Raw genomic sequence first — 69,704 nt, 5'->3', positions numbered from 1 at the left:
TGCAATTATACTAGTATAGATACATGTATATCTTTTTTTGTGTGTATTATACTCTTATGTAAAAAAAATATATATAGGAAAAATCTCCGGAAAAAATATTCAAAGTGACACTAACTCCCACTTTAAACTTTGAAAGTTTTGCATTTCCACTTTAATACCTCAAGGTGACAACATTAGCAACATAATACCCCAAAGTATCTTATGTGTTCGTGGGCCCACAACCATTAACAAAAATTTTGAACCCATTAACATAACACTTAACAGCATTAAACTCCGTTTAATTAATCTGTCTTTCTGATTTTTTTTTTATCAAACGTGACTTTATATGAATTAATAGGAATAATCTAAAACCAGCTCCAATCGATTATATTCCAAAGATTCTTACCCCATTTCAACTCCAATGGGACACTATGACCTTCGATTTTCCTTTCTTCACTCACGTCTATCTCTCTCTCGTGTTCTTCTTTTTTTTTTCTCATAAAACCTAGATCCCCAACGATTTGGGGATTTTACCTTTTAATTAATTTTCTGTTTTTATTATTCTAATATTTTAATTGTTCAATTTAAATATAAAAAAATCAGCCACACATGGCCAATAAATCTAACAAGGTCATTGTTGTTAACTGTTCCGTTAAGGAAAATTTTCATTCCGTTAAATGTTGTAGCCCACAAATATAGAAGCTACTTTGGGGTATTATGTTATTAATGTTGTCACTTTGAGGTATTAAAGTGGAAGTGCATAACCCTTAAGGTTTAAACTGGGAGTTGATGTCACTTCGAAAGTTTTTTCTGGGATATTTCCAAAATATATCTCTATACTATTAAAAGAGAAGTACAAATGTAAATGGGTTGGGTCAAAATCAGAAAATTGACCCGAAATTCTGAAATCGGATCTTTGAAAAATTTTTGGAATATAAATTCGAAATAATAATGAAAAATTGAACTAAAATCAAATGTTTATGGAAATCAAATAAAATTTGATTGTACTTATGGTAACTAATTATAAAATCATATTCCGAACAATATTATACATTAATTACATATAATATATTTGTTCATATAATTTTGGAACTAATTCCATAACAATCAACGTTTTTCTCATTAATTTTGCTTATTTTAGCTAGTTATCATCATTAATTAAAAGATATCTCACTTGTTTCTAGAGATTTCTAGAAAATTTATCATAACTAACCCATCTATTTTATAAATTAAATAGATATTTTTATTTTGGTCGTGTAAATTAAATAGATATGAAATCTATGTAACTAATTTTAATTTAATTAGATTAAATCGAAATTATGGTATTTTCATACTTATAGCTTACCAAAGAAGTTTAATTTTCAAATTATAAAGATTTCTTGAATATGATTTTTAGGATTATTCAACAAGATGATAAATATTTATTAAATTTTGTGAATCATGAAAAATATTAATTATTTTTTAATCATTATATTTCACCTTTCAATCTCTCATCTAACAAATAAAATACATATTCTATTATTCCTATGTCCAAATTTCATTGTGTTGTATGACTAAATAATATTTCTATTAGAGATTAGAGCTGTCAAAACGAGTTGATTCGTCCCGTTAAGCCTGTTTTGCAATAGGCAAAATATATTTTGGCATGTAGTTAGTCTGTCCGCATGACCCGCGGGTAGCATATATGAAACACAAACCCGTCGCGAGAATGTATGCTGATTTGCGGGGTTATCTGTGGATTTTGTTTAAATAATTTTAGAGTAACCAAAATTTAAAATTCTACTAAAATAAATATGTTAAAAAAATTTTAGAGAAAATAATCTTATATATCATTATATTTATAAATATTATAATTTCATTTATTAAAAGTTTTTTAAACTACCACATGTTGAATAAAGTATATTTTTATCAATAAATACTATCATGCGGGTTGATCCGCCAACCCGTGGACGAAAACCGATGACCCACTGCGAATCAATCCATGTGGCCCTCTTATTTGCGGGTTTAATATATTTTCCCAAATCCTAGCCCAAATCTGCCCTATAGTGAGATGATTTGGGCTCGACCCGCGCGAACTATTTTGACTACTTTCATTCCCATGATTCGTCTAATTTTTGAATTCTAAAACATAAAATTCCATTTTGTAAATCATAATTAATATGATTGGTTTAATTATAAACAATTTAATATTTTCTTTACAATTTGTTATTAGGAATATTTATAAGTACACTACACGGTTCGTTCTACTAAAATCACGCACAATATTAAAATCAACGTATGTAAATCAATATTCTCCCGCGGTGGACCGCGGGTCCGATCCTAGTATATATATATATATATATATATATATATATATATATAATGTATATCCACAAACCGTAAGCTATTTAGTAAATACTAAATGGGCTAGGCTGTGTCGGTGTTAATGGACCTGATTTTACTATATATCTAAAAAGTTTAAAACTGTGAAGTGCTTTTTGCACTTTTGATGTTACTTTCTTTTTTTGGTCATATGAAATTTCCCATTAAATATTACCGCAAATGCTAAAGGTAGTGAGTTTAAAATTTAGAGCAATTTGAAACGTTATAAAGTGATCCGAAGTATTTACTGGCAAAATATGTTTAAACCAATTTAAACTTGTCACTTGCCATGTATACTACAATGAACGTTCAAAGTTGAACAGCTAATGGGCTGGAAAAAGAAAGGCCCAAAAGTGTTACTGGATTTGAATTCTTTAGGAAGCATAGTGTTCAACAATCTGCCAGACGCAATTATTTGCCATTTTTTTGTCATTTTTTCCCTCAAAGTAAGCTGATACCACTTCAGTTCTCTCGAGAAGATGGCGTTATCTACTTGCTTCTGTTCCTAACTTTGATTTTGATGAATCGTTCTATCTGCATCCGAAGAAAAGGGACATGTTAGACAAATGGAACATGTGTCGATGTAGTACAACATGTTGGCCCATCATTAAATACAATTAAAAAATTTTTTTATAAAAAGTACACTGAGTAGGTTCGAACTCGGCAGATCTAAGAAGAGACTGAAGGTAATAACCACTCTACCACAATAAATATCTATAAAACTAGAATTTAACCCGCGGTATACCGCGGGGCTATATTTTTTTAAAAAATGTAATGTTATTTTTTAAAAGATTAACTGAAGATATATCATATTAATTTGTATTTTTAAATGTAGATATCTATCTATCAATTTTTTAAGTAAAGATACGAAAACATACATTTTTTTTAAGTAACGGTGTATGGTGGATTTTAAAATTTTGAATATTTTACTCTGCAGTATACCGTGGGTCGGTTTTTTTATAAATAAAAATTAGGGAAATTGGCAAAACTAACCAACAAAAAAACTTTAATTCAATAACTAACCTCTAACCCCCCTATTCACTCTCTTTCTCTTCCTATCTCTCTATACCTTCTTTCTAAAAAACTAATTTTTCTTTTTTTTTTTGGTTATTCACCTAAATCACCCTAAAAATTTTAAATTTAAGTTGGATTTGTTTTGTTAATATTGTTTCTTTTGTTTTGTGTTTAAAATTGTATAATTGTATTTTGATTGTTAATTTTAGGATTTCATCCGTGATATACCGTTATTTATTAATATCGACCCAAACCCGTCTATATTATCTCGTTAGCTAAATTATTAGTATTATAAAATCCAAGAAAATAAATTATTATTGTTATAAAATCTAATAATTTTATGATCTCACCCGTAGTATACCGTTCTTTGAACGATTTTAAATTTATACTACTAATATATATTTTAAATTTATCATATAAAGTATATGATTTCAAGTTTTTGTGTTTTTTTTTTAATTTAAATAAAGCAACGACTTAAATGATGATAGATATAGTTCTTTTTCCTGTATGTGTATTTGATTTTTCTATGTGAATATTTTGATTATTATAAATTAGTATTTTTATTGCTATGTAAAATGTTAATATAAATATTTGCTATAAATGTTTTTGAAGATATATGGAAAGATTGTGTAGAGATTTTTAGAAACAAATTAGGCAAGATATTGTTTGGTTAATATCTTTTATTTAAATTTTGTAAAAGTAATAGTAAATGTCAATGACATTCTTTGTAAATACTGCCCAACCCCAGAATTTATTTGCTAAAAGTGTTCCAAAAATGTATATATAGATAGTTCATCAATACTATAGTTTTAGAGACTTACATATTCATCTACGGTATGCTTTGTATATTGCTTCCATGGGTGGAGGATCTTGACCTGGATGTGCCACTTTGTTTTGAAATGTCGTTGTGGTATATGAATCCAACAACCATTTTTTGCTTTTTTGTCTTTTGTGAGCAATTTTTTTGGAGTAACTTTAGGTTATTTAGAATGATAAAAATGAAATGCTCTATATATAATAAAAAAAGGTCGGCTTATGCATTGTTATTTTTTTTAAGTTAGAAAAGAATACATCAATATTTAGTTTATGTTTAGGAATATGCTCTCATAAATTCAAAAATCTCAATTTAATCTTCAATTTAATGTATAAAAAATTTTAAATCAACATTCCGTAATTTTGTTATTTGATAGGATTACATTCCATATTTTGTAGTTATGTTTAAATTGTATTTGCTAAAATATCGAAAGATTGCAATCTTACCAAATATATTCCTATAACTATGAATTTTTTTTTTCCCGGAAATTTAGTTTAGTATTAAAATCATATTAGAAATATAGAATATGGATTTTGTTATGTATTTTATTATTTAATTTTAAATCATGATGGGAACAATTTTAATTCATATGTTTTCCAAAATAATTTAACTTAACTCATATTTCTAGGTGATCTGGAAATATATTAGTTAGATTAAATTAGTTAGACAATAGTTAGTAAAAAGTATATTCTAGATTAGTAGGAATCTAGAATCATAACATATATAACAAAAAGATTTGAAAATATATTTTAAAGGATTTTTAGGAAACTGAATTACAGATTATATCCATGCGTGATTAAGCTAAACAAAATTTTAAATTATAAGAAACATAATATAACAAACGAAATTAATAATTGATGATAAAAGATTTTAAGGAAACTGAAAATATTCTCAAAGATTACGAATTGAAGTAATACACCAATTCGAATAATACCTTTTGTTTAGATATAATTCGAATAATATACCTTTTGCTTAATTCTATACGTGAATAATAACTTTTTTTATATAAATTCGAATTATATAACATTTTCAATGATATATCATTTTCAATTTTCAATAATATTTTCAATAACATTTTTGAATAATGGATTAGTATATAACATTTTCAATAACATTTTCGAACTATATGATTACTATAATTAAAAATAATATTTTCTTTATAAATTCGAATTATATAAAAAGAAAATCAATGATATATCATTTTCAATAACATTTTCGAATAATGGATTAGTATATAACATTTTTGAATAATTTATTAATAACTTAGGACGTTAATATATGATTACTATAACTCAAAATAACATTTTCTTTATAAATTCGAATTACATACAAACAAAATCTTTTAATATCTTTAAACCCGTTTGACCCGTTGACCCGTTAATATATATTAGTGACATGAAATAAAATGATTATGATTAGAATTATCTAATGGCATATATTGTAATTTCTTACAAAATCAACGTTATGATCCTTAGAATGTACTTCCCAAATATTAGTATAGGATGAATTTCAATTTAAAATCTTTACTTAAATAAAACAAATCTAAATAATTAATGCTAGTGGCATTCATCCGTAAATACTATTGAACTTCAGGATTTATTTGCTAAAACTCATCCAAAAATGTATATATAGATGATGCCCTTAAATCGTTTTATAGATATCTGATGCCTAAAGCCCATGCTTTACGGGTTTTAGCCTTGGGCCGGCCCTGGGTACAAGTTTGGTGGATTTCGTAGAAAGATTACTTGCTTTGCAAGCCAAGTTCACTTTACAGAAATTCTCTGTGACGACTGGAGTGTTGGATACACAGAGTGTTGGCACTAGGTCTGGAGGGTATAAGCTCACATATATATGTGGGACTCGTGCTCTGTTTTTGTTACAACTCTCAAGAGACTAACGTTTTACTCTGGACAAAAATCTTAGAGTTCAAACAATTTTTTGTTTGATATTCCAAATCTTGTCTACTTGGATTATATTGAAGTCATAGCGGACAAGTATCCGAAAGTGAATTTTGATTAGCTTGTTGAAGCCAAAATCGATTTTTGGATGACAAACCAACAGATAGATGTGGCAACCAATGCAAGTGCTTCAGAATTAGAGGCCATAAGGATATATAACTAAACCCGTTTAAAGCACCATGTAACAAATTAAACAACCACACAAGAGTTAATACAACTAAACTTATATGAAACTTTACTCTTCTTTTTTTTTTTTTAATGTTTCAGGGACTCCACAAATGCAGAGAAATGTGTTTGTGCAAGTCAGACGCTCTTACTTGCTTGTCAACAAGTCCTGTGAAGGTGGTGAAAATATCAATTAAATAATTAATGAGGAAAAAAAAAACTTGCACAAACGGCTTTCAAATGTATATTGAACTTCATATAAAACTATAGTAATTTGGTCTAAAAGTATAAACACTCACAATCAAGAGATACAATGTGAAAAATGTCTAGAATCAAAATACGGAAGAAAAAACACAGTTGCAATTAATAACATCCACTTTGTGCTTTAGTTAGTATCTACGAACCATATGTCATCTTATTAGAATACCATCACTGCCACGTCGTCAATGCACCATATGTTTTTGAACTCAAATGGAAGGTCTAACTGTACTGACGTGGATCCAACACACAAACAAATTATTATTCATTAACTCTATTCTTAAATTAAAGGCTCAATTATTTCATACTAAGGTACAAAAATGATACAATATTGAATCTATATTTTCCAAATAATCGAACATACATATTTATTACATTAATCACAGTTTTAGTTGAATACTAATATTTTTGATTCAACGAAGTTTTGATACATGATCTTAAATCGAATAAATATGATATTTTAATTTAAGAGCTTCAAAATTTTGTATCCTTGCAATCTATTATACATATTCTCAAAAATATTTGGTGGAAAATAAAAGAGGGAACAAAGAGGGGCATACATGTTCGTGGTTTATGACAGTATAAAAAATGAAAACGATTGGCTTATAGATATTTCACACTCATCAGATTCATGTTCAAACAAAACGTAGATAAGTATTCATTCTGATTCATAATATTGCATAAAAATTAACATTTCCAAAAAAATCCTTATACAATAATTTGTTTTTTTACCGAAACTGTAGAACCATCAAAACATGTAAAATGAAAGAATGAAAATAGCAAAATATCGGAACAAAAACAATTTTAAAAAATACTAATTATCTAATCGTACAATACTTCATTATAATGTCCTTTTGTGGACAACCAATAAGAACTTTGATATCTTGAAACTGGAGATTTTTAGTTCACAAATCACACGTGCATTTTTACCGGATTTAAATTCTACTAATAATATTTTTGAGTTGTGGAGCATAAAGTTTTGCCGTTTTGGTGATGAGGTGAGACGTGACAATAGATTTCATGCTCATTAACATGTATTTGTTTATGGGAAAAATGTCGTTAAAATCCCCAACTTATTCAAAACGTTGATTTAAATTCTCAACTCATGACGAAACGAAATAAATATCAAACTTATGTTGACTTTCTAAATAAATATTAAACTTATGTTGACTTTCCAAATAAACACCAAACTTTCATTGACTTTCCAAATAAATATCAAATTTCCGTTGACCTGACCATATAGGTACGACGTTAAATGGGTTAATAAATCCTCAACTCATGACAAAACGAAATAAATATCAAACTTATGTTGACTTTCCAAATAAATATCAAATTTATGTTGACTTTCCAAATAAATATCAAACTTCCGTTGACCTGGCCATATTAGGTACGACGTTAAGTGGGTTAATAGATCTCGTTAACGGAGGTAATTTTCTGTTAACATATATGTTAATTGATAACGACATTGTTTCATATAACAACAAAACGACGTCGTTTTGTCGTAACGATTGAATTAAATCCCTAAAGTCAATTTTAGATCCCCAAATCGAGCAAAATCCCTAACCCTAAATAGAGTATGATTTGAAACTCGGGATTTTATTGAACAGTTACGACAACACGAAACAATGTGTACGTACATGTGTTAATAAAAAAAACACAACTTTACGAACAGACACAACTATACGCGTACATTCGTGTCTCTTACGTAAATAACTAACTTATATGAATACGACTTTAGGTTATATGACTTAGATGAGATTTGATTATAGTTCAACAATACTGTCATTTTTAATTAGCGGATTTGTTAACAGAAAATTAATCCTGTTAACATTGTCTGTTAACTCACTTAACGTCATGCCTAATATGGTCAAGTCAATGAAAGTTTGGTGTTTATTTGGAAAGTCAACATAAGTTTAATATTTATTTGGAAAGTCAACATAAGTTTGATATTTATTTCGTTTCGTCGTGAGTTGAGGATTTAAATCAACGTTTTGAATAAGTTGGGGATTTTAATGACATTTTTCCCATTTGTTTATCCTAAACTTTTCTCATTTATTTACTAGTAGTGCCCCAATTCGTTTGTTAGACGGTGAAAAATGAAATGAAAAAAGAAATAAATAGTAAGATTGTGAACTTCGTGAAATTTATGTAACTCTTCACATTTAAAAATGTATCACCATAAGTAGTTTTTATTCATGTTTTAATCTTATTTTAAAAATCAGTTTTGCAATTCAAATCCTAACATATATGAGATATATGACGGTAACATGATAAATTGATGAGACTAAAGAACACAAAAGTGTTTAGGAAGAATTATAATAGACTCTCATAAGATTAAAGGTATAAATTACATTCTCTTATATAGAGATGAGATTTCCTAATTCAAGATAAATATAAATGTAAATAATATATTTAGAGATAATGTTAAACTTCCTAAACTTAAGATATGATAACTTCTAGATCCTTCTCGATCTTCATGATTTTCATAATCTTTGGGCGATCATCTCGACCGTCGATCTCGGTCGATCTCCGGTTCTCCCAATACCCTCCGGCAAGCTCATACGTGGTAGCACGTGTGAGATTGGACAAGTCTTCAGAATAGCGGCTTTATACCCGGCCGTCGGGTCATCATCAACGTTTATACCCGATCGTAGGGTTCAAAGCGGCTACAAAACCCAGCCGTTAGGTCATCAACGTTTATACCCGGTCGTGGGGTCATCAACGGCGTTTATACCCTACCGTAGGGTCAAATTAGAGGAAAATACATCTTTAGTAGTGTATTTCCATCGATTTTAGATCACAAGTCTTGGTCGCTCTTCGAACATCTTGTTCATGAAGAAACTTGTGTCGGATTCGAATTCGTCACCGCCGGATCAGCATCGTATCCATTGGAGTCATCTTAGTGGCTTCCATCTTTTCAAATCACATCAAACCACATCGTTTGTTTATGTAATCTTTTGTAGTGAATTGACACAAACAAACATGTTCTTCTTCTTCTTCTTTTTTGTTTTTTTTTTTTTCTTGTAAAACAAAAATCTTTTTGGAGTTAGGTTAATGTTTGAAAAGAAGAAATCAACAATAGCATCTTCAAGATTTCTTCTTCTCCAAAGAACTAGCAAATTTGCTAGTAAAAAACAAACGTACTTGACCAATCAAGCCAACATCATGTCTTCTTCTACTTTTTTTTTTTTTCTTTTGCGGAAGATAACGAAACCCTAACCCATAGGAGTATGATCAAGGCTCTGATACCATGATAAATTGATGAGAGTAAAGAACACAAAAGTGTTTAGGAAGAATTATAATAGACTCTCATAAGATTAAAGGTATAAATTATATTCTCTTATATAGAAATGAGATTTTCTAATTCAAAATAAATATAAATGTAAATAATATATTTAGAGATAATGTTAAACTTCCTAAACTTAAGATATGATAACTTCTAGATCATTCTCGATCTTCATGATTTCCATAATCTTTGGGCGATCATCTCGACCGTCGATCTCGGTCGATCTCCGGTTCTCCCAATATAACACGAATACAAACCATCCAATTATAATCATCTATCTCAAAACATTGAAAATGATATGTGACATTTAACACTAGTGGATGGTGAGAGACAGTGTCGGGTGGGTTGGGGTGCACTTCCACGCGCGATTTGTCCCTACACAACTCTCTTCTTCTTCTTCTATAAAAGACATTTCTTTGTTCATCTCAATTAATCACTTTCTCTTATATCTTCTTCGCAACTAAAACTCAAAACAATCAAAGATAAACCCTAAAAGAAAATCTCTATATCAAAGATGGGAGTTTTGAAGAGAAGAGTGTCGAGTAGCAGAGGTCTTGGTGGTGTTCTTAGAGAGCAAAGAGCTAAGCTTTACATCATCAAACGATGTGTTGTGATGCTCCTATGTTGGCAAGATTGATCTTGGTTGATTCAAGTGGTGATACTTTGAAGCTTAACCGGATCAAACCGTTGGTTGCAAGAAGATACGAAGGAGGGAACCGGTTTGGGTTTTGCTTGCTAGAAGATATGAAGGAAAAAACCGGTTTGGGTTTTGCAAGAAGATAGTCAATTTTAGGGGGATGAAAGTTGAACACTTTCGATATGGATATATGTTTTTAGTTTTCGGAGGGTATATTTGTAAATATACGAATAAAAGTTTGGGATAAATTTTGTAATGGCTTTTGCCTTAGTTCCATAGTTCCCCTGTGTATATATCTCACACATAATCTTAACCAAAATCAGTTCTTGTGATTAGCATTTGCTTTATTTGAAAATTTTGTTTTCGAATATATGAAATCGTATTAACCCAAACAAAATGTTATTTATTGAAAAATATAAGAAAATGGTAACATATCTAACTGCTGTAAAATCGACTAAAAACTTCCAGAAGTTTTCTACATCTTAAGAAGTCGATATACACACTAACTAGTCCAACAACTAGAGCACGATTTTAAATTTTCAACCAACTATATATATTTTTACTTAACAAGAAACCAACTAAATTTTCTTTCTTGTGGAAGAAGGTAATCTAGCTATCTTATAAATTACATGAATGCATAGAATATTCATCGCCATTAATAATAAGTTTCCAAACTTAGTTGTTGTTCCTTTTAGTTTGGTAAGTTTGGTTTCTGGTCTGGTTTCTTGCTCGTAAGAACTGTGTATTTGTTGTCTTTGTTTAGTGGAATTCTTTTTTTTTACGGTTCATTAAGTGATAAAACCCAATTACAAATACAAAATTCATTATGTGAGAGGTACAAGTTTGCATGACACTGCTTTTCATGCATACATGAACAAAACTCCCATTTTTTTAGTCAAACCAACTAACCTCTTCCTAGTTCAAATGATTAGCTAATTGATTTGAAGATAACATAAAAATTGAAATTAAATATACTTTGGTTACTTGTCTAATCATATAGTATGTAATGTTGGTGCTCCACGTATGGGATAACTCTACTTTAATTTAGTTCTTTGGACTAATCAAGTTTCAATGACTATAGATATAAATCAAGAGACACAATATCGAAATTATTGTTCGGTCCCTCTGATGTGACCATTAGGTGTCAAATTAATCTATGATGGAAAGACGTGTATGATATCACGTCAAATTTATTCTATTAAAAATAAATAAAAGTGAATTTTACTTCCTTTTTCTTCTTTTTAATTGCGTCAATATCATCTGAGGACTAAAACTGATTACAAACCATGTACTTAGCTAATGGGCCCATATTAAGGCCTATCAATGTTCAATTTTTTTTTGCCAATCTATCTCAAATCAATTTGACAATTTGTAATACTTCAAATTTAAAATTAACAAAAATATTAATTAAGGTATCAAAGGTTTTTGAATGAGAGATGCAGTTGAAAATGGTAAATTATCAAGGACCGTCTCAACCGATCCAAGCGTCCAACCACAAAATATCCTCATTATAGCACTAAATTAATTGCTGAAATTTATTAATAATTGAACACTTTTTATCAGAAATAAATAATAATAATTGAACACTAAATTTATTAGTATTTCACGAAAATTATCGATAAAGAAAGTAGGAAAATGGGGTCGAAGTGTCAGGTGGGAAGAAACTGAATCTGCATCATTGTCTCATTGAAATTCTGTTGTCGGCCAACTTTAACTATGTAGCCCATATGTTTTATTATGATTTATTTAAATTTTTGTAAAAATGTTTTGTAAATTTATTTTTTTAAAAAAATAAAAAATTATGTTATTGAATCATTTATAATATTATATAATTAAAAAATATATACAATATTCAATATAAAAATATTTTGTATATATATTCAATGCATTGATTTTTATAATTAGTTAGTTTCAATAATTTCAAAACTAAACTAAAAATAAAATAAAAACCAATTAGGTAAAATAATTGTAAATATGAAATTTTCTATACTCTCTAGTCTAAAGTTTTTTGTATAATATGTTGTTAATTTTTGTATCTAAAATTATTACGAAAAATTCTTTTAATAATACAAAAAAAATTAACAACATTATAAAAAAAACTTTAGACTAGAGAGTATTTAAAATTTTCTATTTATAATTATTTTACTTAATTGGTTATTGTTTTATTTTTAGTTTAATTTTGAAATTATTGAAACTAACTAATTATAAAAATCAATGCATTAAATATATATACAAAATATTTTTATATTGAATATTGTATATATTTTTTTAATTATACAATATTATAAATGATTCAATAACATAATTTTCTAAATATTAAAAAACTAATTTTTTTTTTTTTAATATTTATGTTCGTCAATGCCGGTCAAACTGGTCAATGCCGGATTCCGGCGAAAAGTGTACCGGAAAAAAATGTTCGTGATGTTGGCGACATGACTACATATAGTTCGTATATGTGGGCATGCGATACATATAGTTTGTGTAGTTAGGGATATATTTTTAAACTTCGGATGTGTCGCCATGAATTGTAGCATACTTCGTGTAGCTAGGTATCTTTTTTCTTATAATTTATTTTGTCATGTTTTTTGTATAATCTTTTGTTAGATGAATGATAAAGTTTCATAGCTTAAAGCCTTAATCCACACATATTTTTAGATATTTTATAAAACTGATAAAATATTTCATCTAAATAAAGAGATTGTTTGGTAGAAAATATGAATATATGAATGTTATCCCGATACATCATAACTATAATTGTACATCCATCTATTAATCGTTAGAGAGTTATAAAGTCTATGTGCAGTGAGAAAAAATCTATGTGCAGTGAGAAAATCTTGACGCACAAAGTTATTGAGGAGGAAGAGACAGAAGAAGTTGAACAGTCAAAAAGACAAGAGGATAGGCTCGATCACGTGCGGCGGGCCAATCCGGCGGTCCTACCACCGTCGCCGTCGTAACCAGAACCATCGTCCTCTTCTCTTGTCACTTTCTCACATCTGGGTCCAAATTTTATTTATTGATGTTCATATCATGGAGTTTCCGATATAATGGTTTATTTTTTATTACCCAATTGAACTAAACATTCCCACGTATCATTTGTGAACTATTTCTTGTTTCCATTTTTAGTTTTATTTCAAGAACTCAATATTAATCCTACTTCAATATTTTCACTAATCATAAGAGTTGATGATTCACAATGATTCCATAATTTTTAGTAGTCATTAATTTTTTGGAATCGCGATTTTATAGTATTCAACTATTCATTAAGTTATTTTGCAAGGCTAATGAAAAATCTTATAAAAGAAAATTAAGTTAATTAGTTTAGTTCCATTAATGATTGCGCTAATTCATACCAGTGTATATTTGTTTGGCATGATGTGTTTTTGAACCAAGTTCATTGTTCCGAATTATGAACATAATTCTTATGGTGTCTGTCTTCAACTAATCACAAATTCCAACGAGCTAGAGTTTTTTTTGGTCTGCATGTAAAAATACATGCTTTTGTCTTCGGTCTCATGCAATGTTTTAGATACTATTATTATATACTATATGTTTAAAAAAGATTCAACATTATTGGTCCACATACTTATATATTCACTTCCTTCTACTTCAACACTTGGTGGACTTCTCTCCAGGTGCATTCATATTTGTGTTCTTCTAATATGTACCCTTGTTCAAAAACGTGGGCGCCTAGCCGCCTAGTCGGCCGTCTAGGCGTTCCGCGGGACACAACCGCCACGATTATGTCTTTAATCGGACTAATTAATCGTTGACCGATTTTTGGACCGCCTAACTACTTTCGGCGTTGAAAATCGGATTAATAACCGATTAAATAAAGTTCTAACTTGTAAAGCTTTTATTTGTTGGGCTGTAATTGGGCCTCAGCTTTACCGATGGTTTAATCATACAAGATTGGTGGAGAGTGCAGTATTTATAAGCAAAGTCTTCAGTTCTCTTTCTCTTGCCTAACCGATGTGGGACTTTTGATGTTAACGAATGTTTTAGTTCGTTCTCTTTAGAATTCCCATTTCTCTTTTATTTCCTCTTTTTTGGTCTTTGTAATTAATTCTATTATTTATTACTAAAAAATATCAACGTTGGATCATTTCCTAATCCATAAAATCTGGATAATAAACATTAATTTAAATACTACATTTATATACTAATTGACTATTTTGTATTAGACACACAAAAAAAGAGTTTCCTCAAGATCAATTTTGCCAAAATTAATTTTTTGTTGACAATTATTTGAATATTTATATACATATATAGCATAATATATTTATTTTTTAACATTACATTAAACACATTAATGCATAAAACATATATTTATTTAATTTTAACATTAAATAAAATAAAATAATACATAAAACTAATCTCCGATTAATATCCGATTTTCCGCCTAGGCGCTAGGCCCAACTCAAGCGCCCGACTAACGCCTAGCGATTTTTTGAACAAGGATATGTACATAGCACATGATTTAATTTTCTCATCTTATTATATAATACAATATATATATATATATATATGTGTGTAATAAATAGACATCATATGGAAATTTTCTTGTTTTGTGTGAACTGTTTTAACAAAATCATCGTCGATCTGTTTGATTATCTTCTATTTCTAACCCTCACAAGTTCATATACTATACTCTATGTACTTAATGTATTAAATGAAGACACTTAACAGATTGGCCTATTAGCTCAGTTGGTTAGAGCGTCGTGCTAATAACGCGAAGGTCACAGGTTCGATCCCTGTATAGGCCATTTTTTAAAGATTTTCCTTATTGAGCCTCAACATTAGCCCATGCTTCGAAAAGATATCATCACCCACCGGCCTACACTTTTTTTCTTAGAAAACAGAAAGCACATATCGAAATAATACTGAAATGTTTGGGCTTACAAAATACTCATTTGGCCCTTTAACTCGTAATTCTTAATTGTAAGTCCTTACTTTGTTTTTGTCATTATTTTCTTTAGTCTTTATTTTTTTTCATTTTCCTGTTAAATTAATAGTTATTGTAGATATTTTACGATATATTTGGAAAAAAAAAACTTTGTAATTAAACTCATAATTTGGATTAATCTAGTAACGTGGAAAAAAAATATTTGAGAAAAAAAATTACTAGAAAAAATATTTGGGAAAGTTACTAGATTAACCCAAATATAGTAATTAAACTCATAATTTGGGTTAATCTAGTAACATTTCCTATATTTATAGATCTAATCGAAATTTTCCTTAGTAGATAAACTTTGTCTTTTGCTGTCCAAGTAAGACCCAAGAAACACCATTTTTGGAAAATCTTTGACAAAAACACCATTAGTAGACCAATAACCATTTTGCTAATAATCCTTTGTCAAAATTGTAAAATCCCGGTCTATAAGAACAACAGCTAAAATCTGGAAAACTAATATGCCTTCTTTTGTTCGACGTTGAATTTTGGACTAAAGGAAAAACCAATAGATACAAAAGTGACGAGATCATGACGTAATGTGCTTGTGGTATCAAGTATCAACTGTCTCTGTAATAATGTAATAAATAACGTAAGTCAGTAACGGCGAAAGAGACAATATTATCAGAGATCCCAAAACTAAGTTTCTATAAATAGAACAAAGATCTAAGTTTTCACTTCTCACGAAAAAGATTCGATCTACTCCTCTCGATTTCACTTGATATAACTTACAAATCTTCCATCACATAACTCTCTACATCAATCTAATTTAGGACATATCGCATTTATTATATATCGGATATGAAGAAAAAATGAGGTTTTTATGAGTGTATATATATTTGAAACGGTATAGACTATATATATTCCCATGCACATTTAAAAACTGATTTCGACATAATTGTTGTAGATTGTCAGAATATTAACAATGGATATGTGTAAGAGATTTGTTTCTGTCATTAAAGATAGAGATAAATATATAAACGATTACTCTTTTTTTTGGTGAAGTATAAACGATTACTCTTATAGTATCAGTCATATATAGTAGAAAAAACCTTCTTGATTAATTAATACAAACCCAAGCTCTTTACATTTCCTATATTAATTAAGACGATAAAATGTCTTAACTATATAAACCAAACCCATCACTATAAAACCCTAAACAAAGGGTTCTTCATAGATTAAAAAAAACATAGAAGAAGAAACCCAATCCCAATTATAAAAAAAAATAAAAACCATAAGGATACTAAATATTAATATCACCATTCACCAACCCATAATCAATCCCATTTTGCAAGTCTAATTAACTAACCCTAATTAATAAAGACTTGACTTAATTAACTAATTATAACATCGATTCATCATCTTACTAGTCCTTTGCCTCTTAATACTCCCCGAAGATGATTTCTCCAAGTTATTGTTATCATTGCTCTCATCATTATTATGAACACACTTCTCTATAACCGCCTTTAACGCTTCTTCTATCGAACTCACACGATTATTCATCATCCTCTCTTCATCATAAGCCTCCACGTCATCACCATCGAAGTTTCTATGATATGAATCATGATCCTCTTCATCATCGTATTCTCGGCTCAAGAACAAGATGTTCTTGACTCGACCCACCAACGGTTGCGATCTCAGCTTTGAGAGTTCGAAGACGAAGAGACTTTAAGGCATTGATGACGTCATGCATGAGGTCAGTCCTGTCTTGGCAGCAAAAGGATGCCCTTATCACCAAGTTTCCTTCTTCGTCGTTGTAAGACGATTCGACGGTCAGGTCATCGCACTCTGTTGGGACTTGACACGTGTCGGTGATCTGTGATGTTTGTCGTTTTAGCTCCTTCATGTGTTGGATCACTTCCGCTAGCAAAGAAGCTTTGTCCGTCTATATATATAAAACAAAAACGAATCATAAATATTTAATCCTTTTATTCTCCATAATAATAACTAGCTAGCACAAAAATGCCACATCTGTGAACTATAATTACATACCAAAAATATCGATTTGATGCATTTAATTTTTAAAAAATTTGGAAATTTACAACTACTAAACGATCATAGTTGAGCAAAAAGATAAATAAAAATAATAAAATTGCAATATATATATGATCTATAACCACACACCAGACATATTTTTGAGGAACTTATCATTTTTGAAAATTGAACAATTACTACTACTAGATCCTCTTTATCAAAACTTCACCAAAAAAAGATCCTCTTTATCAAAAAAAAAAAAAAAACAATTACTACTACTCTAACCAAGAATAGCTGAATAAAGAGAAATTTTGAAGAATCATTAATTAATTAAAAATTTTCCATAGGGTTTTCAAAATCGTAAATTAGTTTTTGATGTTTCAAACGACTTACTTTGGTTGTGTTTGGTAATATACTTCGCAACTTAGCAAGATGAGTGTTGATTCTCTCCCGTCTTCTTCTCTCAGCTTCACTATGACTCTTTGAAGCAGCTAAAGCCTTAGCATCCATGACTTCTTGTGCACTCAATTTTCCCATGATCTCACCATCGAACCCAAAGGACGAGCCACGACGCATGATGGGTCCGAGAGCTTCGGATAAAATCCTTAGATGGTTCTGATGATTATCCATGGAAGGAGGAGGAGAGACAAAGCCGTCGTTATAGTCAAAGGAAGAAGAGGAAGAAGCTCTTCTGTTGAAGTAGTGGACCGGGTCAGAATAACGGGTCGGGTTAGATGGGAAATGGGTCGGGTCAAAAGAAGGTAAAGATGTAGACGTCCAAGGGAGGATTTGTGGATGGTGATGAAGAAGAAACTGGTCTTGATAGTCTTGTAAGTTGTGAAACGTTTGAAGACAGTCTTCTTCTTTCATTGCATACATTTTTGGTTTTTTTTTTTTTTTTTTTTTGGAAGGAGAAAGAGAAATAGAGAAGAAGAGACAAAAGGTCACAAACATCCCATTTGATAATGCATACACATGTATATATAGTGCTATATCATGTGTCCTCGGTAAAATTTAAACCAAAAAAAAAAACATTTTAATATTAAAGATTTCTTTCCAAATAAATAAATTCTTAAAAAAAAAACTTTTTCACCGGTTTGTAGTTTGTACAACCAGACCGCCATTATCTTTGATAAATACACATTAAGGAGAATCTGTTTGTGAGAAATACAAGTTATATAGTATGATTTAGTTCCATATAATAGTAGAATAGTATATAGTGATTACGCAAAATTATATGTAACCTTAATTTATTTTCAACTGTAATGTACTGTTATGGTTTTTTTTTGTTGTTAGTTTTTTAATTTGTAATTAAACTAGTGGGTTTTTATTTTATTTTTAAGAATTGTAATATTAATTTTGAGATTTCTTTCATTTTCTTTATTTACATGTTATCTATTATAGGCTTTTTTTTTTCTTTTCTTTGGGACCACTATTTTTATCAAAACAAATGAAACTGCAAGTGCTGCACATCTTCTTTGCTTTTCTTTTACGACTTCTAAATGGGGAGCTGTCATCATCTTGTGGATTTCTCTGATGGATTTGGCTTCCTATGAACAGCTATTATTTATTTATGTTCTTAGAATTGATTTCATGTTAATGAACATATATGTGCACCTTTTCTACTTGTTAATAGAAGAATTTTTGTTCGCTTTTCCACTTAATTTAATCATGCTTAGAGTAAAAAGTTGTTGCGATTTGAAAACGAGGAATACCACGTCACCACCTTTCTGCTAAGTCCTAACTATATCAAAATATTACGATATGGTTATATAGTAGTAACAGTTGAGAAGATATACAATTTTTTCTTATATATATATTATGATCTGTGAAAATGCGATCAAGAATATTATGCAATAGTAGAAAAAAATTTCATGCTGCATTGACTATGGACTGATAGAATAAGAATAGGGTTATGATGATTTTAGCAAGATGATTCTGGTCAGCACCTTCGGAGACAAAAATAATACTAATTGACAAAATTCATTTGAAACTTTTCTACAAGTTAGAATGGTCAAATAGACACAATCATGTTTACATATTATTTTTTTGGCATTTGAGCATGATCAGGACCCAAAAAATATAGAGAAATCTATTCACAAAAAAAACTCTCAGATGCTAACTGTGAAAATAGAAGTGATGCCTAAAAAAGTAAAAATTGTAAATAAGGTGTTTTTCTTCAACATAAAAAGGGTTTAAAATTTTTAATTAAATTTTTACCCTAATCTAACATGGTAAGCAAGACAAGAGCTTTTCCTCTGCCTAGTTTCTATAAATATAACAAGAAATCTTCGAGTTTATGCCACGACGACTCTACAAAGAAGAGAAGACTAAAGTAAATTTATATAATCAAATACAATTTGACATGCATTTAAAGGGGAAGAAGAAAGAGGTCATGATTATTGTTTTTCATCAGGTTCTGAAACAACGCGTTAAAAGAATTTCATTTGGCTGCTTAATGTTTTGTTTTTTTCAGTGGAAAGCATAATAATATAAAAAACTCGAAAAATTAACCAAAAGAATAAAAAACAAACACTGACCACAGGACACACGGATTGTCGACCGACCAGAGACCAAAAAGACTTTTACTTTTAATCATTAATAATCCCACTCGTTTCTTATAGCCAAACCCACTTTCTTGTTTTTCTTTCCTTCTTTAATCTAGTTTTTAATCTAATCAAGATTTTCTATGTTATAGATTTGTCTCAAGTGCACTGAAGAGATTCTCGCTTTTATTTAATCTTCTCATACATATCCAACGAATATCTTTGATTATGATCTGAATATATCTTTGGTTGTATTAGCTAATATAATCATACTAAAGATGATTCAAATCCTAAAATAATTAGTAATAATTCTCTAACCTAACTCAAGTTTACCATCCGCCAGTTTTTCAAGTAGATGGGCATATACTCATTTTTAGAGAAAATAAGAGGTAACAAGACTTATATATATAATGAAAAAAGAGTGGAAAAAACTATGCAATAGGATACTAAAATGCAACCGGATTCGAGTACTATTTTTGTGAAAGATGAACTATATTTTTTTCCTAAAAGATGAACTATTTTTGTGAATCAGTCACATGTTTTATCACAAACTGATCTCAGACATAAACAGATAATAATTTATAGATCAGAAAATTCTTCATTAAATATATATTCCTATATGAATAGTGATAATAATAGAAGAAAATGAGAAAATTTTGAGTATAAATTATAGGATAGGGTATGAACTAGGGCTTTGGGGTGGTGGTGCAGAGTGAAGCCCACACGACGTTCAACATTCTGGGCTCTTTCTCCACGCTGTCTTCTTCTTTTTCCTTCTCCAAGAATTCTAAATCATTTTGTCTTTGAATTTACTTCTCTTCTTGTTTGTTTCCAATAATACTTCTATATTATCAGTACTTGATTGATTTATATACATGATTCTTTTCTGTTTTTTCTTGTTGAAACTTGAAACAAGCCTCACTATAATTCTTCTCTCGAAAACTTTTTAGATAGGTCCTAATGAAAAGACATTTGAACAATCGATCTTACATTTCATATACTATATGTATTTTGCTGAAATTTGTACAGTTAATTTACTTTAATCTACTTATGAATTTTATTGTAGTATCTTTAATCATAATTGGTCATAAGTTAAACTTGTAAACCTATTAATATATGTATGAATATACATATATAATTATATATATATATATTTGAAGTTTTACTATTTTTTATTTGTTTTGTTTAAAGCATACTATTTGTTTTTTATGTTTTAGATATCCAAATTTTTTGTATAGAAGCAGATCATATATAGATGTTATAAAATACTCCTTCCGTTTCATAATATAAGTCGTTTTGGAGAAAAAATTTTGTTTCATAATATAAGTCGTTTTCAAGTTTCTATGCACTTTATATATTACTTTAATATTTTATAATTATTTATATTATGCAGTCTCTTTTATGATTTGCTGAACTTTTTAAAAGTAGATATTCTTAATCTGCGTGTTTAAAGCTAAAACGACTTATATTATGAAACGGAGGGAGTATTATTTTCTGACCCTTAAAAAGAAATCACTCAACTAATTAAGGACTTGATCACCATGATTTTTTTCATGAGATGCTTTAATTTGGTTGATTTCTTAAAAGAGATTATTAATTATAACACAAGACGGATATTGTTCCGTTTGAATACACCAATAAAACATGTTTAGCCAGTTAAATAAAACACAAATGGTTCAAAATTAACAATTTAACTACTATAAAGCGTACTAGATTTAACTAACTTACCTAGAAGACTTAACTTAACTAAATTGATATTTACGAAAAGAATGAACATTGCATCAAAATCAAGTATACGAAAGGTATACTATATATCACGAAGCCATATTTTATACACTGAAAAAAGTGATAAACATCATATCGAAAGCAGCAATAATAATACTACTAGTTTCTAACTTTCTAATGACTATGGACATAACCTGATAATGTTTCACGGTGCCCAATACTATATACAAAAATACATTTTTTTTTGTATATATTATATTGTCACGAGACCATGCCCTTCAGCGAGTACGTGCTTAACTGTTGGACCATAAAATGTAATAATTTTATGGTGAAGAATTATATGATAGGAAACCATTGTTGGAAGAAACCTATAATCATTACCTTTAAAATAAAGTCAGTGTTCATGTTCAAAAGGCCTTTGAAAAAGCTAAAATCATTTTCATCTTGACAAGCATGGCTCATTTTAAACCAAATCAGTTCGTTACTTTGGCTTTAACTAGTGTGATAAAAATAAATGATCTGATAAAAAAATTCAGCAAAACTAAATAATATAGTAAAATCAGTGAAAAAAAAAGGAAAATTAGATTGAGTACCACATTTGGCCCAAAATTTAGGTTCATTATCATTTTCGAAGCCCAGTTAGCATCTATACCACAATTGAGGTGTGTAATGACCATTTTGCCTTTCTTTTTGTTTGCTCAAATTTCGGGGACAAAATTCATAGATCGAGGACACAAAAAGGTGTTTACATACAGTTGTCCCTGAAGTTTGAGTTTCTCCATAATTTCATCTTATTTTTGCATGTTTGCTTGTTTTTTTCCCTCAATTTTAATTCACTGTTCTTGGATTTTAGTATGTAAACTCTAATTGTGGTCTTTTTATTTTGTTTGATATTTATATTTCGTTTGATTATTGTTCCCGAATAGATTTTTTGTCCCCCAAATACTTGTCCCTAAATGTTACACTTTATCTGCCACATCAGCCGAGGGCAAAACCGTATTTTTCATACCACAATACCACATGAATGTGGTACAAGTGCTAAATCATTCTCAATTGTGGTAGAGATGCTAATGAATTTGAAAAATGTGGTAGATTTGGCAAAAATCCCAAAAAAAAAATCATGAAGTGAAATGACCTCTTATAGAACTAGAAACCATTGTAAATTATCTTTTTGAAATCAATAACTCAAATATGCATGCTTTACCTTTATTCAGTAACTTTTTGAAATTGGATAAATTACTTATATAGCAAAGTTGGTAAAAAATATCATGAAGTAAATGAAATGTATTATAAAACTTGTGATCTTTCTTTCATATTACTTGCAAATTGCAATAACGAATGCAAATTAAAATTGGGTTTGTATTGATATTTTGAATCCAACAAGATCGGCTGAAATTTATTTTATAGGTTATAAAGTATAAACTCACTAGAATTCATAAGTATACTCTTATTATCAACCCGTTTGCGTGGAAATTAAAACATAAACATAAATTATACATAGATATAGTTAGTTAGGAAATTCGGGACCATTAGACATTAATTAATCTGTCTAAAATATGCCATGCACCATACTAATGGTAGTGACCAATGGACCTCGTTTTTTTTGAGAGCTCAGGAGTGTGGCGATATGAATTCGAATATTTATTGACAATATAAACCAGTTGAGTTCCTATCAGTGGTTATAAATGAATTAGTATATGTATGTATGTAACCAGAAGTTGTCCTTTTACACGTGAATATGTGACTACACACAACAGATTTGTGCAAAGGTCCTTACGACCACATCATTACATGTGTATGTGTAAATACATACACATATATGTGCAAGGTCTCTAACGTGTGAGCATTAGATAATGATTCAAAACAAAAGTGTTCTTCCATTTTTAGGTTTCATGGAATTTTGTGTGTGTGTCTCCACTGGCTAATATTTGTATCCCATGATTGGAAGTAAGTCGAACTCTTCTTCCAGAGGAAGCCACAAGAGTAGGAGGCTTTAATTTTGGCAAGATTTATGTAATTTAAGCACAAAACTAACTATATAAGAGACCAAAGGGGTGGTGGCCTAATGGTAGTAAAAAGGGGTTGGTTTTCTTGTGATATATATCTCGGGTTCAACTCTCCTTAAACAAACAGTATAAGAAAAAACAATGTATCTACCAATTTATTGTTATTATTTTTAATTAAAATAAGATCGAGTTCAAAGTTCAAACTAGTAGATTATATTTTAGCCAAAAAAAAAAATTAGTAAATTATCAAACTCTCTTATTTTGATCTGGTATAACTAGCTAGTAGATTATCATTACTTGATTAATTACTTGTTATAATATTAATTAAACGCATATTTTAAAATATAAATAACAAATATCAAAGATTCTTTTTATCAAAAAAGGAAGAAGATTATTTTTCACTAAATTTTAGAAATATATGCCTGAACTTCTCGCGTATGAAAACCTAATCTCAGTGAAGTGGCATACAACATCATGAACTGTGAATTAATGTAGAAATGTATATATAACAATCCCCATTATGCTGCCTTTTATTTATAATCATACGAATTAATTGAGTATGACTAATACACACATTCACTAGCTACATCCATTATCATGATCATGTTTAAATCAAACAAAACCAAACGGTTAGCAATAATACTAGCTCAATCAGTTTGTTATGTGAGAAGAAGCTTAATTACCGATTTGAGTAGGGTAGAGTCATATGATTGAAGATTTTTGGAAAATATAACATAACAAGTCATATATTACCTTTAACTGTGTTTAATTAGAAATATCAATGAATATTCTTAAAAATACCAATGTGTTATTTATGCCTAAACTTTTTAAAGGTAGATCAAAACATGTAGCATAATGGTTTGTTTAAGTGTAGTTAATTTGTATATCAATATCTAAATTTAAAAGTTAAAATGCAAATTGTTGACAAAAGAACATAAAACTATTAACCATCAATGAAAAAAAGCTTCTTATTCAATTCAATCTTAGAAAGCTAGCATTATATATTCCTTTTTTTTTTTGTTAAATCGCATTATTTCCTGGATTTTTCAAAGTTTCTCTATATGTCTTCTCTCCTTTAATAATTAAAAAATAAATATAACGTGAGATTAGTTTACCATGCTCTACGTTATGGTGCAAGTCATAATTGGGTCAATAATGTTATAGTATCGATATATACGAGTAAACTTCACAGTCACTAACTAACATTCATTTATATATATCATGTTGAATATGATATAAATAAAGATAAAATTAATTAATCGGTAACTCAGTTCGACCATAATTTAATTAATCATTAGAAGTTTACCCAGTCGGAATCAAACACCATATAAATATAGATAATTCACATACTTGTGTTTAGTCTATCATCCGAAGAAATGTAGATAATTCAAACATTAGTTACTTAGTACACGAAATGTTGGAAAGGTTGTTTTCCAAGTCCAACGATGCAATATTGCAAATATGAAACGGTGACGTGTGATGAGGTAGGTCTTATGGAAGCAAATATGAAATATACTATAAATAATTTTTGTCGGCGATGAACAGTGTCGGCGATGAACAGTGCCGCGATTTTTAGGGTTAGGGTTTTAGGGTTTTCGTTAAGAGCAAGTCGTGCTGTGTATGTTGTAAACTGTGTTGTTCTATTGATTAATGAATGAGATTTCGATACATATATATACATGATGAGGGGAGACAAATCCCCATTGGGCTAGTAAACCCTAAAGCCCAAAAGCCCACTAAGTACAATATAGGCCGTCATAAGGAGAATCTTCAAGAACATGGGCATGGGCCTTCTAGGACATGGACATGGGCCTTCTAGAATATGCATAAGGTCCACGGTTATGGAGTCCATCCAACATGTGGTTTATAACAGTGTAAGCATATAAGAAATAAGTAAGCATCACTTTGTGGTCACACGCATGGGTTGTCTCTGGTCCCTTTGCGTTTCCTTTTTTCACATTTGTGGCCATTTGTAGTCTTCTTATGTCACCCTTTTACATCTATATTAAACACACACATATATGAGTGTGTTTGCACTTTCTTAATATTTTAAGGTTTTTTAAAGTGAATATAAATTCTTTAATAGAAAAAAGTTTGGTTACGATTTGTGAACATTATCCCGGGTGGTGGGGTGCTCTTTTAGGGCTTTGATCATCATGACGCCATGCTTACTCCATTCATTTTACCTCTTAGCATTACATATCATACTCATTATAAAACTTAACATGTTGCACTTAATAGTCTTGTTCACAAACAAAAATAATTGTAAATAGGCAAGTTAACTCGAATCACAACAGATACTTAATTTATAACACTTTTAGATGCTTTCGAATTAATAACTTGTATTCATAATCTACAAACGTTTGTACATAATTAATTAAGTTTAAACTCTTAATCTTGTGTAAAAGCAATAAATTTCTTGACCAAAGGTACGTCTTCAAATCTCGGTTCATTCTATATGGTGAGAAATGAATCGGCGAAGGCATGGAAATTGCAACCTCACCCAAGTCATTGAGTGCATAGTTCGAAATCATCTCTCAACTTTAAAAGAACCGGGTTCAAACAAACTAGGAGAGGAGTTGCATCTATGGTTTGGATCAAAAAGTTAGTAGCCATTAGCTCAGTTTCAAAACAACTTCTTTCAAATAATCTTTGATTAGGGGTTGCATATAATGTAAAAACAACAATTTTTTTGTTGAATAAATTTTACATTCATTAAAAAAAAACTCTACCATTACACCAAATTTCTTAATGCAAAATATTCATGGTAACTATAAATTGCATAAAAAATGCTACGATTTCTAACCCTAGTCCACGCGTATCAACCTTAAACAATATATCAATAATATATAGATATTATACTGTAATGCTCTAAATATATACCATTTAAGACCATCCGCCAAATTTAACAAAAAAAAAAAAACGAAATAGAAGAGAATTTAGGCTTACTATATATATGCTAATATTATGAGTCTTCAATTTTAAACTAATATCCCACCAAAAAAATGGATAGAGTGATCTATGTCTTTTATATATTACTTTTAATTCTTAAGTGGTGAGAATTTTCAAATTTCACATGTTTTATAAGGCTTTTAGTTGGACTTAAAAAAAAATAGTTGGACTTAACGTCGTCCCTTGTGGTCGTGGATTTGTAAATAGATAAAAGTGATTTTAGGCAGTTTGGGCCAATAAATTATTTTGGGCTACGTAGTCATTTTAGGCTTTGTCATATTCAGCTTGTTACAACTTTCTTTTACTATAGTACATTTTCAAGAATCCATTGACTCCCTACTCCTAGAGATTCTTCCTCTTTCTCATTCAAACCTGTTTAGTATCTCTATAAACGATTTATAAGTAGAACAAAGTCTATTCTTCTTATTTGATCTCTAGGATCTTGGACCAGGTTAGTTTTCTAGTTATGTAACCTCTCAAAATCCATGAGAAAGCACATTCCAACTTCTCAAGTAAGAAAAAAAAAACTTTCAAGTATAAGAAACATAAAAGACAACAAATGTAATTCAACGTCTTTGAAGAACATGTATAGAACAGAAGAAAGCAAACTTTTGACAAGTTCCCGAGATTAGAAGTAAAAAGAAAAAGATTGGGTTCGAGCAACAAGATTACACCTAAGGGCTAAGGGGATGAGCCATTGCAGCATCATTCCTACAAAGAAAAACAATCTTGTAACAACGAAATATTCTTCTACTAATTTTTTTATAAAAAGTCCTAAAGATTTTCTTTGTTTTATATTATTTGATACATTGCATTTTCAAACTTAATGTCACTTCATATTACAAATTTATTATTATAATTTTCACTTATTATTTCCTACATCAATTATAAACGTAGGGGTGATTCAATTATAGATTATAGAAAAATTAAAATCCAAACATTTAATAAAAACATCATATAGAATTAAGTATAAAATGTATATAACCTTCATAATATTTAATTTTAATTGAAATTATACAAACTCCAAAAAGATTATTTTATTTCTATTTTCGGTAACAGTGAACCGTCACCCAAATTTCGTACTTCCAAGAGAGAAAAAAAAGATGGCAAAAAAAAAAAACAATATAAAAGAATCTTTATGCGAATCGAAACGGAATATTCCGGTGAAAAATCAATCACGGCAAAGCACAACCACGACGAGAAAAACCTAACCGTGATCTATCTCTATCGAATTCAAACAAGAAACCTTGTTGCATCAAATTCCCGATCACCGAGAATCCAACTTTCGGATCCACCGATTGAATCGCCAAACACTGAATCTGCTCCTCCGTCTCAATAAAGTAATTCCTCGGCGGCGGAACAAACACAGCACCACCGGAGAATTCGAATTTCAACCTCGGCAATATCTTTTCCGGTTTCGTAACGCCGGAGACGTTAACGCATAAATCGAATCCCGGAGTGAGCTCATCGGCGTTAGGGAGCTTGATCCGTTGTTTCACGGCGGCGATAACCAATCGATAAGCCGGATCAGCTAAAAACGCTAAGGTTGTGCCGGAGTCCATGACGGTTCCGCCGTTACCTGAATCGTCGATTTCCCAAATTGAAGGATCGATCCGTAATTTCGCACCGTTAACGAAGACAGATTTCAATTTAACGTAGTAAAAAGTCGGCGATAACGGATTCGTGAGCAACGGAGTGAAGAAAAGCTTCGAAACGGCGTCGCCGCCGTCTCCGATGATGAGGTAGCTCGTCGGCGGCGGAGAAAGAGTGTAATCCATTAAGCAATAAGAAAACTTGTTACCAAAACGACGGCCCAACTGAGAAGCAAAAGAAATAGGCCCACGGCCCAAGCCCATTACTCCATTGGCTCCATTAAAACTCGTACCCGATACGGATTGACCCGAGATCCGAAACCCGCATCCGAAAGCAACGCTTTTTAACTTGGCTTCTTTACCAGAGCTTGTCTTCAACGACGTCGTTTCTCTAGCGAATAAACCGGAAGTTAATGAACCGTCTGCGTAACCATACTCGTAAGGACACGTGGAATGGATCCGGGTATGGTTACATCTCGGAGCCCGACCTGGTTTAGGTACTAAACGACAAACCGGGTCGTAGCAATGAGCGGGAGAGAATGTGGAAGAGTGGCGAGGGAAGAAGACGGTGGCCGGAGAATGATGAGAACAGTTCCGGCAAGCTGAACATTTTACCCAAACGAGATCACTTCCTGTGTCGGCGATTAGAAGTAACGATTGAGGCGGTTGTCCGATTCGAAGATCCACAAAGTATTGACCCGACCCGGAAGATGCGCCGGAGACAACCGGAGATTTGACGAATGGGACGGGTTTTCGACGGAGAGAGAGAAAATGGAGACGGCGAGTGTCTAAAGCTAAAGCTTGTGTTGGAGAAGGAAACGGAGATTTGCGTAGTAATGGAAGCTTTAGGTACTTTCTGTCGTTACTCACGGCGGCGAGATTCGCCGGCGGGAGGAGGAAGAGAGAGAGGAAAGAACAGAGATAAAGAAGAGGAAACATTGAGAGAGAGGAGAGAGAGTGAGAAGGGTTTTGTGTTGTTTGTGTCTGTGTGTTTTAAGAGATGAAGAAGAAGAAGAAGAGTGTATACAAATACGGTATTTTATACGTATATGTATACTAGTTTTTGTCAGTATGTGGTCGAAATGTGAGTACATTGCAACGTGAAGACTGAAAGATATCTGTTTTGGGGGGTATCAAAAATAAAGCTTTGGATTTTGCAATAAAACTCTTAGCTGTCTAAATGTGTTTTTGTTTTGTTTCTTTGTTCTTTTACTTTTAACTTTATTTGATTTATTAATCATTGATTAGATTGATAATTTTCAGACATAAATATAAGTAATGGTGTAGTGTTTTACGTTTGTCTTCATATAATTTTTTGGTTTTTAGAGAAGTGTGATATAATGCCAAAAATGTTACTCTCTCTGTTCCTTCAAGATTGATGTTTTAGAGTTTTCACATATATTAAGAAACAATCATTGTTTAATTATTTGTCAATTACTTTTTTATATTAAACATTTTTTAATAACTTTGATCCAATAGTATTAGAAAACAGTTAATCATTACGTCTTGAAGTTTACGATATATTAATTTTAATCAATTAAAAATAAAATAAAAATCTAAAAAATCAAACTTTGTGGAACAAACTAAAACTCTAGAACATCAAATATATGGGAACAGAGGGAGTATATATCTGTGGACTATGGTTGTTTTTAGACTTTATAGTGAATGCCATCTTAGTCTTAGATCCGTGAATTTATTTCATTTATTAGAAGAGGGTCGGATGATATAAATTATTACTATGATGATAATAATTATAATAAATGTAGATCTTGTTTGGACGTGAAAAGTACTGTACCCAAGAAATGGACCCTGTTTGTTAGGTGGTGGCAGAAATACTTAATTTCCAAAAATAAAAAACATGATTATGGAGTATTTCTTTTATACATACGATTGCATAAAATTACAAAAGAAAAAATAGAACTAGTCCTTGTTGTTATATGCTGTAAAATCTAATGAACCATTATTGTTTTTATTTTGTAATTTACTCAAACATGGAAAAAAAAAAAGCTTTAACCAAAAAATATTGTGATACATTTAAATGATAAAACTTATAAAAATACTGTAACACATTAAAGAGTGAAGAAGATTCCGGCGATACTTTGCATGGCTGCACATGATATGAAACATGTGACTTTTAAGACAAACCACAATTATTTTATCTTTTTTTTTTTTCAGTAGTTTGGGAGATTACAAATTTATTGCGAATTTATTATCTAAAATATAGTAAAAAAATAAAAAATAATAATTGCAAACCTACAAAAAAAAATGTATTTCTTTATACAAGAATCTATAAATTTCACTGTACTATAAATCATGTATGTGATACAAATGATACATAGAAGAAAAAAGAAAGAGGTTTACAAAAAAAAAAAAAAAAAAAAAAAAGAAGAAAAAAGAAAGTAATAAAACTCAGTTTACAGATTCTTCTTCATTGTTATTATTATTATTATTCTTGTCTCCTCCACTTTCAGTTTTGGCTCTGCTTCTAAGTTCTTCAAATGCTTTCATGCTCTCTGCATCAAACCCTCCAGCAAACTGTACATAAGAAGACAAACATTTTCACTTATATATCCAAACAATTGAAATTTGGTCATTTAGACTTCTTATGGTCTTGTTTTGTTTTACCTGATGGACTCTAAACGCGAAGCGAACACCTTGGAGAAGCAAGAACTCTCTGTTAGGATCTTTATCAGAGCCACTCACTGAATCAAGCTCATAAGCTACTCGTTTCATGTACTTCTTCGCGAGCTGGACTGAGGAAAGCTTGATCTGTGTTGTGATGAAAATGAAACAAAAACAAAACAGATCATTTTCAAGATTGTTTTACAAAAACAAAGACAAATGGAAGGGAAAGAAAGAACAAATGTTTTACCTTCCCTACGACGCCAGTGTCAGATAACCAATCAACTGGAATCCCGAATTCTTTATATCGTGAAACCGCCATGTCTCTTGTACGTAAAAGCGCGTATACACTTTGTTCAACCCTGTGAAAAAGCAGAAAATCAAACATTAGTAAAGAAAGATTTGGTGTGAATTATTCTGTTTTCGGGTTGACATATTACTTACTTCTCTAGCAACTTGTACATCTTCTTCAAAGCGGGTTCACAAGGGAGATTAGGATCATCAACAAAGGAAGTCACTTGCTTCTCCAGTTTCATGAGATCTTGATATTCAAAAGCTGCTTCTCGTAGCGCATCAGCTTTACCTTCTGGCCAATCAAAGTGTTTAAGAACTGCCCTTTCATCAACCTAAACAAAAAGACAGCGAATGATTTGTGAGTTAAAAACATCGAAATAGCCGTTAGAAAGTAATGTTGAAAAGAGGAGTTAATGACCAAGAAGGAGAGCTCTTCATCTAGCCAGCTAACGAACGCCAAGAGATCTTCTATGTCGGTGAAAGAAGCAGCTCGGACTTCAGTTGCTAATGACTGAACAAAGTCCCCTTGTGTCTCCACATCCGCTTTTACCTGTAATCAAGTTTAAACAATTGAATTCTTTGTTTGAAATCCAATTGCATTAAACATTATATTGAAAGTGTGAACTTACTGCTAAGAGGAATGTTGATCGGTTCTCGATTTCCCCAATCATATTGTTCCTAGCTGCTGATGAATTACCAGTTCCTGAAGAGATCAAAGAAGGTGCACCTTCTTTCTTCGATTCACGTTTCATCAATGATTGATAAAACTCAACAAGCTCAGGAGCTCGGTGAACTTTGTTGCCGCCTCCCGCTCCTCTTCCAAGTGCTCCAGGAGGCGGTGGTGGTGGCGGCGGCCCACCACCAGGTGGAGGAGGAGGCCCACCGCCAGGTGGTGGAGGAGGTGGTGGTGGACCTCCACCAGGTAAGGGAGGTCTTGCTGAAGGCAAAGTGGTATTTTTACCAGCTCCAGATGATCTTGGAGGTGGGCGAGGTACTCTAGGAGGTCGTTTCTCAATGTCTACAAGCTTCATTTTGGTTACGGTTGCAGCGTTTTCGCTGGCTTTACCTTCGTTAGACTCATTTGACTCGTTAGACTGATCACCTGTGGCTGTGATCACGGAGGGAACCACAACCCTTTTCTCCTTTAGTTGAGCAAGTTTAGGAGGCAAAGCCACATTACCGCCAAATCTCTCTGCTCTCGCTTGATCTGCTTTATGCTTAATGTGCTTCTCTCTTTCAACTGCCAACTTATGCCTGTCTTTGTACGCAGGATACTTCTCATCCAAAACATTGTCAACCGATTTAGACATCACGTGGAACGATGTTGCAACGGAATTCAAACCTTCACCCGGAGAAGAAGCTTGTTGTTGTGTTCGGATTCTAGGAAGATTCGGTGTTTCAGGGGTACCAGGAGATTCTTGATCCACTTGACCAAATGTTGTGATGGCTACGGATTCACCAGCGTTTCTAATCATCAAAGATTCTAAAGGACCTCTCTGTTTATTCATGCTCGAGCTAAGTCTTCCCGGTGATCCTCCATAGAATGATCTTGAAGGCGATGATTGAACGCTCGAATCATCCTTGCTTTTGCCCCATCTCTTGAGTTTCTGAATCAATCCTGGTTTCTTGCTAAAACTACTCAACCTACTTGTGGAACTATCCATCGACGCATTATCGAAATCATCGCTTCCCGGAGATGAAGGTTGAGAGTAGTTGCTTTCTAAGTCAGTATCTCCTTGGCCACGCTCTGAACCAGCATACTCTAGCATTAACCGTTTTGCTTTTGCTTGGGACTTGGGGCTTAGGTTCTTGCTTAAGTCACGAGCTGAGATTTTACCAGCTGGTGTCTGGTAGTTTCTTAACTCATACCGTAAACATGCATTGACCCAACGGAGATAAACCAATTCCTCAACTTCACTGAACCTATTCATTTGAAGCCCTTCCACTTGCTTTAATAAATCCTCATTGTTATGCTTCAAATTGTTAACCTCTTCTCTAACTTTCGCCACTTTATCGCTCTACATAAAAGACAGAAACTCTTAATCTATGAAAGAAAGAAACTTTGATTTAAAAATGATTACACTTACCTCGGTCATGTTTGAAAGAGTTGCAATTCTTGCTTCCGCTGAATCGAGTTTAATGGATAACTCTCTCTTCTCATGTTGAAGCTCTCTGTTTTTTCTCTTGAGTTCCATAACTTCCACTTCCAAATCCTGTACAGCTTTAAGCTTCCTCTCTACTTCGGTATCTTTATTCATAGCTTCTTCTTCTTTCATTTGAAGACTTGATACATGCTGCTTAAGCAACAGTAACTGTCCTTTCGTCTGGTTAGCATCGAGTTGGATTTGCCTCTGCAACTCTTTGATCTTGTTTCTCGCCACTTCAAGCTCCTTTCTTACTATACCGTTTTGTGAGAGCTCTTCTTGAAGCTTTTTCCTCTCAGCTTGCAGAGAATTAATAGTGATGTTTAACATATCGATCTCAACAGTCTTGATCTTGAGCTGTCTTTGTAACTCAACGATATCCGATTCTTGCTCTTTAAGTCCATAATACTCGAGCAATTCACCTTCGAGTTTCACTTCTCTTTCTTCTAGCTCCTTAACTAACTGTTTCAACCTTTCGAGCTCACCATCGTTATACGCAATTTCGACTTCATATTTCCTCTCTTTCTCAGCTTTCTCCAAGTTATTATCATCACCAGGCAATGGATACTCAATCTCACCAGATAAAAGATCTTCAAACTCGGGTAAAATATCATCATCTAAATAGTCCGAGAAACTTCCACGAGTCTGATTGATTACGCTGTTGATTAGTTTCACCTCTTCTTCTTCTTCTTCCTCCTCTTGCACCTGAAACTATCATCCAATTTGTCAAAAACATGTCAATCAAACACATGAAAGAACAAAACTTTCCAAAGTACACTTACATTCTTGTCATTGAGATTGTTGTCGGGATCCACAGACTGTTCTTTATCACCTCCTTCGCCATTATCTTAGAGCAAAATGCAGAAAACAAAACAAAGTCAGATGCTATATAAGGTCTTAAATACAATTAGTGCTTGTATAAGAAAATACAGTACCTGATGGTTTGCTCGGTTTGGAGGGTTTAACGTTGAGCCGCTTAACAGTAACTGCTGCAATGGAAGCAGCAACAACAAACCCTATCCGGACAAACATATATTAAAATCTTGAAATGGGAATAAATTCCCTTCCCCGTCTCATCTACAGAACCGGAAAGTCTCCTTAAAAATATCACTCTACGGATACTAACTCAACCCATCGTTCCTTCAAGAAAAGTCTCTAGTCCAGACCCTGTTCATGAACCTTATGACAAATGGATAAACACACTTGCTTCTGTAAGAGAAACTTCCAGGTACTGACAAAACTTTACAGTAACTATGTCCACCCAAGAAAAGAAGGAAAAAAATAAGACACTTATCATCACAAAATTCGATCTTATCAGCTTTATGGACCTCTCAAGTCTCATGCATCAGAGTCCAAAACTCTCAGCATTAAATAAATTGAAAACAACCAATAATAGTCGCTGTTTTTAGCTCAAGACAGATGAGGAAATAGACATGTATGGTAATAGATGGGGTCTTAAGCCATGACCAAGAAATAGCCGTAAAAATACTCAATAATGTCCATAAGGGTCAAAGCAAAAGATTAAGAATTCTGTCTCTTGTGTCATACCAAACTAGACGGTGAACTAAACACATAAGATAGTTAAAGATAAGACCAATCTACTCAATATAAAGATTAGTGATCTCAAAATTTGGTAAAGGTCATTCAAGAAATAAGTTTGGTCCATTGCATAAGAAAAATGTGAGATTTAGATTATGTTGAGATGTTTGGGGACCAGGTACAAGTAGAGGTAATGGTAAAGGAAAATCAAATCAACCAAACATGAAAACCAAGAATGGCCTTTTCATTATCTTATCAAAACGCTTTTTTATCAGCCATAGATTCCACATGTTTGCCTTTTTAGCCTTATCTAAGAAACAAGTGTGTGAATAAGAAGAGATAACAAAAGAGAACATGTTCTTGTAAAGAGATGTAAGAATCTTACATGATATGGTGTGAAAACTCATATTTAGACCCTTCAACGGATTCTGATTCTTTTTTACCAATCTGCACAAAACAGTTAAAAGATTCAGATACAAGTGGAGCCTAACGAATTTATCTATCTACTGTATTATTGAATGGCAGAGGAATTTTCTGGTGTGAACAAGTCAGAGAGGATATATCTCTCTCTCAAAACATACACTTGCAAAGCAAAAAGACAAGAACAGCTTTAATTGTTTCATGTCTGAGAAAAAAACATTGGAATTCATCAAAGATACACTAAGAATTGAGAAAAGAAACTTTCTTTTGTAAAACTAAAGACGTAACTCTAAATAATGACCCAGTTTTGATTTGACTGGTACACTGTAACTATTAACGATCAAATTCTCAGATACTCCTCAGAAACCCTAGAAAACCCTAGAAAACTGAGTGTCTAAAGGAAGAAGAAAAAGCGAATTGGATCATGTGAAATAAAAAAGTTTCGATTTTTAAGCAAACCCAGTTCGTGAAATGGTAGTAGAAGCATACCAGACTTCGAATTAGCGAACACGATTAGTTTCCGTCTTGCTTTCTTCTTCTTCCGTTGCTGGGACTTCGACAATGGCGTAAAGATTTCATTTTTATTTAACGGTTTTTGTAAATCGCTCTTCAAAATTTGAAATTTCATTGCTAAAGTGTGAGAATAAGTTCGAAGCCAATGATTAGATTCTTGATAACTATTCTCACTTTTTTTTTTTTTTGGTATTTTGAAAATTATGAATTTGAAAGTTTTGTTTCCAATTTAAAACCAAGATTGGATTACATAGAAGAATATATAAACAATTAAGAATATATAATCAATTAAGGGTTAATTAATAGTCTTTCCCCAAATAAACCAACAAAACCAAAGTTTCTGGATTTGCTTAATTTCAGATTTCAACACTCATAATATAACAAACAATGATCACTCAACAAATTTTTGTACAATCTGAAGAAAGATTCAAGCTTGGTCGTTCCATTTCCATCTTCGTCCCGCTTCTTCGAGAACCTTAGCTCTCGCTTGGCTTGCCTTAGCTTCATCCTCTATCCAAGATCTGCATTTTTCATTCACTCATAATTGGTTAAAACTTTTCCAAAAGATCAAAACTTTACTACAATAATAATATCCATTACCTTAGAATCCGAAGAGCTTCGATTTCAGCTTCTAGGATAGATCTTTTGTCGACAAGTGATTCAAGTTTAGATTGTATGTCACTTAGCATCTCTTGTAACTTGCTGTGCTCAGTCAGATAAACAGACTTATCGGATATTAGCCGTTGAGACATCTCATCAATCTCCTCACTCAAGCTATGAAGCAATTGTTTCTGACAATCTGTGGCTGCTTTTTCTTTCAAACGCTCGGCGAACCACTTCTCCTGAGTGTTTTTTTCTTCTTCTAATTCACTAACCCTGGAGAGATACAGCTCTTCCATCTCAACTCCTCGGGATCTCTCTGCCTGAATCTTCTCATCCCAAAATTGCCTTATCTCGCCTTTTAGCAACTCGGATCTGATTTCTTCCGTCTCAGCTTTCTGCGAGAGCGACTCTGCTTCTAACCTTGATAGCTCCTCTGAAATAGCTTTTACCATTTTACCGCTTGTTAATGCTACAGCTGCTTGTGCTTTTGTAACAGGTCTATTTGGCTGAAACCGCTTGATCCTACCTGTAAAAATTAAAATCCTCATTTGTTTTTCGAAATCTCTACGTCTACCTACAATCATGTACTAGACCAATTACTATACAACTTTACATAATGCCATTCCATTTGTGCTGTTATGCATACTGACATCAGCAGTACAACAAGGAAAGAGAAGATCACAATTAGAGGTAGAGAATACCAAAAACGTTTCTGATCGTACTCTTGTCACCCGTCAAGAAGTCCAAGAAGAATCCGAGAGCCATATCAGGATTGATATTCTTCGTGTCTATATAGTCTACCTTTGTCCTTGATATCTGGACTGTAAACAAGTCAGGCTTTTTAAGAGATAAAAGTATTTGATAAGCATCGCCATTATCCTCAAATGTTAAAACTTTATCACACCTCTTCCATAATTTCTGGATGAAAACCACACTCCAATTGAGCTTTCCAGTTAACCAAATCGAGTCGGGAAACAAAACTGCAGCCACCATATATGTTAAAACAATTAGAGATCAATGAACAAAGTGGATGAAGAAAGCTAATCGCCTCCGTACCTTTCAGGGTAGAAATTATTGTTTCCCGAATCATTTTGAGAATCTTTTCCGGATAGCTTGCTTGAAGTAATGCCTGCCTCTGCCAGGGCTGAATGAAAAATCGAAAAAATAAAAATCAGTTACAGAAGTTCTAATAAACTACTAAACCAAAGTAGAAATGTCTCTTATCGATATTTACCTTGAATGTACTCGAAGTCAGGGTCTGCGGTATTTATATCGTCAAATGCAGGAATTGAAGAGCCAGCTAAAGCTACTGCTGGCACAATCCTGTGCATTGGATTTCTAAAGGCAAGAGAAACACATTGTGTCAGTCCACCACAAACGCTAAGAGACTTTCATGTTCGGAAAAAATGTGCTCCAAGTATCATTACCTCTCTAATAACAAATTAGAACGAACTAGCCATCTAGCATACTCTCGCCTAGTACACAACTCGTCTGCCACTACATCATCTTCAATTATCTGAACAACTTAATTACAAGTAACATGGTCATGATCAGAGCTGGACAACTAAGGCTCAATTCAAGTTGTCGTATGAGAGCACGTATCTCGAAACAAACCTTTAGTTTCTTTAAAACTGCTATTGCTTCTTGTTGAGCAGCATCCACAGCAACCGGAATGGTGACACGGTGGGTTTTTCCGGTTGATGCTATAGCGGAAAACACAAATTAAGACTTGTTAAAGCAGTAATAACTACAAGTTATAGATTCTTTCACACTCACAAGTCACAAATTAACCAAGATGAGAACTTACCGGTGTCAACAGTATCTGAAACATAGTCAACGCTATCAGAGTTAGCCTCAGAAACAGAATTGTTCTCATCATTGAGTAGAGTTTCACTCTCTTCATTAGCATTCTGATCCAATTCCACATTCTGATAATGCAATGGATTACTAAAGCAAAATCTAAAACCTGTCAAAGAAACAACAAACCCCAAGAATCTCAGATTAAAACCATAACTACAAAATTCAATTCATCATCACTGGCAAAAACAAAAGAGTTAAGAATTGTTCTTGAACCTTTTCTGGAGATTGAGAAGTAAGCAATAGTAGCTAATACAACAGCAAGTGACGATCCAACACCAGTGATTACAACATTCCTCCACTCTAAACCCCAAAACAAAACACATTCAAATCAAATTACAAACGCAAAGTTAAGAACTTTATTCAAAAGTACTAACTTTTTTTAGTTTTCGAATGAGGAGAAGGAGGTTCTTCATCTTCAACAAGAGCCCAACCACCATATTTTTCTTTAGAAGCTTGAGAAACCCATGAAGTACCAGAGAGAGACGCGACGATGCGGAATCTTGGTGGTTTGTGAGGAGGAACGAGTAATGGGAGAGTGAGACGATGTCGTATAAGTAAAGGTGTGATTTTTGGGAAGAGGAAGGATGAAGTTGGAGACTTTTTAACGGAGAAAGAGCTCATTTCTTGTCTGGAGAATTAGGGTTTTTCTGGGTGGATGCTTCAATGATCAAAGAAAAGCAGCTAGAGAAGATGGGGAAGAGCTGGTGGGATTTTAATCTCATCGGCCCCATGTGGTAGAATCAATTTCTACTTAGCCCTTGTTATAAAATAAAATTATACAGGAATTAAATCTCTCTAGCCCCTTTTCCTCCAAACATTCTTTCAAAAATCCTCACTTATTCTCACTACTCCTCTCCTTCCCAATACATATAAAAACCAACTATACCCTTGCTTTTTATCCAATTTATTTCTACATTAAATTTTATTACCAACAAATTCTTAAAAGCAACCAATCATATTCATTCTCTCTCCTCTCTCATTAACTACCAAAAACCTTAAAAAATGAGATTATTCTTCTTCTTCTTACGACATATTTCCTCTCCTCTCTTCTTCTTTTTTTTTCTTCTCCATCTCCAAAGACATATCTCATCTCTTCTTCTTCTTCTCCATCAAAAAACTTAAAAAAATCAAATTCTTCTTCTTCTTACGATTCAAACATCTTCAATGACATATTTCCTCTCTATTTCTTTTTCTCCATCCACCATTAAAGCTCGTTGTTTACTTCTTCTTCTCTATCCACTAGTAAGTATACTTGTTTTTTTAGTGAATTATGATTGAGAAAAGTTGAATTCGTAGCTTGAATGCAGTTTTTGGTAGAAAAAATTGGGAATTGTAGATTTGGAACAACTGAAACCATTAGGTACAACTAAGTATAATATTACCGAAACCCTAAATTTGGTGCAATTGGGACAAATGAGTACAACTATGTTGATGGACTGCTACGAAAAATATAAAATTATAGACCATTTTCTTTCTCTCTTTCTTTTTCAGGGACAATAAAAAAGAATTCAGTCATGCGCTTTAATTTGCTTGTGCTTATGCTTTGGAGAACATAGAAGAAAATGAGGTAAGAAGAGGTCGAAGAGGCCGAGTAGTTAAGGCGAGTGGTTTACCAATGATGGTAACAATGATGGTGACGTTGATGGGACGATGAGGGTGACCAAGGTTGATTTCTAAGTGCCATTATTAGGATGATTTAAGAAGCGATGTTGTTTGTATTGGTTTTGTTTGTGAAACTTACTTGTTCTGTTTCGTACAACTAAGTTTTAACAGATACAACTCTGGTTGATTTTTTTATCGTATCTATACAAATTAAATTGTTTTGTCTTGGTGCAACTAAGTACAACCTGTACAACTAAGGTCTATTGCCTTGGCTAGTTTTCAGAGTTTTATATAATATGAAAATTTAAAACCAAATAAAAAAATCTTAAAAAATGCATACTCGGTGGTAATGAAACTACACAAGAAGTTTTTGACAAAAAAATTCATATTTTCCTAAATTAGTGAAATTCTTATCACAAAATCTCACATTCATACACTAACAACCTTATACTTCCATTGTTACTTTGTAGATTTGAACTAAAAATTTTTAAATTTTTGAAATACTTGTATTTTGATAAATATAACTACACTCATACAAAGAAATGGTATTTTGATGAGACAATACCATCGGTTCCACCCACAAAAATTAATTTAGAGTTGATAACAACTAGATTTACTAAATTCTCGATATTGTACAACTATGAGCAAAAATGTGCAACCGAGTACAACTGTACAACTATGAACAAATTTTAGATATTTATGTTAGATATTTCTCAGATATTTTTAGATATTTGTAGATATTTCTTTTATTTTTTATTTTAATCAAAATACTTAGATTCACCAAAAAAAAAAAAAAAAGTAAAATATTTTTTTTTCAACACTATATATTTTTTAACATACTTAGTAGATTCATAGTGTTGTTGTGAATTTTTTGATCAAAACACTTTGACTCATAGTTTTTTGGTGATTTTTCTGTCAAAAAAACTTAGATTCATACAAACCCAGATACATAGTTGTACATAAGTGTACCAGTTGTACCTAAACACTTAGATTCATACATAACATTAGAAACCAAAACACATCTGAACACACCAAGTCTTCTTCTGCTTCTTCTTCTCCTTATCCTTCTCTTTCTCCTTCTCCTTCTCAGTCTCAGTCTCAGTCTCCTTTTCCTTTTCCTCCTCTCGTAATAGAGAAACAAATGTTATAGGCTAATATATACGTACAAAAAATTTCATCTATGTCTGCAATCCACTCCTTATTAACTTACTTGAAACCAGATTTCTTCCAAAATTGACCAAGAGAAATCAATCATTTTAAGAAGAGTTTACAAACAAAGTTACAACTTTCACTCAATATCTCCAAATAAAAACAAGAAAAAGTAGCTACATGTCGTCCGAATTTCAAACCCGAATTGTAATTCAAATCCTATTAGTAATCTTAAAATCCGAACTGTAATCATAAAAAATCCTAATTGTAATCGAAATTCCATTCAAAATGCATTTGTTTCAAACAAAATCAAAGAGAATTACATATCAAACCCTCACATAGAAGAATAAATTGGAAGAAATCAAATCCTAATTAAACCCAACACAATAAAACAAAATTAGGGATCAAACAAATGAAATCTTACAAAGAGAAGACACGGCGGAGTTCTCACGGCGGATTTCTCACGGCGGATTTCTCGATTTCACTGCGAATTTCTCACGAAGAAGAAGGGAGAGGACGGATCTTTGGATCGATAGAAACGAGTGAAGAGGGAAGATGAAAAAGATGAATGAGTATCGATGGAATCGAGAAAAGAGAGAAAAAAAAAGAAGAAAAGAGATTGAAAGCTTTGTGTTTGTCGGATTGTTGACTCGAGACAGAGAGAAACGAAGAAGATGAAAAAGTCGTAGAGAGGAGAAATAAAAAAAAGGTGATTTGGAAATTAGTGTTTGGATTGACTTTAGGGATAAAAGATCCGAAAGTCATATGGATCTAGATCCAACTGACTGGTTGGGTCGTAAATAAGTGAAAATTCCTTGTTTTATTTGTCTTTTACTATTTTTCTGAATTAAAATAAACTATTAACTATATTAATTTTATTACGGGGGCTAAATGGAATGGATTTTGAGTACAGGGGGCCGACTAGATTAAAATCCAATTATACAAGTGTTTATTTTAATTTGAAATATTAGTAAAAGACAATTATATCCCTACCAAAAAAAAGTAAAAGACAATTATATTGAGGGTTTTCGACTTATTTACTGACTCAACCTATGTTTGGGTCAAATATCCAATAGTATTGGGCTTAATTTCGGATCTTTCTCTTATTTCTCAAACAAACCCTAATTCCCAAAAACGACAATCCTCCCTCCCACTCTCGACAGTCGGTCGTTTTCTTTTCCTCTCTACCGGTGACTGAGATTTTCCGATTTCATACTCCACTCCTTCATCTTCTTCTTCCAAAATTTCGTTTTCTTCTTCTGGATCCTCTTCTTCTTCTCCTGTATATCTTGTTTCAGTCGATACCATCTTCTTCCTCTTTCCTCTTCACTCGTTTCTCCGTGAATCTGAGATAGCCACCGTGAATCCGAGAAATCCACCGTGAAACCGCGGTGAGAAATCTCTGTGTCTTCTCTTTGTAAAAATTCTTTTGTTTGATCCATATATTTCGATTGATCCGAGATATGGTTTGATTTTTTTCTTTGAGCGATTGATTGTGTTGTGTTGGGTATAATAATGGTTTGATTTTGTTTGAAACAGATGGATTATGAATGGGTTTTCGATTGAATTTGTTTTTTTTTTCTTTTTCTTTGAGGGTTTAATAAGGATCCTTCGATTGATTGTGTTGTGTTGGGTTTAATTGGATTCCGGTTTAATTAAAGTTTGAAACAGATGGATTAAGGTTTCTTTTGTTTGAGTGTGTTGGGTTTTGATGATTTATGGATGGATTGTGTTGGGTTTTGATGATTTATGGATGGATTGTGTTGGGGTTTGAGGATTTTGATTTGTGGATTGATTTTCAGATTTCAATTTGTCTTGTTTTCGGATTTGAATTTGTCCAAATGTTCGATCTTGAATTTCTCTATATATTTCGGATTTGAATTTTTCATTTAGATAGATACAAATAGTGTGTTTCGGATTTTTTGAAATTTGTTGAAAAATCCAAACTTTATCTCTTGAGATTATGTGAGTTTGAGTTTGTGTAAGTAGATAGATATTGAATTTGTATTTGTTGTTGCAGGTTGGTTTACAAAGGCTATTACCATAGGAAGAGCTTCTAGTTCTAGAAGTGAACCATCTTGTTCTAGAAGTGAATAATCTGCCGAGCTTAGAAATCCCAAAAGACAAAGGCAATCGTATCCAAAGCATTCAGAGACAGCAGCTGCAGAGGATGATGTCATGGAAGATCAATGAGTCGAACCGTCTTTGGAGAATGTTTAGGTACAACTGGTACGATTAGGTATAACTATGTTTCTGGGTTTATGTTTTTTGATTATGTATGAATCTTATTATGGTCTCTGATGTTGATGTATAAATCTAAGTCTTACTTTATGAAAAAAGAAGAAGGAGAAAGAGCCTTATTTTGGTCTCTCATATTGATGTATAAATCTAAGTGTTTAGGTACAACTGGTACGATTAGGTACAACTATGTTTCTGGGTTTATGTTTTTTTTATTATGTATGAAATCTTTGAATCTGATTCTAGTTATGTATGAATCTTTTAATCTGAATCTTAATATTTTTATGTATGAATCTATGTATTGAATATAATCTAAGGGTTTTGAACCAAAAAAAAAAAAATTCTAAATTAATCAAAAAATTTGACAAATATGTAGGTTTGTAAGGGTTTTGGAAAAAAAAAAAAAAAAAGTGAATCTAGTTGATATTTTGGTATACCTGGCGCCGTTATTTTAAAAAAAAACTGACAAATGGTATACCTGGCGCCGTTATTTTGAAAACAATCATTAAATAATAGCTCAAATTTGTTCATAGTTGTACAGTTGTACTCGGTTGCACATTTTTGCTCATAGTTGTACAATATAGAGATTTTAGTAAATCTAGTTGTTATCAACTCTAATTTAATTTTTGTTGGTGGAACCGATGGTATTGCCTCATAAAAATACCATTACTTTGTATCTGTGCATTTATATTTATCAAAATATAAGTATTTCAAAAATTTATAAAATTTTAGTTCAAATCTACAAAGTAACCATGAAAGTATAAGGTTGTTAGTGTATGAATGTGGGATTTTGAGTAAGAATTTCAGTATTTTTTTTTAAATATGAAATTTTTTGTCAAAAACTTGTTGTGTAGTTTCATTACCATTGTGTATGCATTTTTTAAGTTTTTTTAATTTTGTTTTAAATTTTCATATTATATAAAATTCTGAAAATTGGCTAAGGCATTAGACCTTAGTTGTACTTGTGGTACTTAATTGTACCCAGACTGACAAAATTTGCACAGATACGAGAAGAAAATCAACCATAGTTGTACTTGCTAAAACTTAGTTGTACAACACAGAACATATAAGTTTCACAAACAAAACCAATACAAACAACATCGTTTCTTAAATTAACCTAATAAATAGCACTGAGAAATTAACCTTGGTCCCCCGCATCGTCTCCATCATCGTCTCCATCAACGCCCAAACCGCTCGATCCATGCGACCTCTTCTTACGTCCTCTTCCTCTATGTTCTCCAACGGAGGGGAATCTTGTTTCTTGTCTTCCTCCTTGTTTTACCTCATAATCCGGAGGATATGCAAACAGTTGCATTATCTCCTCAGGAAGAACCCATTGACTGTTATGGGAACCGGATAAATTGTCCTCGTATACGCCAAAACCCAAAGCTCGATCCAATAATACTTTGAGCACAAATCATGTGCCCAAAGATCGGGAGTATGACTGAATTCCTTTTCATTGTCCCTAAAAAAAACAGAGAGAAAAAAGGGCCTATAATTTTATAATTTTCGTAGCAGACCATCAACATTGTTGTACACATTTGTCCCAGTTGCACCAAACTTAGGGTTTTCGAAAATATTCTACTTAGTTGTTGTACCCAGTGGTTTCAGTTGTCCCAAATCTGCAATCCTAAAATATTTCAATAAATAACCCTATTCGAGATACGAATTCAACTTAATCATACTACACTAAGAAAACAAGTATACTTACCTTACAGTATGGTGGGAATAGAAGAAGAAGAAGAGAAGAGATATGTCTTTGGAGATGCAAGCTTTAATGGTGAGCTTCAATGGTAGATGGAGAAGAAGAAGAAGAAGAAGAAGAAGAACGCCGGAGCTGCAACGTCGGAGCTGCTGAAGAACGTCGGAGCTGCAATGTCGGAGATGTTGAAGAAGAAGAAGAAGAAGGTCTCGTAGGTTTATTGTCGTAAAAGGTGAGACATTTAGTAGGTTTGTTTTTTTTAATGAGAGAAGAGAGAGAAAGTTTTTGATTGGTTAAATAAAAAATGTGTTGGTATTAAATTAAATGTAGAATTAAAGGGATAAGGGGTAGAGTTGGTTTATGGAAAAATTGGGAAGGAGAGGGGGTAGTGAGAATAAAGAGGGGTTTTCCAAAAATTGAATCTTCCCAAAGGGGCTAGAGATATTAAAATCCGAGCTGGTGTGGTGTGATACAGCAAAATTATCCTTCTAATGAATCAGAGGGTTTTGGTTTATGTTTATTCTCCGATTTAGTCTCGGTTCAATCATTATCCTCCCAAAATAGTTAAAATGCCAGTTTTTTTTTGTCGTAATTAGAGATCAAATGAGCCATTTTTCAGGAATATTGTTTACATATATGATATGTAGCGGTTCTGTAAGAATTTTTCGTGCCAGATTGTCTACTTTTACATAGCACTATGAGAAATTAAAGATAAAGAAACGGTTGAGAATTCTTTCTTGTCGCTCTGAGATTTCTCCAAATACACTGAAAACACCAGCTATTCGGTTGGAGAAGATACCATCTTCACCAGATCAGAACAGTTTGTAAAGAACACTACCTCTTGATTATCCGCACCAATCATACACTTCATCGTCCAAAGAAGGGCCTCAACTTCTGTATGTAGTGGAGATAACCTTCTACGAAGGTTGGCAGCTCCCATGGTTGGCGGCTCTCTATTTAATGATATACAAAACCACCATGTACCGGAGAACTTATCACTTTCTTTCCATGATCAATCCACAAAGCAACGGTGTCCAGAATAATTCGAATCAAGTGAATAATCTCTCACTCGAGACCGAGTTAGCAAATCCACAGAACCATGCTTTTCATTATGAAGCTCGATTTGAGCTGATTGCCACAATTGTGCCTCTTTTTTCGCAAACTATAATACCTCTAACGGGTCTTTGTCTATATTTTCAAAGATTTTTGCATTCCTTACTTTCCAAATATACCAGATAATCCATGGAAAGACTGATGAATCCAATTCCGAAGGTATTCTCCAGAATAAGTGATCCAGATTCGCAAAAATAGATTCCGTGGGAAAATTCTCCATAGCCGTAGAAATCTTTGAAAGCGCCCAAATCTGTCGTGTCAGGTGGCACTGAAAGAGTGTATGATTGATTGTTTCCTCTGATTCGCTATATCTAGCACATCGTTTGTCACAATCAATTCCTCTTTTCTGCAAATTCTCCATAACCGGTACATAACCCGTTAAGATTTGCCACAAGAAATGGCGTACCTTAGGTGGACACTACATTTGCCAAGAATGTGCTTTTAGCGGTTTTATGTCTGGGCCAATAAAAGATAAATTGGTCTCCGACTTTTCTATCCGTGTAGTGTGATATCCCGATTTGACTGTATATTTTCCTGATTTTGTAAAATGTTAACCCAGAGTATCTTTCTTAGTTGGCGAGCCCACATGTAGGACACTTATTAGCTCGACATCTTCTGGATCAAAGATCGTCTAGATAGGCCTGAGATTTATATCTGTTATCCGCGGATATCCGTATTCATATCCGGTTTTTTATCCGAAAAACGGATATCCGGCCAAACGGATACGGATACGGATACCAAAATGACGGAGATTCCGGATACGAATACGAATACGAATAATCCTAAAATTTGGGTCGGATAACGGATATTCGAGGTATGTTTAGGCCCATATAAGATTTTGTAACTTAAAGGCTTTATGACTTATTATTTAGGTATTAAAGCCTAAAAATAATTGTAAGCCCAATTTTTTTATTGTTTTTATTTTATTTTTCATTGTTAATAAATAATATATCTACTTAAAAATAGAAAAATAAAAAGTTGAAGAAGTAGATACGTGTATATTAACATGTACTCCCTCCGTTTCATAAAGAATGTCGTTTTAAGGTTTTATTTTTGTTTCACAAAGAGTGTCGTTTTAGGTTTTCAATGCAAAATTTAATGATTTTTTATGTTTTATGACTATTAGTATTATGCATATTGTTTTTACTATTGGGCAGATTATGTTTAGGTATATAGTTAAGGAAAAAAGATACTCAGCTACACGAAGTATGACGGAATACATGGCTACACATGCCAAGTTTAAAAATGTACAACCAACTACACGAACTAAATGTATTACATGCCCACATATACCAACTATATGACGACATGTGCTTAACATCACGAACATTTATTCCGGTACACTAATCAACGAAATCCGGCGTTGACCATTGTTGACCGGTATTGACCAACAAAAATATTCAAAATTTTTTTTAGTAATTAGTTAATTTTTTTAGTAAATATTCAAAAAAAAAATTTAGTAATTAGTTAATTTTTTTAGTATTGACCGGTAGTGATTTTAATAATTAGTTAATTTTTTTAACTTCAAAAATCAAAACTAAACTAAAAGTGAAATGAAATAAATATTATTATTTTTTTTAGAAAAATTGAGTATATGACTCTTTAATCTAAAGTTTGCATGTTTAAAAAATATTAAGTTTTTTTTGCTAAAATCAAAATCATAATACATAGTTAAAAACATAGAAAATTTTACATACTCTTTAGTCTAACTTTAATATATTATTAATTTATGTAATTAAAATTATTAAAAAAAAATTCGCAATAACGGATAAATAACAAAAAAGGTCGTAATTTGTTTTTTTTAATATATAGCAAATAAAAAATCTAACGATATTGATTTTAGCAAAAAACATTTATAAAATAAGAAGTTAATGTTTTTATTGACAATGTAAAAATAAGGAATTCGCTTAATTATTTTTATTTCACTTTTATTTTAGTTTTGAAATTGAAAAAACTAACTAATTATAATAATCAATTTATTAAATATATATACAAAATTTATTTAAGTTGAATATACTATATAGAATGTGTTTTCCTCTTTAATTATACAATACAATAAAAGATTTAATAGAATAATTTTTTGTTTTTGTTTTTAATATTAAAATATAAAAAAAATTGAATATTTTTGTTGGTCAATACCGGTCAACGATGGTCAACGCCGGATTTCGATGATTAGTATACCAGAATAAGATGTTCGTGATATTGACCACATGTCGTCATATAGTTGGTATATGTAGGCATGCAATACATTTAGTTTGTGTAGTTGGTTGTACATTTTTAAACTTGGCATGTGTAGCCATGTATTCCGTTATATTTCGTGTAGCTGAGTATCTTTTTTCCTATAGTTAATGATGTTTTTGTTTAGAAAAAACAAAAAATTTAATGTTTTCTTAATCTATGTGCAAAACTCTAAAACTACATTCTTTGTGAAACAGAGGGAGTATGGGATATGGGAACAAATGCCACATTTACTTTTATGTGACAGAGACAACAACATATAACCAAATGTCTTTCTCGTTACAGTCCCTCGATTTCATTTTCATTTTTTCAGTCTTTTAATTTAATTTTCCCCTTCTCGTAACGTTTTTGAGCTATAATAATAAAGAGAAATCCATTGACTCCCCCAACGACCTCTCGCTCTCTCTTCAATAAATATTTTTAACACCAATAGATAAAGAAACCCAGAGATAACCTCAAACCAAAATCCACAAACTTTGTTTTATCTATCTCATTTCCTCTGTTTTCCCACAATGTCTTGGATTCACTCTGTTTTGTTCCTTTTTCTAACCTTCCGGTGGTGCGTTACCGGAGAATCATCACCGGAAGTCACTGATGATGGAGCTCCGATGGAGAAAACAGAACAAGAAGCTCTTTACTCAGCTATTCAAGGATTTGTTGGTGATTCTTGGAATGGTTCTGATCTTTACCCTGACCCTTGTGGTTGGACTCCTATTCAGGTTCTTGTTTTACTTTCTTACAAATCTTTGATTTATTCTTTTCTAGATTCTTGGGATTTTCTTGAACACTTAAAGTTTATGTTCAAGAATTTGTTCTGTAGTTGTCTGAATAATTCTGTCCCCTTTGAAATTTCCATAACCAGTAAGTGAAACTTTTAAGCTTCAACGCATCAAAGTGTATACCTATTTACATATAAGATCTCATTTTTATTTCTTTAAATGTTTTTGGCTTCAATTATATATGTACAATAATTGGCCCACAACTAACAAAATTCCTTTTTTATTATTGTTTCAATAATTTGAAACTTTTTTTTTGGATTTTCAGGGTGTTTCTTGTGATCTTTATGGTGACTTGTGGTATGTCACGGATCTAACCCTAGGTCTCGTTCATGAAAACTCGCTTTCTTGCGGTGCAAGTTTGAAGATAAAGCCACAGTTGTTCAAGCTCAAGCACTTGAAATCTCTCACGTTCTTCAACTGCTTCACTTCGCCGATAACAATACCTAAAGAGGATTGGATTAACTTGGCAAGTAACTTAGAATCTCTCGAGTTTAGATCCAATCCTGGTTTGATTGGTGAACTTCCTGAAACAATTGGATGTCTCACAAAGCTGAAGTCTTTGGTGGTTCTTGAAAACGGGTTTAACGGGAAGTTACCGACGAGTCTCTGCAATTTAACTAGGTTAAAACGGTTGGTTCTGGCGGGAAACTTGTTCACGGGAACGATTCCGGATTGTTTTAATGGGTTTAAGGATTTACTGATCTTGGATATGAGTCGGAACTTAATCTCAGGGACATTGCCTTCGTCCATTGGAGAGATGGTTTCATTGCTTAAGCTTGACCTAAGCAATAACCACTTAGAAGGCAAGTTACCTCAAGAAATCGGGTTTTTGAAGAATCTGACACTGTTGGATCTTAGGAACAACATAATCTCTGGAGGGTTGTTCGAAAACGTCGTAAAGATTCGATCTTTAACGGATCTTGTTTTATCAGGGAACCCAATGGGCAGTGATGACATGATGGGAATAAAGTGGGAGAATATGGGCAATTTGGTCATTTTGGATCTGTCAAAGATGGGTTTAAGTGGTGAGATTCCTTTAGGTTTAACAAGTTTGAAAAGATTGAGGTTTCTTGGTCTCAACGACAACAATTTAACCGGCACTGTCCCATCGAGAAGGCTCGAGACATTGCCTTGTCTTGGTGCTCTCTACATCAATGGAAACAATCTATCAGGAGAGCTTGAATTCTCAAGAAAGTTCTATGAGAAGATGGGAACAAGATTTAAGGCTTCAAAGAATCCAAATCTTTGTCAGCATGTCGTGTCAGAAGCTCAGCAATATGTTGTTGGATTGAAGTCTTGCATGATGGAGAAGACAGAGGGTAGTTCGGTAATTAAACAAACGTGGAGCAACCTTAAGGAGGAGGATGAGTCAAGTTCATCAATGGGTGTGATGGTTACTAGACACGTGTTGTTGTCAAATGGGTTCATGTGGAATTTGCTTTTGGAGCTTTCTCTTATATTATTATTGAATTTGTTAGTTTGTTAACTTTTTGTGTGATGGTTAATAGTATTGATGTGTTGGTTGATAGATTTTGATGTCGGTGTTTGCTTAAAAAGAAGAAAATCAAATCCTTTTGGATGTAACAAGTCTGGTTTCTTCTCCATCTGTCTTAATCTAAAAATTTGTATATGTTTGTAATGTAATTTACTTTTATAACTAACATATTTCGGATAGAGAGAAACAAATAAATTTTAGGAACTCCAATGATTTTTCTTGTTAATTTGTTCAATATTGTTTTTTTAAAAGTTTTTTTTTGTTCAACCACCAAACTTATAGTAATAAACAAGACTTAAGGCTTTGAACAAAAAAAAAAAACAAGACTTAAGGCTTTTCTATTGAAGTAACAAGTATAGATATTACGTTACATGACCACGATAAATTGTGCTAAATGTTTTGACGATCCTAAATTGGCATTTTAATCGTATAAAGTGTAAACTAAACTCTATAGTATAAGTTTAGGTTTTAAACATATGGTTGTGACTATAAATGTGAAATGCTTTCTATAAACATGCAAAGCATTTAAGCATATATCCAAAGATAGCTAACTTTGGTGTCTCAGGCTCTGTCATTGGTTTCAAACAGACAATACAAACCAAACCAAACAAAGCCTTGTACTGCCTGGAATTTTCTGACTTCGTATAGAGAATTTAATGACTCTTCTATTTTTTTCAATTTCTTTTTATAAATAATTTTTGTTTTATGAATTTTAAAAGTAGATACTGAGATGTTCAATTAAAGATAAGACAGTTAGGGGCTTTTACTTTTTAGTATAGACTGAAAAAATCTTCTTTTACATTTTTACTTTTTGTTTTTAGGTTCGCAGTTAGCTTTTTACGATCATTTATAGCTATTTTTTCTCTTTCTTTTGTTGCTTTCATAGGCTCTGACGCTCTGTCTCCATAACTCCGTAAGTCATTATTAGTTGTTCATAGGTGACGGCTTATGTACTTTTCACTGTATTTACTACCAAGACAAAAGCAAAAATAATTGTTTTGTTGTTTTATAACTCGGTTGCAACAAGTTTTGATTTTATGTAAAAGATTTTAGCGACATTAGATATCGAATTTTGTTTGTAGACAAAAAGATATCTAATTCGTGTCTGAATTATGTTTGACAAGTTTTTTCTTTTTCCAATTAGTAATCTTTTACGGAGTTATATTGACTTAAACGGACCCGCGGTCTACCGCGGAAGAATATTGGTTTACATATGTTGCGTTTAATATTGTGTGTGTTTTTTAGTAGAACGAATCGTGTAGTATACTTATAAATATTCATAATAACGAATTGTAGAGAAAATGTAAAATTGTTTATAAATATACCCATCGTAATAATTATGATTTACAAAATAGAATTTTGTGTTTTAAAATTCTAAAATTAGACGATTCATGAGAATTAGAGCAGTCAAAATAGGTCAAAAACCGCGGGTCCAGCCCACATCATCTCACTATGGGGCAGATTTGGGAAAATATATTAAACCCGCAAATAAGCGGGCCACATGGATTAATTCGCAGTGGGTCATAGGTTTAATCAGTTTTCATCCGTGGGTTGGCGGATCAGCCCGCATATTAGTATTTATTGATAAAATTATAATTTATTCCACATGTGGTAATTTAAACAAACTTTTAATAGTATTTTGATTTATTTATTTATTTTAGTAGTATTTTAAATTTTGGTTACTTTAAAATTATTTAAACAAAATCCATGGACAATCCCGCAAATCCGCATACATTCGCGGGACGAGTTTGTATTTCATATATGCTACCCGCGGGTCGTGCGGACCGACTAACTACAAGTCAAAATATTTTTTGTCTATCGCAAAACGGACTTAACGGGACGAATCAACTCGCTTTGACAGTTCTAATGGAAATATTATATAGTTATACAACAAAATGAAGTTTGGACATAGTAATAATAGAATATGTATCTAGATGAGAGATTGAAAGATGAAGTATAATGATTAAAAATTAATTATTATTTTTCATGATTCACAAAATTTAATAAATACTTATCATCTTGTTGAATAATTCTAAAATCATATTCAAGAAATCTTTATAAATTGAAAATTAAACTTCTTTGGTAAGTTATAGGTATGAAAATATCATAATTTCGATTTAATCTAATTAAATTAAAATTAGTTACATGGATTTCATATCTATTTAATTTACACGACCAAAATAAAAATATCTATTTAATTTACACGAACAAAATAAAAATATCAATTTAATTTATAAAACAGATGGGTTATTTGCCTTGTTTAAAAAATCGCTAGGCGCTAGTCGGGCGTTCGGCATGGGCCTAGCGATTAATCGGAAAATCTGATTAAAATCGGGGATTAGTTTTAGGGTTATTTTAATATTTTTAAAACATATTAATCTAATATTATTTTCAAAATTGCAGTAAACACATAAAAATGTATTTTTGAGACAAATTTTTATGATTTTTATTTCAAATTTATGATTTTTATTAAAATTTGAACATAAGTTATTGTAAAACATTACAAACTCCCAATTCAAATGATTGAATAACAAAAATAAAAAGTTTTTTTTATACTAGTAATCTAAAATAATCGGGGTATATAAGATTAGGCGGAAAATAATCGGATTATGCGGGAAGTAATCGGATTAGGCGGAGAGTAATCGGGTGACTGATTTCTTTAAGGGATTAGTCATTGATCGAGGCGGATAGGGTGGGCCTAGCGATTAAGCGGGGAGTAATCGGATCTAGGCGGGGATTTTTAGAACAGGGGTTATTTGTGATAAATTTTCTAGAAATCTTTAGAAGCAAGTAAAATATCTTTCAATTAATGATAATTGACTAAAATGAGCGAAATTAATGACAAAAACGTTGATTGTATGGAATTAGTCCTAAAAATATATGAACAAATTTATTATACGTAATTAATGTATATTATTGTTTGGAATATGCTTTTATTATTAGTTACCATAAGTACAATTAGATTTTATTTGATTTCCATAAATATTTTATTTTATTTCGATTTTTCATTATTAATTCGAATTTATATTCCAAAAAAATTTCAAAGATCCGATTTCATAATTTCGGGTCAATTTTCTGATTTTAACCCGACCCATTTTCATTTGTACTTCTCTTTTAATAGTATAGAGATACTAAGAAAATCAATTCTCCAAAACTCTCTTTTTCTCTACGTTAAATAGGAATAACAGAATAATTATAAGCTTTTCTTCAAAATTTCTTAATTATATTGAGTTAAATATCCTTCTAAAAATTTAATATATAAATATTTTCATTTTTAGTTTCTTACTCCCTCTGTTTAATTATAAGCATATATAAACTCCTTCTGTTTCACAAAGAGTGTCATTTTAGAGTTTTGCACACAGATTAAGAAAACATTAAATTTTTTATTTTTTCTAAACAAAAACATCATTAACTATATATCTAAACATAATTTGCCCAATAATAAAACAATATGCAGAATACTAATAGTCATAAAACATAAAAATCATTAAATTTTGCATTCAAAACCTAAAACGACACTCTTTGTGAAACAAAAATAAAATCTTAAAACAACATTCTTTGTGAAACGGAGAGAGTATCTTTTATTCTTTTCATATTTTCTTACTATCTTATCCACAAACTTGTGAATCAAAATTAAAAAGAGACTTATATTTTCCTTTTAATCAGTTAAATGAATCCAATGAGATGTTCTTGGAATTGAAAACAATGATGATATTTAATAAATGATTCTTGCAAGTTACAATGAGCCGTACGGATTAAATAGTAAAGTTAGTAATGAGTTTGGTTTTCTTGAACAATTTATTAACTCAACCTTCTGGCCAAGAGTTGAATGTTCCTGCAGTCCTTATTTCTTGGCTCTTTTTTCACTTTTTTTTTTTCTTATATAAGTAATTTATAGTATATAGCTAATGTAATTATTAATTTCCGTACAAGTTTTTGACACTTTATCGTCTTGATTTGATTGATTTTGTTTATTTACCCCATTTGCAAATTATTATATCGAGCTCTTTTGTTTAGTGTCACATCCTTAAAACATGTCTAATGACTAATACTACATGTCTAAAAACATGTCAACAAAGGAAAGTACAATTAACCAATGATGATAAATTTTGACATAATTTCGTCATATTTTAAAATAATTTTCAATTTTTACGTCATACGAATAACATTGATTGGGTAGTTCGATCAAGAGCATAGCAAAGAATATGGTGCTGTTCTTTGACTGAAAGTTGTTCGTTTAGCAGTCGCAGAATCGCTACGACTTGCGACTGATATTTTTAATCGCAAAAAAAATTAGCGATATGACTTTTTAAATAATGATTAGTCGCAGCGACTCGATTGTTAAACGAACAACATCCCAAAATCGCAGCCGGTATATATCAAAGATTCTTAACTCATAACACACTTGTTCTACTTGTACACCATCTCGCAACCTTAACTTTTATTGGGCTTTAACGATTAAAAAAAACTTTTATTGGGCTTTAAACTATATACCCATTTAACTTCGGCCCACTAATAAATCCTCTCTCCATTTTTTGAACAGATTAGTAAACACTGAAAAAAGTCTTATTCTCCTTCCTCAAACAGCCGCCGCCGAAACATTTTCTCCGGCGTTACACCGGAGAATTCTTCCTTCTTTAACTTATAACTCGAGTACCCAATTTCAATTTTAACCTCAGTATCTCCCCAATTTGATGATTCAGTGATTCAAAATCAAAACTTTGATTTGTGTGAAGCAATGTTATCGACATTGCAACCGCCGCGTTCTCTATCTCTCCTCCCTCTCCGCCGATTTCGAAACTCCAAAACCATTGTATCTGCAGCTTCTTCGACGACCTCCGTTATCTCTCCTCCACAATCTCAGATTCTCACCACTCGTCGTTCTCTTCTCTCCGGCGAAACCACAGCTGTCGAAATCGCAAAATCTTACCTTTCTCGTATCCGTCTCACTGAACCTCAGCTCAAATGCTTCCTTCACGTATCGGAGAATGTTCTCAAAGATGCTCAAGAGATTGATCAACGAATCGCTAAAGGTGAAGAATTGGGTCCTCTCGCCGGAGTTTTGATCGGCGTTAAGGATAATATTTGTACTCAAGGTATGCCTTCTACCGCCGCCTCGAGAATCTTGGAGCATTATCGTCCTCCGTTCGATGCTACAGCGGTTAGGAAGATTAAAGAGTTGGGTGGGATTGTTGTTGGTAAGACTAATATGGATGAATTTGGAATGGGAAGTACCACTGAAGCTTCTGCTTTTCAGGTTTGTCTTATGAATCTTGTGATGATTGTTTACAAAGTTGGAGCCTTTATGTTTAGATAGATGAATATGGTGTTGTTAGGGAAGCTTGTGATGGTTTAGGATTGAATGATTCAGCAATGTTAATAAAGTTGGAGCCTTTATGTTTGGATAGATGGAGATGGTGTTATTGGGGAAGCTAAGCTTGTGATGGTTTAGGATTGAATGATTCAGGAATGTTAATAAAGTTGGAGCCTTTATGTTTGGATAGATGAAGATGGTCTTATTGGGGAGCTTGTGATGGTTTAGGGATTGAATCTTGGGGTTTGGTTTTGGTTTAAAGGTAACTGTGAATCCGTGGGATTTGAGTCGTGTACCGGGAGGTTCATCGGGAGGATCAGCAGCAGCTGTTGCAGCAAGACAGTGTATGGTGTCGCTTGGTAGTGATACTGGCGGAAGTGTGAGACAGCCAGCTTCGTTCTGTGGTGTTGTTGGTCTTAAGCCGACTTATGGGCGTGTTTCTAGGTTTGGACTTATGGCTTATGCGTCTTCGTTGGATGTGATTGGGTGTTTTGGGTCTACGGTTGCTGATGCTGGGATGCTTCTTCATGCTATTTCTGGGTATGATAGGTTTGACTCCACAAGTAGCAAACAAGTAAGGTCTCTTGTTGTAGTTGGTTTCCTGCATTGTAATGAGCGAAAGATCTTTTCTTTGCAACAGAAACATATTTTCTTTGTTCAGGATGTGCCTGAGTTCCAATCTCAGTTTCTATCTATGGATCATTTTGAGTCTAAACCATTGAATGGAGTGAAAGTTGGTATAATTCGCGAGACACTCGAAGACGGTGTTGATTCTGGAGTGAGATCTGCTACTCAGGAAGCTGCGTCTCACTTAGAAGCATTGGGTTGTGTATTGACAGAGGTTTTTTTCATTAATTCCTTTGTCTCGGTTTTTCTTTTTCGTTTTGTTTGTTCTTTAAGTTTCTGAGATTTGTTGCCAAAATTTACAGGTCTCCCTTCCTTCATTCTCTCTTGGACTGCCAGCTTACTACGTTATTGCCTCATCGGAGTCATCTTCGAATTTATCACGTTATGATGGTGTCAGGTAATCTCGGTATTACGACTTGACTCACAATATGATTGCATCAGGCATGTATAAAATGATATTGTTTCTTGTATTGGAAATGAAGATATGGAAATCAAGTTATGGCTGAAGAACTCAATAAGCTGTATGAATGTTCCCGTGGAGAAGGATTTGGAGGAGAGGTATGATTTCAGAAATTACTCCATCTGATTTAATCAACAAGTGTTTGATTATGATCAGAGAGAATTTTGATTTCCTAAGGTGAAAATGAGAATTTTAATGGGGACATATGCACTCTCTGCGGGTTACTACGATGCTTACTACAAGCGAGCTCAACAGGTAAGCCGCATCTTCAAATGCAGTCACTAGATATTTATGATCGATAAATATATATACTTTTCTTTTGTTTGTCATATAGGTGAGAACACTAATTCGAAAAGACTTCAAAGCAGCGTTAGAACAGAACGATATTCTTATTTCTCCGGCAGCTCCATCTGCTGCATACAAGATTGGTGAAAAGAAAGATGATCCACTGGCAATGTATGCTGGAGACATTATGACGGTATAAATGTTTCTTAGTTTCATTCTCTCTATAATCGTCGTTACACGAAACAAATAGTTTGTATCATATGAGGTTTGTTGCAGGTCAATGTGAATCTTGCAGGGCTTCCTGCTATGGTATTACCGTGTGGATTAGTCGAAGGCGGTCCCTCGGGTCTTCCTGTTGGTCTTCAAATGATCGGTGCAGCGTTTGATGAGGTTTGTTATATAAACTCTTCGCTTATTCTAAAGATTAGATTAAGCTTCAAATGATGATTTGTTGATTGGTTTTAGGAGAAATTGCTGAAAGTGGGTCACATATTTGAGCAGACTCTTAAAGGATCAAGCTTTGTTCCTCCATTGTTAGCCAATGTACCCTAACCATGGAAATTTATCAAGGCTCTATTTTGCATTTATTTTCATGCTTGGTTTTGAAGTAATGAATTATCAATATTGTAATTTCACTCAATTCTTTTATAATATAAATGTAGATGCTCAATATAGTTTAGCAGTTTATATATTTATGTTCTTGCAATATTATAACCCAACCGCTACAAGTAGAACAAAACATTAAACATCCCATGGGACACGTACGTACGTACTCCTCTTCTCCTTCTCTTCTCCTTCGTGGTCTCTGTGTGCTCATTTGGTACTCCTCTTCTTCAACTTCTTCTTCGTCTTCTTCATCTTTTTCTTCATTTTAATTCTTAGCATCAACTTTAAAGACTTTGGTCGCTCTTTCACAATGGAATAAGTAGCATTCTTTGTTAAATTTGGGCTAATTATGGGCTTCTAACTAAAAACCAATTGGCAATTAGTGGATTGGCCCTAACCCTTTATATATTATTGATTGTCCCATCAAACTTCCGATGTGGGACTTGGATTGTATCTCCAACAATCTCCTCTTCAATCCAAGGACCACATGGATCTTAACACACCTCCTCGATCCCTCACTCGGACCGATAATAAGCCCCTTTCTCGGGCCCCCATTACTCGGGTTTGAGGTATGTCCGTATCCACTTTTCTAGGTCCACCAGAATTTGAACTTTGGGCTTTGATACCATGTTAAATTTGGGCTAATTATGGGCTTCCAACTAAAAACCAATTGGCAATTAGTGGATTGGCCCTAACCCTTTATATATTATTGATTGTCCCATCAAACTTCCGATGTGGGACTTGGATTGTATCTCCAACATTCTTTCGATGAGAATCAAGAGAAGCCTGAACAGCTCGGCCTCCAATCATCTTCATGCCTTTGGGTAAACCCACAGAAACATTAGCTAACTCCTGCTTGAGACCAGTGGGCAAAGGATAACATGGGGTCAAATTAGGTATCGACAAGAGGCTGTTGAATCAAATGGACCAATGTAATGAATTATACACTTGGATTGGATGAATAAAAGATGAATCTAAAATTTTACCATTTTGAGATGGAAAAGTGTGTTAACTAATTCAATATGTGCAACTGCTTCTACTCGTGAGAATGACATGTCTACACTTAAATGCACAGTTAATTTTTTAATTCAAACCACTTAGAAATGATCATTCATTTATCCAATTATTTGATAGTAGACAAAATATATTGATATAAGAAGAGAGGATGCTTACTTCCTGTGCATGTTCTTCACTAGAGAGATGAGCAGTGAAACTTTCAGCGCTTTTGCCGGAAAAATGGCATAGTAAGCAAAAAAAACAGGCAGATTCATCCTTTGTTTCACTCGTTTCACTGCACTTCTCCAGGAGAAACTGTCTTCTTGCCTCCGGTTTATTATCCAAAGACCCTGAAAGTACCTTTCCCCAGTATAACCCTAAAGGGCCTGAAACAGTGCAAGTGGCAATAGGGTGAGCATATACCTTGACAAAGGTGTACCCTTCCTTCTTTAACGATTGGAGACTGCGATCCATGTAAGTTAAATCTTGGTAATGGGCAATGATCATTACTGTAGCCGGAGCTGGATTATCTATTGTCCAAGATAGAAAGTACGTAAAAAGGTCTTAATTTGGGACCTGTTCAAGAAAAATGAAGCAACTCAATATAGCAAAACCCTAACTTGTACTACAATTATAGAAAGATATAACTCAATAGCAAAAACCCTAACTTGTAATACAATTATAGAAAAGAGAGAAGAAGATTTAACTAATCGTTGCCGACGTTTTTAATAATGATTCCAGAGGAAGAGAGAGCTCGCAGGACGTCTTTCAGGGGTACCTCTAAAGTCGCCAGTGGCAGTGATGGTGACTGGACCAATATGGCCTAAATCCACCAACATCTTTTTGATACACGGACCGACCAGACCAGCATCATACCCATTTGGAACCGGAGAGCTGTTCACGTCCCACCACACCGACGTTATTTCGTTGGTCTAGTACATCGTTTACTGTCGATGGGGCTATCAGCCGGCGGAGAGAAGGGACCTTGAAAAATTTAGGGCATAAAGCTGTAGGCTAACTATATCGGATTTTATGATATTTTTCCACGAGGCGGAGGCAAAGTCGACCCATACCCAAATTATTCAGAGCTGGAAATTAAATTTAACTACTATAATTTGCCGATTTTGTCTCGTTATCTAAAATAGTTTGTATAAATTTTATTATTACCCGAATTATCCGTTTTTGTTCCGTATCCGTTATTTTCCCGTCTTGATATCCATAATACACTAATTTAGCTTAGGACATAATGGTGTGATGCGTATATTTTTTAAACATTTTTTTTTAAATATAACAATTTATTTAGGAGTGTCAAATCTGTTTTAGTTTGGTTGTTTTGGAGTATCATATGTAACATAGCAGATTGATATAGTATAGTCGAATAACGATATTAGGTCCGTTGTTTTGATATACTTATTTTTTATTCATCGATTGAGTAATTTATGTCTGTTTTTAATAATTTAAATCATAGTATGTGTGAAAGAAATTTTAAAATTTTAATTAATATATTGATTATGGAATGGTTTAAATGTTTATAAAAGTAGGATTAAACAAAGGTGAGAGGAGAAATCTTAACAATATATAGTATCAAAATAGTTAATGTAAATATATTAGGTTAGAGTAATCGTTTTTGAATTAAAGTTATAAAAAAAAATTGTTTAATGAGATTTTTAGATTATATGGAAATTATAAGATCCGAGTGCATATGCATATGGGTCAATTTAATTGCACCAACCCGTTTCTCTTTGACTAATTTAACCCTAATCTACCCTTAATGAAATAATTAGTACTAATTTCCTCAAAATGGCATTTGAAGTAATTACTACGAAAAACTGAAGGTCAATTTTCTCAGAGCTGTCTATAGCGTTACACCTATACTATAGCGTTTCAATTCCTATCCACCTGTACTTTCGACTTCTGTCTAATTCACCCTATACTTATTTTAAACTTCCTAATTCCACCTAAACTATTAAATTCTCCATAATTAACCAAAATCAAGAATTCTCTATAATTGCGATTAAAAATCGTTCAAATCGCGTTTACTGTAGGCCAACCCGAGTCAGATCCGACCAACTTCGAAGACTTCTTTCACCATAAGGGTTTGACTCGTGTTCATTTGTTTTGTCGGGTCAACTTCAGATTAATATAAACACAGATTTTTTACTGCAATTTGAACGATTTTTAATCGCAATTATAGAAAATTCTTGATTTTGGTTAATTATGGAGAATTTAATAGTTTAGGTGGAATTATGAAGTTTAAAACAAGTATAGGGTGAATTGGGCAGAGGTCGAAAGTACAGGTGGATAGGAATTGAAACGCTATAGTATAGGTATAACGCTATAGGCAGCCCATTTTCTCATGTGTACTTCTCTTTTGCTAATATAGAGATATCATGATTGATTAACACATTTTTAATAATGATACCACCACTAAATGAGCATGGTTTTTTTTTTTTTAATGCAAAATCGCTGGATGCTATTTTGGTAAATATTCTTATTCATATTCGTTTGTGATTTTTCAAAATAGTGTAGATTTTTATACTTGATTTTGAAATATTTTATGTTATTTTATTCTTTGACACACTCTTTAGAAAAAATCATGCGTAATAAAATAAAAAACCTTTTATATACGAAAATTTCACTGTATTTTTTCGGTAAATTAATTATATACAGCAAATTACTCATTTTGTAATGTGTATATTTTTGGTTATATAAATCTGGAGAAAATCAACTGAAAAGAAGTCCTTGCCATTGCATTCATGCATTTGATTATTGTTGAATATTATGGTTCAAATTTTAAATATGTATATTGTGTTATAAATCTTCAATGAATAAACTAAAAAAATTGTATCATCTCTGAAAAGAAGTCCTTACCATTGCATTCATGCACTTTATTATTGTTGAGTATTATGGTTGTATCATGATTGATTAACACAATTTTAAAATATGTATATTTTTGTTATAAATCTTGAGTAAATAAACTAAAAAAATTGTCCACTTGAACCAACACAAATCTTAATAAATGGTCAAAAGCATTACACGTTTCAAATAGATTATTGGCACTTTTAAAAATGGAGCTGGAGTATAAGTATAGACCACTTTAATTTTCTAGAATAATTCTGAAGAAATCATATGCTATTGCCTAGAATTATGCAAACATATTAAAATCTCGTAATCTAGTGGTCCAGACGAATATCTGTCTCGAGTCGACGATCAATATCCAACGTATCATGCGTGTGCAAAGTTTGACATTTTCGTCTACTACGTGAAAGTTGTCACCTGTCATATATATACTCGTATTAATGTATACTAATACAATTATGTACACTAACCTATGAAAAAGCACTTTTGTTGGACGAAATGTTAGTTGTTATAACAGAACAAAATTATGTGCTGATAAATAATTTAAATATTAGGTGCCACAAATAATTTGCAGGTGAATAATTTAATTAATATGATAAATTAATTGTTTGGTGACCGGTGACCCCTAATAACGGAAATAATATCTTAAAAAAAAACTTGTAACAGTTTGTGGCCTATGGTGATTAACTTAAAACTATTTACGTAAGCCTTTCTCAAGAGATGATTACAAAGCTTGTATACAAGAAATTAAGAAAGGAAAATAGAATTTACTTTTCTTTCAAAATCGAAGACGCAAATGATTTGATAGTCATTGGCACCTAACTTTGGACTAAAAAATCACGTATTGTTCGTTTGTTCACACATTATAATGTGTATATAATATACAAAGTCTACATATAACAACGTGATTCTCTTACAAAAATTTGGATATTACACATATAATTGATAATTAAATTAAATTTTACAATATAATAATAATAATGTTTGATGATTAAATTTTGACAGACAACTCGTGATAATCACACATTCACACGTACACCATCGTCCCACGTAAAGTCCAACGCGGCATTTCAAGTTTAATAAATATTCATTTGTTGTTTTTTTATTCACTATCGTAGTATCGTTGACCTTAAATATTATCACAAAATACTAAAATTCCATTACTTGCGCTTCACTTCTCTATTTTTCTTTTGCTTTTCTTGTTTGACCAATTTACTCATACAAGAATGTGCATACTTTCATACATGATACATAAATCATGCACATAAATATATATATATATATAGGTTTATATATACGCATATATATACATCTCAAAACTTAAACCGCCTTCTTAAAATCCAAAATTTATAAAAACCCTAGCTAGTAGCTAAATTAATGTCTCCTCCTTATTCTTCTTCTTTCTCCGAACATTATATGAATCTTTCTCATAAAACCATGTTTATGACTCTTTATATTGTTTTCCTCTTGGTTTTTGGTTCATACAACGCCACGGCAAGGATGATCGGACCGATTAAGCTTTCTGAAACGACACTAGTTCAAACAAGATCAAGACAAGAAGAGATCATTGGGGGTTTTAGATTCAAAGGTCGTGTGTTCCATTTATTTTCAAAAAGAGTACTTGTACCACCTTCGGGACCTTCCGTGAGGCATAATTCTGTGGTGAATAATCTCAAACACTAACTGAATTTTATCTTTTGGTTTACTTTCAATCTCTTAGAATTTGCTTTGATTTTTTTTGACAATTATGAAATTGTATTTAGAAAGATTCTTAAAGTTGTATTTATTTTTTTGAATTTAATGTTAAATTATATTCAAGAAAAAAATAAACTTGTTTACACTTCAGTGCATACTATTAGGATAAATTGATGAGAGTAAAGAACACAAAAGTGTTTAGAAAGAATTATAATAGACTCTCATGAGAATTATTGTACAAAATACATTCTCTTATATAGAGATGAGATTTCCTAATCTAAGATAAATATAAATTGTAAATAATATATTTAGAGATAATGTTAAACTTCCTAAACTTAAGATAAGATAACTTCTAGATCCTTCATGATTTCCATAATCTTGGGCGATCATCTCAACCGTCGATCTCGGTCGATCTCCGGTTCTCCCAATAGTAACACAGGTCATTCAACTTAAATATAGCAAATAAGTCTGAAAAAGTTTATCGGCTTTATACCCAGCCGTCGGGTCATCATCGACGTTTATACCGGTCGTAGGGTTCAAATCGGCTACAAAACCCTTCAAAGTTCAAACATTAATACTGGGGCATATAATATTTTTAAAACAATAAAACTAATATACTTTTTACATTTTATTTTCTACTAAAAATAGTATTAGTAACACATGTTATGTATGACGGAAAAAAAACACATTTTAAGTATTTTTTTGGTATCAATATTACGTATTTATACCATTTTCGCAAGTTTTTGACAAAAATTACATAAATATACAAATAGCCAGAAAAGACCGAAAGCTAAAGAAAAAAACAAAACTACAACACAACACAACAAAAACAACAAGGAAGCACAAGCGAAAACCCAACGAGTAGAGTCCCAGTAAAAAACACCGATTCCAAACCGCAAAGCTCGGTGATTTCTTCAGCTCCAAAAAACTTGAATCCTCATCGTTGTTGTCACGAGCAATCCCAACCTTATTAGACCCATCCTCAAACCTCAAGATAGGGCGTCTACATCTTCTCTGAAGACTAACACAAAAACAGGATGGTTGTAGTAGACTTAGTCACACACCTGGCGGCACAGGAGCATCTACAGGCAGCCAGAAAAGCGGCCTCCAGCCACCATCCCTATCGCAAGCTACATGAACATCTCCCACATGATAACGAAGCCACCTAGACCAAACCGCCGCCTCTATTCGTCAATGAAACAAAGCAAACATCACAGCTTCAAGACATCAACAAAAAAAGGATTCATCATATAATACATTGCTTCTAGATAACAATTTCACTTTTTGATCACTAATCTTTTGGAACATCGTTAAAGATAATTCCAATATTACACGTTGAACATCATTTAAACAAAAGGCCAAAATCGAAACACATTTTTAAAACGATCAAATATTACCTTCTTAATCATATTACTACTAATCTTAATTTTTTGTCCCCTTAAACCCTTAGAAAATACACACTATGCTTAGGTCCACCACTTGACACATCAGGATTCATGATATAAAACGCCTCCAAGTCTCTCGACCCGATAACCCGCTCGAACCGGGCTCTCATATACATGAGCTCACCTTTTCCGGACCCAACCGCTCCATTCCCTTCTTCATCCACCGTCGTTGCCACCGGTAAACCTCCAACACCCATTCTTATGGGCCCAACCGCCTTCAACACCTTCCACTCCGCTTCTCGACACTCTTTCCTCGCCGCATAACCACATTTTTTACCGTTACAATACGTTCTCCACGTGGACGCTTCTTCTTCGAATCCGTCTTAAATGCCGCCATTTCGAGCGCGATTCTCACTAGCCCCGAAGCCATCTCACCGACACGCTCGTTGGAGTTGGTAACTGGATCAACACCGCGGATAAACGGGTCAGGTCATCTTGTACGGCGAAGTACACTTGTTTGTGGGGCTGATCTTTGTTTGTTTGCCTCATGCTATGTTAGGGTAATAAGAGGAGGTAGAGTTAAAGATTCGCCAGGTGTAAAATCCCATTGTATTCGAGGAGTAAAGGATTAGTTTGATGCTAACGAAGTATGCATAAAGGACAAGCAAACACGGAGACTAATTTGTCTTGGACATAATAAGTCATCTATTGTGGTTTCGGGTTTAGAGAGATTATGGATTTTGCCTCAGAACCTCCTAGTATTCAGGAAAAAAAAAAAAAAAAAAGTCATCTCATAGTCTCTTGAGAATGAATTTGAAGTACTGTTTTGTATTTTTCTGAGAGGTTGAAGATATGAGAGTAACCATTCACATCCTTGGAAAGTTTTTTTTTTTTGGCAAATCAAATCTATTATATCATCAGAAGTTTACAAAGTACAAAAAAGTTCCAAATACAACCATTGACACAAATAAAAAAATTAAAACAATTTTGATGGAGTGGAGAATAACCAAGCTATATAGCCTGGGAAAGTTTCTATCTCACCGTGAAGTCTAGGCAAAAAATAGATTTCTTCTCTAAGTTTTGTCATCATTCTTTTCTTAAAAAAATAGAATTTGTGAATTGAATTAAAGAATGTGTGAGGATGTTGCAGGAACTTGTGCAGAGCGCTTTGTTAGAGAGCAGCAACACTGGAAGATTTGATAGAATTTTATACAATAAACTTGTTAGATTGTCTCTATAGAAAAAAAAATACTTTAAATAATTTGCATCGAAAATACAAAATTTCCACGTTTATAAAACACTTTTTTCTCTGCTTAAATAAGAAACAAACAGGTTTGAGTCCAGAGACTAACATTCTATTATTCCTTTTAATTCCTTTCAAAATAACTTTCGATTAAAGATTGCATTCATTGTAAAAACGTTTTTTTGGTTGAATAAATTTTACATTCATTCAAAAATAAATAAAAAACAGGAGTATTGTTTTTTACCAATTGCTAAAAAAGTTTCTAGAAATATATCTTTCATTAAACCCTTGTTAAATTAGGATTTGCGTTTATTTTCCTTATTTCCTTGTGAAAATAGGAAACCCAATTCTAATTGCGAAAAGGAAAATACAATCGACCGACTCTTTGGGTTCTATAAATAAAGGGAACACATTCATCGACTCTTCTATATTTCATTCAACAATCTTTAACATTGAGAATGATTTCACACCTGAAGAAGAAGAAGCGATTCGCAAGGAGAACGCTTGGACTTTTGGGGCTGATTCAAAAACAGAAGATCCAAAACCCTAGTTTTTTAAAAAAAAACCTGGCTTTGTGTTTCGTTTCGTTTTTCTTTTTCCTTTTCCATATATGATTTGGTGAATGATTTGTTTCCGTTTTCTCAAGTGTGATATTGACTTTTGGTCTCTTTAATTTCGTTGTTAATTTTCACTTAAATAAAATAAATCTAAGTAGTTAATTTGGTCGTCTAAGTAAGTTTTTGATCTCTCTTCTTAGTGAATCTATATTTACAAGTCGTATTAAGCGGGAGGGTGAACGTGCTTCTTGCCAAGGTGAGACAAGACGAGAGAGAGGAGGAGATATAAAAAATCAGAAAGACCAACAATTGGCCGCCTCCTCCTAATCAAAGAAAATGCCGGAAAAAAAGAAGAAGAAGGAAAGCATCCAAAATGGAGAAAACTTTCGTCATGATCAAACCCGACGGTGTCCAGAGGCGACTAGTACGTTTCCCATTGGTCCTCATGTGTTTCGGTTATTTTGCGTTGTTCTTTGCTTTGCTTGACAAAGATTACATATATGTTTCAGATGCCTGAAATTATCAGAAGGTTTGAAGAGAAGCGTTTCACTTTGAAGGGTATAATTGATTCCAAACTTGCTTGAGTGATTTGATTGAGTCAACTGAGTGGGGATGTACAGGCATGAAGATGATGAGTGTTGAAGCACTACGAGGAGCTGTCTGGCGAGCACGTATTCGGGCGTCTGGTTGATTACATTGTGTCGTCCGGGCCTGTTGTTGCAATGATATGGGAGGGGGAGAATGTTGTGGAGACAGTGAGAGAGATGATTGGACCCACAAGACCATCAGACTGCGAGTATGCAACCATCCGTGGGGAATTTGGTATTGACAAGATCAGGAATGTGATCCATGGGAGTTACTCTGCCGAGATTGCAAACAAGGAGATTGCATCTGGGACAAAAAAAATCAACAATCATTGGTACAAGTTCGATTGTTGATCCTTCGGGGTGAGTTTTTCTTTTAAATAAGGTTTTAGGGGTGAATCCAAATAAGCAAGAAACTTTTTTTTTAGGTTGTTTACTACGACTAGTATCATAGTGTCTTGTACTGTTATTTACACGGGGCTTGATGGTGGAGACTCTCGACTCGAGAGTAAGTTTGGTGTTGCATGCTGACATAGATGAGGTCTCTAAACTTCGTTTGTGGGAGTCATTAATGAAAGTTCGAGCTTCTATACATTTTCGTTAATTAAGTTATACCAAACGCCGATCCTATTACATTTTTTTTTTCCAATCAATGAGTTTAAGCATATACTAACACTTTCGCCTGTTGGCTATTCTAATTTCATAAAATTTATTTAACGATTTTATCATTATGCATGAGAATTCAATAGAGTTCCGCCATCCTCTAAAATGCTAACTCAAAGAAGAGTAACAGTTAAAAAGTAAACCACATTTGCATAATTGCATTAAGATAATAATTCCAATATTATCACAAAGATAAAGTTAAAGAAATATGGATTCATCATAATACATTGCTTCTAAATAAAGCATTCACTTTTTGATCACTAATCTTTTGGAACATCATTAAGATAATTCCAATATTACACGTTGAACATCATTTAGACAAAATCCCAAAATCAAAACACATTCTTAAAATGGTCAAATAATACCTTCTTAATCATATACTAATCTTATCATTTTCCACTTAAACCCTTAGAAAATACACACTAAGCTCAGGTCCACCACTTGACACATCAGGATTCATCATATAAAACGCCTCCGAATCTCTCGACCCGATAACCCGCTCGAACCGGGCTCTCATATACATGAGCTCACCTTTTTCGGACCCAACCGCTCCATTCCCTTCTTCATCCACCGTCGTCGCCGCCGGTAAAACTCCAGCACCCATTGTTATGGGCCCAACCGCCTTCAACACCTTCCACTCCGCTTCTCCACACTCTTTCCTCGCCGCGTAACCACATTTTTTACCGTTACAATACGTTCTCCACGTGGACTCTTCTAAAAGCTTCTTCTTCGAATCCGTCTTATACGCCGCCGTTTCGAGCGCGATTCTCACTAGCCCCGAAGCCATCTCACGGACGAGAACGCTCGTTGGAGTTGGTAACTGGATCAACACCGCGGGTAAACGGGTCGGGTCATCTTGAACGGCAAAGTACACGTGTCCACGACGGTTACCGAATAAAGTACCCACGACCCGGAAACCCAGACCCGAGTTAGAGAACCCGAGAGCGTAACGGATCTTTTCGATAGTCTTTTTCTTTTTTTTCTTCATTATGTGTTGAGTATTGAATTGATCCGGTCGGGTCGGGTCAGAGGAGAAATTGAAACGGGTCAAGATTTTCTCTTCGTTTTTGTTGTAATCGTCTTCTTCTTCTTCCTCTTCCTCGTCGTCGTCTTCTTGAACTTTCTTCTTCTTCCAATTGAAGTAACGTTTTGAGAGAGAGAATGAAGAATCGAGAGAAGTGTTGGCTAAGATTGACTTCATCTCTTTAAATGAATATACAAAATCTTTGTTTTTATTCTTGGAACTGAGACTTGAATTGAATGAAGTTTGGACTCTCATGTACTCTCTCTTATATTGGTCTTTAATGGAGTTTTTTTATGTGTTTGTGGGGACTGATTTTATTTACCTAATTTAATTTTAAATTACAATTTTGACAACTTTAATTCTTTTTTTTTGAAATTATATTTGACCTTTATTTATTTACCTCCCTGTCCTCTCTACAATTTATTTAAAAACTTTTTGTTTACTGATATCACGTAAGATTATTGTTTTGAAATAATTTATTTCTCGTATGAGCCCTTATTTAATAAATTAACTAAATTAGTTTATATTACATTTCTTAATTTTTTTTTATAGTTGACCTTTTGTATGATTTTATTTGCCTCTGTTCTTTCTACTGTGTTTTTGGTCTTAGTTTTAGTATCTCCACTAAATTCAATTATGATTATGTTAAACACTTAATACGAAAACGATAGTATGTGAAATTAATATTCATTATTTAATGTTATGTATAAATTAACATTCTAAAGAAATGTAAGGATATGGCGCGTCACTAGTTTATGAATCATCCAATTAGATAGTAACCAAACTAAAGATAATTGGCCTGGTCTTCTTGGACTAGTAATTTTTTTAGATTATCATAAACTAGAGTTAGAACTATTGGTCTGTCGATCAAAGTATA

The 69,704-nt window shown here is 32.6% G+C and overlaps 10 protein-coding genes, 2 long non-coding RNA genes, 1 other non-coding gene and 1 pseudogene across 14 annotated transcripts; 8 read left to right on the top strand and 6 right to left on the bottom strand.

Annotated features, from left to right (window-relative positions):
* The first annotated feature begins 10,259 nt into the window (after positions 1-10,259).
* On the top strand, positions 10,260-10,807 carry LOC9312995. Its single transcript, XM_021025602.1, has one exon. The coding sequence runs from the start codon at positions 10,350-10,352 to the stop codon at positions 10,470-10,472; it is 123 nt and encodes a 40-aa protein (XP_020881261.1). The 5' UTR covers positions 10,260-10,349; the 3' UTR covers positions 10,473-10,807.
* A 1,300-nt stretch (positions 10,808-12,107) lies between these two features.
* LOC9311341 lies at positions 12,108-13,619 on the top strand. The gene is made up of 2 exons (XM_002876880.2): positions 12,108-12,125; positions 13,320-13,619. Exons 1-2 carry the CDS (start codon positions 12,108-12,110, stop codon positions 13,518-13,520), a joined length of 219 nt encoding a protein of 72 aa, XP_002876926.2. The 3' UTR covers positions 13,521-13,619.
* A 1,545-nt stretch (positions 13,620-15,164) lies between these two features.
* Positions 15,165-15,238, top strand: TRNAI-AAU. The gene has a single exon. It is a non-coding gene; the product is annotated as a tRNA-Ile (tRNA).
* Positions 15,239-16,460: 1,222 nt separating this feature from the next.
* Positions 16,461-18,349, bottom strand: LOC9311340 (transcription factor AIG1). The gene is given in 3 exon segments (XM_021026542.1): positions 16,461-17,043; positions 17,045-17,308; positions 17,791-18,349. Coding segments are annotated over 3 exon segments (1,032 nt in total). The 5' UTR covers positions 18,277-18,349; the 3' UTR covers positions 16,461-16,761.
* Positions 18,350-27,603: 9,254 nt separating this feature from the next.
* LOC9311339 (aspartyl protease family protein 2) lies at positions 27,604-29,458 on the bottom strand. Its single transcript, XM_021026636.1, has one exon. The coding sequence runs from the start codon at positions 29,155-29,157 to the stop codon at positions 27,802-27,804; it is 1,356 nt and encodes a 451-aa protein (XP_020882295.1). The 5' UTR covers positions 29,158-29,458; the 3' UTR covers positions 27,604-27,801.
* A 1,014-nt stretch (positions 29,459-30,472) lies between these two features.
* On the bottom strand, positions 30,473-34,623 carry LOC9311338 (protein CHUP1, chloroplastic). 2 transcript variants are annotated; one of them, XM_021026823.1, is made up of 10 exons: positions 34,214-34,623; positions 34,061-34,125; positions 33,222-33,989; positions 31,764-33,152; positions 31,553-31,684; positions 31,285-31,466; positions 31,091-31,202; positions 30,844-30,987; positions 30,619-30,753; positions 30,475-30,571 (listed from the first exon to the last, which is right to left on the bottom strand). In XM_021026823.1, the coding sequence occupies exons 1-9, from the start codon at positions 34,308-34,310 to the stop codon at positions 30,628-30,630; spliced, it is 3,015 nt and encodes a 1,004-aa protein (XP_020882482.1). In that variant the 5' UTR covers positions 34,311-34,623; the 3' UTR covers positions 30,475-30,571; positions 30,619-30,627. The 2 variants fall into 2 exon arrangements, with proteins under 2 accessions (XP_020882483.1, XP_020882482.1); XM_021026824.1 differs by having other exon boundaries at positions 30,473-30,753; positions 33,222-33,983.
* A 1,390-nt stretch (positions 34,624-36,013) lies between these two features.
* LOC9312994 lies at positions 36,014-38,940 on the bottom strand. The gene is made up of 11 exons (XM_002875223.2): positions 38,588-38,940; positions 38,427-38,513; positions 38,161-38,319; positions 37,968-38,056; positions 37,781-37,869; positions 37,588-37,691; positions 37,410-37,497; positions 37,258-37,333; positions 37,055-37,169; positions 36,351-36,879; positions 36,014-36,271 (listed from the first exon to the last, which is right to left on the bottom strand). Exons 1-11 carry the CDS (start codon positions 38,832-38,834, stop codon positions 36,178-36,180), a joined length of 1,677 nt encoding a protein of 558 aa, XP_002875269.1. The 5' UTR covers positions 38,835-38,940; the 3' UTR covers positions 36,014-36,177.
* A 3,031-nt stretch (positions 38,941-41,971) lies between these two features.
* Positions 41,972-43,389, top strand: LOC110228596. Its single transcript, XR_002332067.1, has 2 exons — positions 41,972-42,355; positions 42,985-43,389. It is a non-coding gene; the product is annotated as an uncharacterized LOC110228596 (long non-coding RNA).
* A 5,079-nt stretch (positions 43,390-48,468) lies between these two features.
* Positions 48,469-50,733, top strand: LOC9312993 (piriformospora indica-insensitive protein 2). The gene is made up of 2 exons (XM_002876879.2): positions 48,469-48,974; positions 49,300-50,733. The coding sequence occupies exons 1-2, from the start codon at positions 48,768-48,770 to the stop codon at positions 50,518-50,520; spliced, it is 1,428 nt and encodes a 475-aa protein (XP_002876925.1). The 5' UTR covers positions 48,469-48,767; the 3' UTR covers positions 50,521-50,733.
* Positions 50,734-55,093: 4,360 nt separating this feature from the next.
* On the top strand, positions 55,094-57,906 carry LOC9311337 (glutamyl-tRNA(Gln) amidotransferase subunit A, chloroplastic/mitochondrial). The gene is made up of 9 exons (XM_021025822.1): positions 55,094-55,786; positions 56,106-56,417; positions 56,505-56,684; positions 56,773-56,867; positions 56,953-57,028; positions 57,108-57,185; positions 57,265-57,408; positions 57,492-57,605; positions 57,681-57,906. Exons 1-9 carry the CDS (start codon positions 55,268-55,270, stop codon positions 57,765-57,767), a joined length of 1,605 nt encoding a protein of 534 aa, XP_020881481.1. The 5' UTR covers positions 55,094-55,267; the 3' UTR covers positions 57,768-57,906.
* A 5,052-nt stretch (positions 57,907-62,958) lies between these two features.
* LOC9311336 (protein IDA-LIKE 1) lies at positions 62,959-63,465 on the top strand. Its single transcript, XM_002876877.2, has one exon. The coding sequence runs from the start codon at positions 63,054-63,056 to the stop codon at positions 63,357-63,359; it is 306 nt and encodes a 101-aa protein (XP_002876923.2). The 5' UTR covers positions 62,959-63,053; the 3' UTR covers positions 63,360-63,465.
* A 603-nt stretch (positions 63,466-64,068) lies between these two features.
* Positions 64,069-65,322, bottom strand: LOC9312991 (annotated as a pseudogene).
* Positions 65,323-66,424: 1,102 nt separating this feature from the next.
* Positions 66,425-67,732, top strand: LOC9311335. Its single transcript, XR_002331585.1, has 2 exons — positions 66,425-66,980; positions 67,066-67,732. It is a non-coding gene; the product is annotated as an uncharacterized LOC9311335 (long non-coding RNA).
* Positions 67,733-67,987: 255 nt separating this feature from the next.
* Positions 67,988-69,114, bottom strand: LOC9312990 (protein MIZU-KUSSEI 1). Its single transcript, XM_002875220.2, has one exon. The coding sequence runs from the start codon at positions 69,080-69,082 to the stop codon at positions 68,204-68,206; it is 879 nt and encodes a 292-aa protein (XP_002875266.2). The 5' UTR covers positions 69,083-69,114; the 3' UTR covers positions 67,988-68,203.
* Between the last annotated feature and the right edge of the window lie 590 nt (positions 69,115-69,704).

The sequence above is a fragment of the Arabidopsis lyrata genome, assembly GCF_000004255.2.
Source record: "Arabidopsis lyrata subsp. lyrata unplaced genomic scaffold ARALYscaffold_5, whole genome shotgun sequence".
NCBI classification, from domain to species: domain Eukaryota; kingdom Viridiplantae; phylum Streptophyta; class Magnoliopsida; order Brassicales; family Brassicaceae; genus Arabidopsis; species Arabidopsis lyrata.
This window is presented reverse-complemented; position numbering and strand designations above follow the sequence as displayed.

Excerpts from the sequence above, each read along its gene's own strand:
- LOC9311338 (XM_021026823.1), bottom strand. The coding sequence starts at position 34,310 with ATGTTTGTCCGGATAGGGTTTGTTGTTGCTGCTTCCATTGCAGCAGTT. Across the intron at positions 34,126-34,213 it reads CAAACCGAGCAAACCATCAG|ATAATGGCGAAGGAGGTGAT; the intron begins GTACTGTATTTT and ends TTTTGCTCTAAG. Across the intron at positions 31,685-31,763 it reads GATCAACATTCCTCTTAGCA|GTAAAAGCGGATGTGGAGAC; the intron begins GTAAGTTCACAC and ends ACTTGATTACAG.
- LOC9311339 (XM_021026636.1), bottom strand. The coding sequence starts at position 29,157 with ATGTTTCCTCTTCTTTATCTCTGTTCTTTCCTCTCTCTCTTCCTCCTC.
- LOC9312993 (XM_002876879.2), top strand. The coding sequence starts at position 48,768 with ATGTCTTGGATTCACTCTGTTTTGTTCCTTTTTCTAACCTTCCGGTGG. Across the intron at positions 48,975-49,299 it reads GTGGTTGGACTCCTATTCAG|GGTGTTTCTTGTGATCTTTA; the intron begins GTTCTTGTTTTA and ends TTGGATTTTCAG.
- LOC9312990 (XM_002875220.2), bottom strand. The coding sequence starts at position 69,082 with ATGAGAGTCCAAACTTCATTCAATTCAAGTCTCAGTTCCAAGAATAAA.
- LOC9312994 (XM_002875223.2), bottom strand. The coding sequence starts at position 38,834 with ATGAGCTCTTTCTCCGTTAAAAAGTCTCCAACTTCATCCTTCCTCTTC. Across the intron at positions 37,692-37,780 it reads TCTAATTTGTTATTAGAGAG|AAATCCAATGCACAGGATTG; the intron begins GTAATGATACTT and ends TCTTGCCTTTAG. Across the intron at positions 36,272-36,350 it reads GAAGCTCTTCGGATTCTAAG|ATCTTGGATAGAGGATGAAG; the intron begins GTAATGGATATT and ends TGAAAAATGCAG.
- LOC9311337 (XM_021025822.1), top strand. The coding sequence starts at position 55,268 with ATGTTATCGACATTGCAACCGCCGCGTTCTCTATCTCTCCTCCCTCTC. Across the intron at positions 56,418-56,504 it reads ACTCCACAAGTAGCAAACAA|GATGTGCCTGAGTTCCAATC; the intron begins GTAAGGTCTCTT and ends TTCTTTGTTCAG. Across the intron at positions 57,409-57,491 it reads ATGCTGGAGACATTATGACG|GTCAATGTGAATCTTGCAGG; the intron begins GTATAAATGTTT and ends GGTTTGTTGCAG.
- LOC9311336 (XM_002876877.2), top strand. The coding sequence starts at position 63,054 with ATGTCTCCTCCTTATTCTTCTTCTTTCTCCGAACATTATATGAATCTT.
- LOC9312995 (XM_021025602.1), top strand. The coding sequence starts at position 10,350 with ATGGGAGTTTTGAAGAGAAGAGTGTCGAGTAGCAGAGGTCTTGGTGGT.